Here is a 72,089-nt window from a genome sequence, read left to right on the forward strand (position 1 = left end):
CAACTAATATCAACCAAAACTAGACTTTGATTCCTTCTTATCTTCATGTATGGATGTGAGAGTTGGACCATTAAGAAAGCTGAGAGCAGAAGAACTGATGCTTTTGAACTGCAGTGTTGGAGAAGACTCTTGAGAGTCTTGTAGTCCAACAGACTTCAAGGGGATCAAACAAGTCGACCCTAAAGGAAATCAGTCCTATTCAGGACTTCAGTGGAAGGACTGATGCTGAAGCTGAAATGCCAATACTTTGGTCACCTGATGCAAAGTACTGACTCATTGGAAAAGACTCTGATGCTGGGAAAGATTGAAGGCGGGAAGAGAAGGGGACAACAGAGGATGAGATGGTTGATGGCATCACCAACCTGATGGACATAAGTTTGAGTAAGCTCTAGGAGTTGGTGATGGACAGGGAAGACTGATGCGCTGCAGTCCATGGTGTTGCAAAGAGTCAGACACAACTGAGCGACTGAACTGAACTATTTTTAAAGGAATAGTGTCACAGTTCTTCAAAATATTTTCCCCTAGAAAGTATTTTTTTTTCTACCTTAAATGTTATTTTGTTGAAATTTTCTGAATAAAACTTTATCTTCAGATTTTGTTGAACTTTTCTGAATAAAATTTTTATCTTCAGGATTTAGAAGAGTAGACGAAATAATTTACCTGTTTTACTCTAAGAAAGCACAATTTTATAGACAGCATCTCTGAATTTACTTGGTAAGTAACTTAGAATAATCAAATGCCAAATAAATGTGTTTTTATTTGAAAATCTTTAAAATCATTGTAGACCGTGAACATTGAACAATCTTGATGAGCTAGGAAAACACATGGCAGAAAATAAACATGGGCTGGACATGTGTGTTTGACTATTTTACTTCAAACTCTCATTGCTTGACTTGAAAAAGTGTACAATCAATCTAAAAGATAATTATAAAATAATTTAAAAGAATATTATTTGCATCTCAAATATCTTACTCAACTTTTAAATATTCAAGTCAATTTTACCAGTCACAAAGAAATTATCTTTTACAAAATTTTCTGCTAACTGCTTTTTGGTATATGTTATGTAATGTATATATATTAGAAGTACATGTCCTTTTTTTTAACTTTAGCATTACTCTATTGCAAAGCTTTAGAGAAAGAAAGAATAGTCACAAATAATTACACTAGGTGGTGTGTTTATGTGTGTATATTCACATGTCTTTGTGTGGTCAGCATGTTTGCCGATTTCGTGGATTAAATAGGAGGGAAATGAAAGGAATAAAGCTATTTCAATGCCTTTTTTGACATTTGGCAGTCCCACCAATTCTTTAAGGAGCATTGTCCTTGACAGAATAAAGTGGAATGACATAAAGAGACAAAACAAGGGAAAAAAATAAACTGGGGAGTGGAACTGGAAATGTCAAGGAATACTTGGGAATAGGAGGCTGACAAAAAGGGAGATGAAGAACTTGAGCTGCCTACAAAGGTCCTATAATAGCCTTGTTTTAATACTAATTTCAGAGTATTGTACAAAAAGAAATTCTGATATTCAGAAAACTTCCTTCATCTTAAATACATTCAATTTTCATTATCCATAATGACAAGCATCTATTTCAAGGCAATGATATAATTACTATTAAGTATAGATACGTTCCAAATTTCTATCAACACTTAAACAATTTAAGCACCAAAACAGAGTGTTTTCCAATGTTGTATTCCCTATCTAAAATATATCCAGCTTTATGATATTTTAAATAGGAGAATCAAAGACACAGTGGAATTTTTCTCTCTGTGACCTAAGATAAACTAAATATGTCAGTAGAAAACTTTTAAAGCAGCATGGAAAATAACTTGCTGCATTTAGCTTTCACATTGAGGGGTGTTAAAATGTGACAGGGAATAAATAACCATAAGCAATGTGTAGGAAAGAATATTCTAATAAGGTATAATAGGATGTGGACTCTTTCTTTGATTTTTCTCACCATTCCTTATACTATTGTAGTGTTACAATTATCTACTGGCCACAGGGATAGCCATTGTGTAATTATTTATCTCCTCCACACTGTGTCTAAAGGATGAAGGAAAAAATAACTTGAGCATGCTAAGGATGCTAAATAACCTGCAGACATCAATAAATAATAAACTGGGCTTGGCAACAGAATATTTCTTATTAATTGAAAGAGGTTAAAAGTAAATTTTAGAGATATTTTCATTAAAGCGGTAGAAGGAACATAACAGCATTTCTTTTAAATAAATAATAACATTGCATTTTGCAAAGGAAGCTAATGAAATATTATATTTATGACTTAAAACCTTGAGCTGCAGTTAACATTTCTATAAAGTTAATTTCAGCTAAAAGATTCTGTAGGCTGGAAACCCATTAATTTTGTACTGGTCACTTATTGAGCTCCAAGAAATGATGAAGCAAAAGGTATCTGGAAGGAAAAGAATATTGATAGTCACTGCAGCAAGCATAAATAAGAGTGCCTTGCTGAATGTGTGTGGAAAATAAAGATATTATTTACACTCAATGGCAGGTCCACAATGGTTTTTGGCAAGAAAAGTAAAAAAGAGATGACTTATGGGCTCCTGTGAGAATTCTAGCAGAGTTCTAAGAAACTAGACTAAAAATGAATCAGTTGGGGTGAGATAATTAAACATAGATAGAAAAATTTTGATTCCTTCTAACAAGAATGACAGCATGCGCACATGCATTATGCCTCAGCAGTCCTCTATTTCAATAACATTAATTTAGGTCCATTTTCATGCAGTGTTTATTTGCTAGAAAACCAATTTTCAGCAAACTCTAGTTAAATCATGTTCCACTGACATAATTGACTACAAGGATTGAATCTTAAGTCAGATAAAATTTTCAGAAATATTTAGCCATGCAGTAAATAGCAACACAAAACACTGACTTTCTTTTTAATTCATTCAAGCCTTAAAAAAGAGAACTTTTGTGAAAGAATAAACTTTCTACAAGATTTGTGAATCTCATCATTTTCAAATAACGCCAAAATATTAACATTAACCAATGTTCCTGAGCTTCCTGGCAGTCAAAGTGAAAAAGGGATGATAAAGTTTTGGGATCATGTAGCTTTCATATCACATTACAAAAAGCACGTGAACTCATGTGGAGAGACAAAAAGTTTACTAATTTTAACAGCAAAAATTTATCATGAAGTTCTTTCTAAAGGGAAAATATCTCAGAATAAAATCAATGTTGCCAAATGCTTTGCACAAAACATACTGTTAAAAAAAATCAACATTGTGCTATTAAATGTAATTTCTGTTAAACCATGTTTTTTTTTTACTATTGGAGGAACAACATAGATTTCTTTAGTAGCGAGATAAAGACTAAACATTCTTCTTAAAATAAAGTTATACAAGTGTAATGTCAGAAAATAATCTTGCAAAGGAATCTACATCAAAATACAGCTTTCAAAATATCTTTTATTTACACTGTTATATGAATCTGAGTGAACTCCGGGAGTTGGTGATGGACAGGGAGGCCTGGCCTGCTGCGATTCACGGGGTTGCAAAGAGTCGGACCCGACTGAGCGACTGAACTGAACCGAACTGAACTGAACTGAACTGAATGGTTAGTAGCTATCCTTTAAAGATGGCCATCAGGGAATCACACTCCAGACTATTTACACCATTATACAGTTGCTTCTCATGTTGATTCTGGGCTAGTCAGGTTAGTAAATTTAGGACATCAGAAAATTTGCAGCTTCTGCCTTGGTCTCACAGATCAAGGAATATTTTGGAACATTTCCTTTCAGAACTTAGCCACTATTGGGCAGAGAGAAACCAGATGTAGGTCCTCTGGTTGTCAGTTACCACTAATCGAGCAGTCCACTGCCAGCATCGACTGGCAGTCTTGTCAGCGAGTCATCTTGAACACCCAGTCCAGGTGAGCCTTCAGATAACTGCACTCCCAGCTGGCATCTGCCTGGATCTCCAGAGAGATCCTCAAGAACCACTTAGTCCAGTAAAATCAATGAACTGTGATAAAGGATAAACCACTGCTTTAAGGTATTAAGTTATTGAGTGACTTACTAGACAGCTAGAAATAACTGGAGAAATGTGATTCTCTATTAACACAATAATAAGATCACACAATATCTAATAACCAGTGATTTCAAATTAATGATGAGGATATTCAAGATTTTTGTCACATTAATAATATTCTTTGGACATATCTGAAATTTCTATTTCCATGAAGCTAAAGTCACAGATAACTGCCATACAATATTCTGGTATATTGCTCACAGAAGTAATTAAGGAAATGTTAAATTTAATTAGAACTTAGAAATAAAAAATGAACCTTATTTTCCCACTGTATCCCCTGTTCATGAATACTCCTGAATTCTAAACATTCTAAACATTACTGTAGACTCCAAATTAAGAGCTCCTAAGCTAAACCTGGTGGCTCAGAAGGTAAAGCGTCTGCTTGCATTGCGGGAGACCTGGGTTCAATCCCTGCGTCGGGAAGATCCCCTGGAGAAGGAAATGGCAACCCACTCTAGTATTCTTGCCTGGAAAATCCCATGGATGGAGAAGCCTGGTAGACTACAGTCCATGGGGTCGCAAAGAGTTGGACACGACTGAGCAACTTCACTTCACTTTAAGCTAAACCATTGCTTGAAGATGTGACAGTTCTAGAGAGGATAACTGGAGGATATTCTAGATAGAATAACTCTTACTTATTACATAGGTTTGCTTTTTAAATAGGAAAACAATTACAGTTAAATATTTAATTCAAACTGAAGAAAACTGTAAGACTCCTTACTGTTTGTGACATAAAAGCTAAAAAATATATGATGATGAAAATAATATACACCAATACAATGATGAATCCTTCTTGACTTTAACTGAATCAGCAGTTCAAATACTGATTTTGGAAGTAGACAAACATCAAAAGCCCTAGATTGACAGTTTTTATTTTTATCAAACTTAACTCCATTCAGTTAGCATATGTCTATGCTTACCTTCTCTAGGCTCAATTTCAAATTGTATTGAACTTTATCTTTGAAAATATTAAATGATACAGTATCACTATCCCCTATGTTTCATACTTTCCCTCAGACGAATTTTAGATTCAAGGTTACTTGAAGTTAATCATGAGTTCTGACTCAACCTAGAATCTTATAAGAATGATTTAAAGGCTAGATCAGAGTCCCAGTGAAGAATAATATGATGAACCATCAATATTTTCCATGTGCATTGGAAAGGTGAAGGGTAAAACCTTTCATAGAATTCCTATTGGTCAAAAGTAGGAAAATAACTGTAGCTTTGTAGGATAGTCTGAAGTCAGGGAGCCTGATTCATCCGTCAAAACAGTATGGTAATGGCACAAAACTATAAATACAGATCAATGGAAAAGGATAGAAAACCCAGAAGTAAACTGATACACCTATGGTCAATTAATCTATGACAAAAGAGACAAGACTAGACAGTATTGGAAAGACAGTCTCTTCAACAAATGGTTCTGGGAACACAGACCAGATACATGTAAAAAATAAAATTAGATCATTCTTCAACATCATACACACAAAAAAGTGCAACATAAATTAGCCTAAATGTGAGACTGGATATTATGAAACTCCTAGAGGAAATCATAGGCAGAACAATCTCAGACATAAATCTCAGCAATATCTTTTTTGAACCACCTCCCAGAATAATGGAAATAGAAACAAAAATAAACAAATGGGACCTACTTAAACTCAAAAGCTTTTGCACAACAAGGGAAATAATAAACAAAAGAGACAACCCACAGGTTGGGAGAAAACATTTGCAAATAATGTGACTAAAAAGGGATTAGTTTCCAACATTTACAAACAGCTTATGACATTTCATAGTATCAAAACAAACAACCCACTTAAAAAATGGGCAGAAGACCTAAATATATATTTATCCAAAGAAGACATACAGATGGCCAAGAGGCACATGAAAAGATGTTCAACATCATTAATTACTGTGTGAATGTTCAGTCGTGCCTGACTCTTTATGACACTATGGTTTGTAGCCCACCAAACTCCTGTGTCCATTGAATTTTCCAGGCTAGGGTACTGGAGTGGGTTGCCATTTCCTCCCCTAGGGGATCTTTCCATCCCTGGGATAGGACCCCATTTCTTGTGTCTCCTGCATTGGCAGGCAGATTCTTTCCCAGTGTACCATCTGGGAAGCCCTCACTACTTATTAGAGAAATGCAATTCAAAATTACAATGAGATATTACCGCACACCAGCCATAATGGCTATCATCAAAAAATCCAGAACAATAAATTCTGGAGAGGATGTGGAGAGAAGAGAACCCTCCTACTCTGTTGGTGGGGATGTAAACTGCTACATCTATGATGGAGAAGAGTATGGAAGTTCCTTAAAAAAACTAAAAGTGGAACTACGATATGACCCTGCAATCCAATCCTGGGCATATATCTGGAGAAAATATGATCTGAAAGGATACATGCACCCCAGTGTTCATTGCAGCACTGTTTACAACAGCCAAGCTATGGAAGCAACCTAAATGTCCATCGACAGAGGATGGACAAAGATGTGGTATTAAAAAAAATGAAATTATGTGCCACTCACAGCAACACAGATGGACCTAGAGAATGTCACTGAGTGAAGTAAGTCAGACAGAGAAAGAGAAATACCATATGACATTCCTAATATGTGGAATCTGAAAAGAAAATGATACAAATGAACTTCTGCACAAAACTAAGCCAGACTCGCAAACTTAGAGAACAAACTTATGATGCCAGGGGGAAGGGTGTGGGGAAGGTATAGCTAGGGAGTTTGGGATGGACATGTACACACTGCTATATTTAATATGGATGACCAACAAGGCCCTACTGGGACTCTGCTCAAGGTTATCTGGCAGCCTGGATGGGAGGAGATTTGGGAGGAAAACGGATACGTGAATGTGTATGGCTGAGTCCCTTCACTGCTCACCTGAAACTATCACAGCATTGTTTGCAATCAACTCTACCCCAATACAAAATAAAAAGGTTTTAAAAATATAGGAAAATGAAGCCATCTTCCTCTAAAAGTTCAACCAGGTAAGGCAAGTTTAAGATAAATAAATTATGCCAATAAGCAAAATACCTACAATTTCATCTACAGTCTGCTAGTCAAAACAACTTCAAATTCATAATCTTTGCAGAAATTTGTTTCAGTATCAAGTTAGATCACCAGATAAGACAAGAAACTTATTTTTTACTGCTATTCATTAGAATATTAGACTACAGAAAAAAAATACCAGAGAGTATTTCAAGGAACCAAGAAAATATGATATCTTCAAGAAACTAATTCAAAATGCTACAAATTATGGATGAAAGATTCAGCTCATCTGTCAGTATGTATCAGAAGCTCAGTATCTAAGGAAAAACTACAAAATAAACTGACCTCTCATGCTTTTTTTAAAGTATAATTTTTTTGTCAAAGAATTCAATTCATTCTCTATTTTCCCCCAATTTTCAAGTTTCTGAACTATAAACATTTTATTAAATGTTTCATTTCCACTTGACCTCAATAAAAGCGATGATACATTGTGTACAAAAAGAGCGAACAAAACACATGTTGCTAGTGGTTTCCTCGTGGCTCACAGGCATTCATGGAGATATCATGATTTAACTGCCAACTATTGCTTTTAGCTAATATGTTGTTTATCCTTAAGAGGCTGGTTATCAAGTTAATTCTCACCATCCTCAGAACAAGCTCCTGTTGCATAGTGAAAATGCAGACTCTTTCTTTGATCAGAGGTAATCTCCTATAGTTTTAAGGAGCATTATCAACAAACAAATAGAAATCATTGAATCAATAGCTGACTTTTTATCATTACATTTGTGCAGTCTCTTTCTCTCTCTACCCATCACTCTATCTTTTCATTTTCACTGTCTTTGTCACAGCAGTGTTCTGATGGCTTACCTAGTAACAACAGCGCTTGAAAAAAATAGCGTCTAGATGTGAATAACAATATCCAGCATACTCAGTGGTCCAGATAACCATCAGTGGCATGTGGAGAGGTCACCTATGCCCTGAGTGAACAAGTGCCAGCAGCTCTGTTTATAATCATGGTTACTACTCACAATACTACATTTGACACGTAGATAAAGCATTTTAAAAAGATAGAGATATGTTGCCCAGTCGATTTAGTAGGCAATGTTTATACTTTTAACCACCAACCATAGTAATTTTGGATAAAATATCATTAGTATTATAAATTTTCCTTTTTATAAAAAAGTCCATTCTACACCAATAATACCACAACCCCCACCATTCCCCTGGCAATGCTGAGATGTACAGGGATTTAAACAGATGAAGTGTGTTATGGGAATGCCCTTATTTATGACCTAAAGGCATCCTTCTTTCCCTTGGGATCAAAGGTGAAGTTATTTTCCATGCTAACTCTGTCCTGAGGCAGAGTCTATCAACTCTGCCACATTTCTGCTGAATTATATGATGGTTTTGAAAGGTGAGTTGATGTTCCCTTGAGATGGTGCTTTAATCAGATTCATTACAATAAAAAAATGAATCCTAGACTAACAAAATAAAGTGACAGTATTTTATAGGCAATAGGAGGTAAGATGCACTGAATAATACTTAACAGATCCTTAAGATAAATTTACAGTGAATGCAATTAGCCTCATCCCTCATAAAAATAGGCTGTTGCCACTCTCTTAAGAGAGCTGGACATAGTGTGCTTCACATGCTTCAGTGCTTTGTGTACTTCACATTTAATAATATATTAGTCATGCTGAGCTTCAGTGTTTTAGATATTTTGATCCTTTGGCATCTCTGCAATTACAAGGCATCAACAATCACATGAATAATAATTATTTCATTTTTGTCAGACAGAAGTAACAGAAAACTTTTCTCAGTAACTTAAAGAGTAGTTTTAAGAATTTTTCCTATAACATTTATTTTTCATGACACATACTAAGTTTAACTTTTTGCATTATTAGCCACATTCAATTAGGAACTAAATTATTATATGAGAACTATTATTTAAATTACACAAACATTAAAAGTACCGAAAAAAAGCATTTAACTGTCTTCTATAGATTAAAGCATAATAAGTGTTTTTTAAAGACCTCTCTAGGGATGCCTCTATTATTCTAAAGAATTATAATAGAGGATCTTAATTTAAAATATAATTGTCCTAGATCTATGTGTATCTCTTAGAGTATTCCATTTCTCACCTTTTTAAAACATGTCATTAACATTTAATACTATTTCTAAAACTTTATATTGGACATCTGTGCTTATTATATCAATACTCAAAATTCCTCTTTTATTTCATCTCAACTCTAGTTAAGGCAAAGAACAAACATTAAAACCATTAAATATCCATTTAATCACTTCATTTTCTCATGGTTAATGAACTAAATTATAAGCAATCAAGAGACCTACAGGGCCCAGGTGGTGCTAGTGGTAAAGAGCCTGCCTGTCAATGCAGGAGAGGGGAGACGGACAGGTTTGATCCCTGGGTTGGGAAGCTCCCCTGGAGGAGGGCATGGTGACCCATTCCAGTATTCTTGCCTGGAGAATCCCCATGGTCAAAGGAGTTTGGAGGGCTACAGTCCATAGGATTGCACAGAGTCAGACACGACAGAAGCGACTTAGAATCCTAAAACTCATTTTACCGTAAGTATATTTATTAGGTCTTTATATTTCTATGCTATATCTTTTCTACCTAGAGGAAGCAGCATCTAAAAGGGCCCCCAATGACCACTGCCTTCTGGCGTAGTCTTGTATAATTCCCTCCCCTCAAATATTCTGCTTCCAGTCAACTGATTATGGCAATATAGAGGAAACGGTATGTGCACGACTAGGCTATGCAATATCGAGACAAACATCTTGTCAACAGACTTTATTTATTTCTTGTTGGCTTGTATGCTTGGTGAGACAGTAAGCCACGTTCAAAAGCCCCATACGGCAAAGCCACATGTTCAAAAGCCCCATACCTTAGGGTAGCCTCTGGCCAGGAGCCAACAAGAAACTGAGGCTCTTAGTCCAATAGCCCTCTCAACCATGCTAGTTAACTCTGCCAGTTAGCTGAGGTTTCAGATGAGACCCCAGTCCCAGGAGACACCTTGATTGCAGCCTCATGAGAAACAAAGAGCCAAAAGACCATGAGGCATGCTTGAATCTGTGATCACCAGAGAGTCTAAGCCAACTGTGCTTAAGCCACTAAGTTTTGAGGGTCATTGGTTAACTATAGACAGATTAAATAGTACACTTCCTTAGACTTTATTTACCTTGGGATTCCCTGCCACTTTTCAAGAAATCTAGAGGGCTCCTGTAATCCCACTCTGAAGTAGCAGATCCCTTCACTGTCAGTCCTTATCCTTCTCATTTGCCAACCCAGGCTGCATTTTTTCTTTGGTTATCATTATCTCATAAACTCTAGGAAGATGATTCCTTTTCCATTATTCTAGGGTTGCATCAGTATAAACCTAAAACAGTCACTGTAGATTTTTTTTCCCTGATGTTGACAAGTCACTGGTATATGGCTCCATCTTCATCAATGAGATCTGAGTGTCAGTTAACTAGAGAACTCACAGGATTGGTCAGCCAAGGCAATGAAAAAAGGTGAGTAGAAGAATCACCTCTCTTCTTACTAATATTTGCAGGTTATGCCACTATAGTGTAACCACAAAGATGGCCATTGTCATTTTAAGAGTGGCAGAAAAAAATGACAAACATTATGCCTGATAAGTCATGTTATAACTATGATGTAATATGACACAATATGATTTGGTATGATGCCACTAAATTAATGACTCTGGAATCATCCTTTCTCCCTTTTTTGTTTTTTGTTTTTTTTTTTTTAATGTGGCACAGTTAAGCTAATTTTTCATGGGTCTTTTGTAACCTGTAGTTAAGAGCATCCTTACTGATATACTTGCTAGAATGTGTGGTTTTCAACTGATGCTACTTATATGCAGAGCTTTCTGTTCATGTACCAGGACAGAGTATAAGAGCCATCTTTACACAGCATTAATCACATAATACAATCATCCTCACAATCATCTACCTGCTTTGAAATTTTCCCTTTAAGCCCCAAAATTATATCTGGCAATTATTTGATCTCACCACAACTTGCAGCTCTGCAACTTGAAGAACTCTCATGCAAACAAATCAGAAATGGACAACAAAAATCAACAAGAGCATAGCAGCTTTTCTCAAACTGGGCTCGTCATCTGAATTGCAGAGCACAAGATGTAATGTGAATGACAATTTTATCAATTCTGCAGAGGATAGCACAAAAGTATTTCACTATTGCCAATCTAGTCGAGAAGTTAATTCATTACAGACAAGGGGTGCCTTCAGGCATTTGGACTTAAGTCACTCCTGGGACACCAGCTGTGAAAGGATGTTCTGGTTGTTAATCCCACACTTGCTCAGCTACACTGACTCCCTCTACCTTTTATTTCATTTTTTGATTTTTCTCCAACAAAACCTGTAGCATTGAAATATTCTTGATCCCTCTGTTCTCAGGATCAAGACTTTATATAAAATTATTTCATCCAGTCATCTTTTTCAGAATTATCTCTTTGTAATGACACCTTATAGGGATTCTAATCCATATCAAAATGCCAGATATGTATTAGGGTTTTAATGAACACTCCATGTTGAAAGATCAAAAAGGGGCAGCTTGTATGTTAGTCCATTATGATTATGGCACAGTCCAGATACCAAACTTCTGCTAAATAAAGAATGATAAATTGATTTTGCTATACATTAATTCAGTATATTTTTGTTCACATGTATTTTAGTTTTTAATTATTTTATTGATATTATATCTGAAAAGAAAGGTCTTTCACATATGCTATTCTATTTACCAACGTCAAGCCTTTGATGGTGGTTTTAATAAAGCCGGATATATTTGTGCTAATATTTATTGCAAAGGGAAGACAGTTTTCAATTGATATCTAATCCTACGAGAATAAGGTATGTAAAAGGGAATCAGCCACATAGGGTACATCTGAAATTAAACTTCAGGGCTCTGTTTATATGCAGGGTGGGAAGAGCAGGGTAAAAAGGACATTTCAAATGCAAATTCAAGGAGTGCTTTGTGACACAGTTTAAGCTCCATCTCATAGTCTTGGGGTTGACTAATTGAATTGCTATTGATAAGATGTCACTTAAAGAGACATCTCTGCATTGAAACATGAGTTTGCTGTAAATGACCCGTCATTAAAGTCATGGGTAATGTCCCTGTCTAGACTGAATTAAAATGTACCTACTAGCGATGTGCTCAGGAGGAGTTAAACCAGCAAGGATGGGGGGAACTCAGTGTCCATGAGCCACTAGAGAATTATGCCTCAGGTGCTATGTTAATTTACTCGCTGGCAAACATTAATTGAAGCCAATCAATAAAGCAGGTAGAAAAGCTGGGAACTGCAGCTACATTAATTACCCAATATACTCAGATATATTTTTACCTAAAAGATGTAGAATACTAGTTTTGAATTTTTAATTATATCCATGTAGATAATATAATTAGTTTTCCTTTAAATTAATTTACTTATTTTAATTGGAGGATAATTATAGTATTGTGATAGTTTTTGTTATACATTAACATGAATCGGCCACAGGTAAAAGGTATAATCAGTTTTGTATCATTTTCATACAAAAGGTAATAATATTGAAATCATAATTTAAAGACATGGTTTTTAAAATGGGTTTTCCCAACTGTTTCACATTTAGCCAGGAATCACTTTAAATAACTGAAATTCAAATTCACCTAGTATATAAATATTATTCATCAAAACTCAAATATAAAAACCTTTTCCATAAAAATACACATATTATATATATTTTAATCCTTCATATTGGGAATGAATTAATCCTTTCCACCCTGTTTCCACATCTCAGTAGAGATGTAAACTATTGGCCATAATTCTTCCTATTAACATGTGTAGTATGTAATACATCCTATTACAAAGAGAATAAACATAAATGCATTTTTCAAGACAGATTTTAGAGATGACATATATTGTCATCCAAAATTTATTAATATGCTTTTCTATAGAGCAAGCTCCATATATTGTATCCTCCTGTTTTTAAATTTAAATATTATTTTTAATTTCTGAGACATTGCTAGGCTGGTGTTCCTCAAGATATTTTAGAGGCTTCAAATTAAAAAGAATCACTACATTTTAAGTGCCTATCACACTTATATACATGAAGACTCAGCTATGTGAGGAAGCAGATATTATGGCGATACTGGGTGGTCACTTAACAAGGAATAGGTAGACAGCTAATGTCACATCTCAGAAAACTGTAAATTTTTTTCATCTTTATTCATATTTCATCTATATTTATCTTATTATATCACCTCTGATCTTAAAACTAACCTTTATTGTTAACTGAGGGGGATTAGAAAGGTGAAAAATTAAAAAGATGAAATAGCTATACTAGCTATGACAAACTCATTTAAAACAAATTTTAATATTGACAATTACCTATATCAAAGTTATATTACCTCTAAAATATAACTGCATTTCCCATTTGGTATAAAAAATGTCTACACAGACTGTCTAGATATTTTTCAATAATCATTTATCTTATCATATCTTAATAGCATACGCCTTTAAAAATGTAATTTCAGTCATTTGAAGTTGTTTCTGGCCAAAACCCAGGATTTTACTGATTTTCTTTTCAAATTCTATATTAAGCCATTTGATGAAAATCATTATATAGCAAGTTCTCTTCCTGTAAATCACTATAATTTGGCATGATTTTCTTTATTTCTGACTGAAAAGCTTTATGGATGATATAAAAGGGTAATATGAAATAGTATCATCCATTATTTTTAGAAAATCACACATAAGTGGGCAAAATGATAAAGTATATAAGAAATATATCAAATGATGAGCCTATGAAAAATAAAATATTTTATTTTTATTTCTAATGTCCATTATTATTGTTACATATGGTTCATTTTATTTGGGAGTTGCTGAAATTTAATTCTTAATGAATAATCATGGATTGTTCTTAGGGTGTTTTCATTATGTCCATTTCCTTTCTGAATTAATGGTCTTTAAAAAAATTCTTAAGATACATCAATCATTTTGCTTTTTACACTAACTTTTGTCAGAGAAGCAGACTGCCCTTTCCATTCACTGTGTAACTCTAACTCATGGCCTAGTTCTCAGAGATTAAGTTAACTTGTAGCTGAGGGGAGGTTAGAGGTTTTGAAAAGAGACTTGTGTCAAAGACTCTGACACGCAATTTTCCTGGCTGAAATGAGCTTCTGAATTAGAGTACATGGAAATTCCAATAAAGCCAATTAAAATTTCCAAATGAGGCAAAAGGCTAAAGTCAAGACCTGTTAGTACATGTCTGTTTGAGAAAAACAATCTTGCTTAGAAAAAAATGCCTTATTAGTTTCAAATTGACCACTTTCAGTACCTGGAAGAACAATGTTTCAGTAAATTAGAACAAAATCAGAAGGGCATTTTATATTTATATCCACATATAATCTCTGTATTGATTTTACTTTCAATAGTCCAAAGTTTTACTCATAACTTGCTTTTCGTTTTGTGTTGCATCACTGTGAAAATTATGTCAAGCTTTATTAAGTAAGGGGAGGAGGTACTGTGAAGAAGAAGCCGTCTGCCACTGCAAGAGAAAGATTGGCATTTGGCTGTGTGCTAACTAATTAAATGTCACTGAGTCCAGAGGCTAAATATGCATCAGTTGATGATTTGGTAGATTTTACTCCTGCATATGTAGATTTAATTATAGTGTGATTGAAATTAATAAAGTGGCAGTACATCCCAGAAACATATTTTGTGACCCATGATTTCTCTCTGAAAGGGCTCACTAACCATTGCCCTTACATAATGTTATATTTTGCTAAGTTCATTATAGAGACAATTAACATAGCAAATTAACAAGTATTCACCTGTGCATTATCCACTGATGATTCTCTATTTGATCCAAAATTAACATCTTTGTTCCATCATCTAATAAGTGTCAAAGATCCTTCCCTAACTATCATGGTTTAATATACATTGTTTATACCTATCTATACATTATGTCTATCTATATATCATATATATATTATACAATGTATATATCTATACATTATCATATATACTCTAATCCAGGAAATTTCTACTTCTTCATTCAGGTTGTATACATACACACTTTTATTTTTTTTTAAACAATCATAGTACCTAAATGAGTGGAAAGAAAATATGATTTAGGGAATATCCTCTTCTGAATTTTCTTTGCAGTTTTTATCAATTAGAAATGATAACCAAGAATCAACAATAGAAGGCACCCTCTTTGCTAAAATCACAGATATGTTCTTCCTATGTAACTCGTAGGACATCCCTGGTGGCTCAGATGGTAAAGATTCTGCCCACAGTTATCCACTGATTGGGCACCATAATGCAAAATAAAAAATGATATATGTAATCATAATTAGTAATTACCCATAAATTATATTTTAATTTGGTATCCACTTTGTTCATTTTAAGATATCTACAAAGTAATTTTACTTCCCACCTCCTCCACCCCAGTGGTGAACAATAGGGAAATTTAACCTGGAATGAAAAGACTGGTACAAAAAAGAGCTAATAGGTAAATGTATTTGAGAATGCTTTCTTCAAAGCATACTTAATTGGTCTTTTGGACTCTGTGGGAGAGGGCGAGGGTGGGATGATTTGGGAGAATGGCATTGAAACATGTATATTATCATATAAGAAACTAATCGCCAGTCCAGGTTTGATGCATGGTATAGGATGCTTGGGGCTGGTGCACTGGGATGACCCAGAGAGATGGTATAGGAGGGAGGTGTGGGGGGGTTCAGGATTGGGAACACATGTATACCCATGGCAGATTCATGTCAATGTATGCAAAACCAATACAGTATTGTAAAGTAATTAGCCTCCAATTAAAATTAAATAAATTTATATTTAAATTAATTAAAATTTAAAAAATAAATAAAAGAGGAATGGTTAATTTCCTTAAGAAATAAAGTTGGTAACAGCTTTAGTTTAAAAAAATACTTAATTTCCTTAGAATGAATATACATTATCAAATCTCTAACATCTGGCAGAAAGATGTATCAGAAGTTCTGTTCTTCCAAAGACTGGCAGTTGAAATTATGACTTGTAATCACTGTGAAAATGTCTGTTTTGTATATTCAAAGTTAGGTCATTTCCTCCTCCACATCTGACAGTCAGAAAACATGCTATTCTGGTGACTTTTAAAATAACCATGATGTCCCTTTCATATAATTTTCCCCCTTTAATGCATCTTTATCTTTTGTGAGATGAAATTGTGATATCAGGAAAACAATGAAAGAAAGTAATATTTTTAAAAGTGTGTATGGAAGGAACAATGAGAAACACTTAAATGTTTTACTTTTTTTTCTTGCTCTTCCACTACAAAGCAATTAATTAAATTGTATTTTTGTGGATCTTTTGCAAAAAACAAACAAACAAACAAACCTTTGTGCATACATCAGAATTATTAGCAAAGTCTGAAATATGTCCCTAGACTCTTTCAACCAACTCAAATTCTCTAAGGCTTGGATAAGGTCTCGTTATTTATGTTTTAAAAAGCCCAAGTAGGTGATTTTGATGCTGACCCCTGATTAAAAGCTAGTATATTAAAGAAAGGGAGCGATGAAGCAAATAAGACCATCCGAAACTTTCCATCTTGAAGCATGCCAGACACAATAAAGTTTGTAATCTCTGGAATCTGTATCACGTTCAAAACACAAAGCAAATAAAAACCAATAAAAAACAGTACATATCAAGTGGGCATAAATTTAGCCAGACCTATATTACAGGTTTTATTGACATACAAGTTTTCCAAATTATTAAACAAAAATACAGTATAGATGGAGCTTCTAGCACATCCAAATGACACAGGAATTATAACCTCTGCCTAAAGGGTTTTGAATGTGTATGTTGTTAATAAAATCCAGGCTTGAGAATCTATATCTGCTCAGCTGTTTTGAAAACAAATATGTGGATGAAATATTTTTAATCTTATGAAATTCCTAGGGGTAGGGGGGTGAAATAAAAATATTTAAAATTTGAGACTGGATCAGCTATTCAAATATAAATATTATATATGTTTTATTTTAAAAATTACATTAAACTATACTAGCCTAAAATAAAGATATTAGAATTCCTTATTAAAAATTATTTTTAAAGAAATGGTTATTATATGACAAGGAAACAGAACAGAAATTCCTTATTTATTCACAAAAAAGGGGCAGGAGCAGTTCCTCGGGAAATGCAAGAATATTCTGCCATAATATGTACACATAATATGTGTAGACTGTTCTGAACCTTACCTCATTCTCCCCATTCTCAGCTAATCATGTTGAAAATATTTTCTAAATTTTGTGGTCTACAAGTCACAAACTTGAATCCATACAATCTATGTGTCCTTGTCACTCTGTGAAAATCTATATTATAGTCAAGAACTTCCTTTATTTGAAATACAATAGTCACTTTTGCTCATTTTTCACATTTCAAAAATTGCTGATAAACTCTTTCTTTGACTTCTGTGACACATATCTATATTTTCTCTCTACTTTTCTCCACTCAATTTAAAACTCTAATTATACCTTAAAGTTGATCTTGTCCCAGGTCCCTCTCGCCCACTTTTTTTTCAGTTTGTATAATATATTCCTAGTGCTACCATTTTCATGGCTTAAAGTTACCCTGTCTATGCTGGAAACTCACAATCGGCTTCTCTTTCCTGTATGTTCATGATGATATCTTCAAACCCATTCACATTACTATCCACAGAATGCCATTATTTCCAAAAACCGCTCATCATCTATAACCTAGATCATCTAACCACCCTGTGCTTAGTAGCTCAGTTATGTCCAACTCTGCGACCGCATGGACTGTCCACAGGGATTCTCTAGGCAAGAATACTGGAGTAGGTTGCCATGTCCTTCTCCAAATGATCTTCACAACCCAGGGATCAAACCCAGATCTCCTGCATTGCAGGTGGATTCTCTACCATCCGAGCCACCAGGGCAGTAGGTCCTAAGATAGCCAACCAACAAAAAGATTTGTGTGTCCTATTCCATGAATGGCATCTTCCAAGAATTTTCCCTGATTCAAACACCTGAGCATCATCCTCGCATCTTCCCCATCCCCAATTCATTTAATCTGCAAGCACTACAGTCCAAGGGACTCGCAAGAGTCTTCTCCAACACCACAATTCAAAAGCAGCAATTCTTTGGCGCTCAGCCTTCTTCACAGTCCAACTCTCACCTCCATACATGACCACTGGAAAAACCATAGCCTTGACTAGACAGACCTTAGTTGGCAAAGTAATGTCTCTGTTTTTGAATATGCTATCTAGGTTGGTCACAACTTTCCTTCCAAGGAGTAAGCGTCTTTTAATTTCATGGCTGCAATCACCATCTGCAGTGATTTTGGAGCCCAGAAATTACCTGTGCTCAATTCTTATATCCTACTCCCCTGTTTAGCACTCTTCTACCTAATTACCTTGTGATAAGATCCACTATTCTTACCAACATTTAATCCTATTTTAGTCACTTTCCTGTTATTCCTTCTTATTACTCTCTCTCTCTCTCTCTCTATATATATATATATATACATACATATATATACATACATCTCATTAAAAATATACAAACAATACAAAAACATACAACCCCCTCTATACCACTAACCTGCTAAAAAAACTTCATGAAAATTTGAATGGCATTGACTATCTCTAGATTTGCATTTATCTCAAACTGAATATTTCACTGACTATAACTTCACTACCATCTTTATTCCAAAACTAAACCAGTGTGCAAAATTCACAAATTACCACTGCCAAATGAAATGAGCATTTATATTTAGTATTTCAGTTCAGTTCAGTCGCTCAGTTGTGTCTGACTCTTTGCTACCCCAAGGGCAGCAGCACATCAGGCCTCCCTGTCCATCACCAACTCCTGGAGTTTACTCAAACTCATGTCCATTGAGTCAGTGATGCCATCCAGCCATCTCATCCTCTGTCAACCATTTAGCGTTTAGTAAGTGAGAATTTATATTTATCCATAAAGTTAATTCTTAAGCAGTGCTAAAAATTTCCACTTGCAATGCAGGAGATGCAGGTTCAATCCCTGGGTTGGGATGATCCCCTGGAGAAGAAAATGGCAACCCATTCTAATGTTCTTGCCTGAAAAACCCCATGGACAGAGAAGCCTGGTGGGCTACAGTTCATGTGGTCACAAAGAGTCGGACATGACAACAACAAAAAGCTCCAGTGAACTCCAGTATTCCTGTGCATACCCAAGACTCAAGAGCTTAGTAAACAAACAACTTCTTGCTCTGAACCAGTGCTTCTCAAATTTAAAAGTATATGAAAAAATCACCTGTGGTCTTCTTGAAATGCAGCCAGGACTTCAGCAGGTCTTGGTTGGGGCCCGAGCCTTCACTTTTCAAATTCCCATGCCAAAACTGCTGGTCTTCGATCCATGCGCAGAGCAGCAAGTACTATCTGCAGTTTTTTTGTTGTTGCTGTTCAGTCACTCAGTCGTGTTCAGCTCTTTCGTGACCCAAAGGACCATAGCCCACCAGGCTCCTCTGTCTGTGGGATTCTCCAGGCAAGAATACTAGAGTTGGTTGCCATTTCCTTCTCCAAGAGATCTTCCTGACCCAGGGATTGAGCCCAGGTCTCCTGAATTGCAGGCGGATTCTTTACCACTGAGCCACTGGGGAAGTGCACTATCTTCAATACAGTGTAGTAACTGTGGAATTTTAAAAATGCCACTCCTTGGGCACCCCTGGGGATTGATCTCATTGGTCTGAGTGCGAGGTGGTTTCTGGGAGTTTTCAATGCCCCCCCAGTTGATTCTAATATGAAGCAAAGTTCAAGAACAACTGATATAAGTCATAACAACCTCTTCTTCCATGAAAAATCCCTTCTCTAATTATTGAGGAACAAAACATGTGAATATGAGTGTAAACTAATGCTCGTTCAGACCCTGCTTCTCAGAAAGTGTAGATGGATGGATTCATATCATCTGGCTCACCCGGAAGCATTTGTATTTTTATCAAGATGCTTGGGTGATTTGGGTGCACCTTATACTCAAGGGCTTCCCTGGTGGCTCAGAGGGTAAAGGGTCTGCCTGCAATGCAGGAAACCCGGGTTCAATTCCTGGATAGGGAAGATCCCCCGGAGAAGGTAATAGCCACCCACTCCAGTACCCTTGCCTGAAAAATCCCATGGATGGAGAAGCCTGGTAGGCTACAGTCCATGGGGTTGCAAAGAGTCGGATACGACTGACCACTTTCACTTATGTTCAAGAAGTTCAGGACTGAGGCTTTTCATTAATTCAAACAGGCATTTATTTCTTTAGATAATTTTTCAATGATGTACAGTTGACACGGAACATACTAGTTTTAGGTATAGAACAATGGTTTGGTATTATGTATATATTGTGAAATGATTACAACAGAAATTTTAGTTAACATTGATTATTACGCACAGTTACAAATTTTTTCTTCTGATGAGAACTTTTATGATCCACTCTCCTAGAAACTTTCAAATACACAGTACATTATTAGCTCCAGTCACCATGCTGTACATTATATCACCAGGACTCATTCCTCTTTATAGCTGGCAGTATTTGGATAAGCATTTAAAGTATCAAAGATTATTAACCTAGAGGGTAATAATTTCATTAGCCCAACAAAGAATTTCTATACTAATTTCATCTAGAATGTGTCTAAATATATCTTCAAAAAAAATGCTGTACGTTATATCACCAGGACTTATTCCTCTTTATAGCTGGCAGTATTTGGATAAGCATTTAAAGTATCAAAGATTATTAACCTAGAGGGTAATACTTTCATGAGCCCAACAAGGAATTTCTGTACTAATTTTATTTAGAATGTGTCTAAACGTATCTTCAAAAAAAAAAAAAAAATAGGAGAAGGCAATGGCACCCCATTCCAGTACTCTTGCCTGGAAAATCCCATGGATGGAGGAGCCTGGTAAGCTGCAGTCCATGGGGTCGAGAAGAGTTGGACACAACTGAGCGACTTCACTTTCACTTTTCACATGCATGCACTGGAGAAGGAAATGGCAACCCACTCCAGTGTTCTTGCCTGGAGAATCCCAGGGACAGGGGAGCCTGGTGGGCTGCCATCTACAGGGTCGCACAGAGTCGAACACGACTGAAGTGACTTAGCAGCAGCATAAAATAAGAACATGTGATAGAGAAGGCTTAGGAGAGTATGAGGCCCCTTCATGAAGGGAAATCTGTTGTTTAATTTTTGAGATTTAAATGATAGGGAAAAAAAAATCACCTCTGAAAATCTAGCGAGAAGTCACTCAGGCAGAGATCTGAGCAGCCACAAAGACTAAAGCACAAAAGATCTTGGTGTGTCCCAGAGACAGAGAGCAGGTTTCTGAGGCTGACACGTAGCAAATGAGAGAGAGAGTACTGAGAAAGGGGCTTCCCGGGTGGCACTAGTGGTAAAGAACACACCTGGTAATGCAGGGAATGTAAGAGATGCGTGTCCCATCTCTCGGTCAGGAGGATTCCCTGGAGGAGGGCAGGGCAACCCACTCCAGTATTCTTGCCTGGAGAATCCCATGGACAGAGGAGCCTGGAGGGCCATGGGTCCATGGGGTCACAAAGAGCCGGACACTACTGAAGCAGCTTAGCACTCACGCATACTGAGAGTGAGACTGGGGGGTTAGGGAAGACCCACATTATTGAGGTCTGTGAGAAAAGAGCAAGGAGTTTGCATTTTATGCTAATTGAGAAGGGGAGACAAGGGAATTTTCAATTAAGATATGATCTTGTTCTCATTATTAAGAAATTGTTCTGGCTGCTGTGAGGAGATGTGACTACAGAGTGAGGAGGGACTGAAGTGCAAACAGTGGGGCCAGTGATGAGGTTATTCCTTGTAGCGATGCAAGTGAGAGATGCTGATAGCTTAGACCAAAAAAAAAAAGAAAAATCCTATCAATGCCTGCTATTCATTCTGTGCTTGCTGCGTGCACCTCCTCCAAGTGGGCAGTGCTTCCGACTAACAGGTCAGTGCACAGTGTTCGTAACATTCCATATCAGACTACTCTTAGGATCATTCAAGTTCCCACTCAATGATCTAGTTATGAGAAATGACCATAAAGACGGACTTCAATACATTTATATACTAATAATCACCAGGTAACTTATAACTGAATTCCAAAGGTTTCCCTAAATCCATAGTTCCACCTCTGTGCCTCAGCAACCATTTAGTGAATGGTAGTGCCCCTGAATTATTATTAACTTCATTCCCAAGGAACTTGGAGAATTGTAATAAGCAGGCTTTATTCAGTGTAACTGTCAACTGAATATATTTCAACTGTTTCTTTTCTCTGCTTCTAGTCTCCAAAAGGAAGTTTAGGTTAAAGAATAGTAAGTGTATGTTTCATTCATTCAAAACTATTTCTTACTTTGCTTTTATAGCTACGTACCAAAGTAAATACTGGGGAAAATTCAGTGGCAAAGCTAACATCCATGGGCGTCTTCATAGATAATATTATTTACTAAGAGAATGTATCCAAAACACAGACAACCCCAATAGAGTGCCATAAGGGGTACTCTCCATGATATAAAGATGATTAGGAAACCTTCCTATAAAAAGGAGGGTTCTGATTATGAACTAAATATTAAGTTGAACAAAGGGAGTGGAGGAGCGAGGAGGAAAACAATGCCCAGATCTGATAAAGACTATGGCACCATCAGTATTTTCTAAATGTGTATACAGAAACCCTCAGCGAGTCAGACAGCTGATACGTAACCTACAAGCCTGTGTTGAAGCTAGAGGAGAGACAGAGATTAATTAATTCATATGTTAATTAATCAGCACATATTATTGAGTGCCTACCATATACTGGACACTAATAACCGGAACACAGATGTGAGCAAGAGAAAAATTCCCTCGAGCTTAACTTTCCTAGATCTTGGGAGACAGAAAGCAGCCAATGGACCAACAAGCCACTTTTTTTCCCCCAGTTCATTGTTTAAAGTCAGATGTGTAAAAATACAACAGATGTTCTTTGTTCTATCAACAAATCCCACCTGTGGGACGCCCTACAGTTTTTTGAAGAGGTCTGTCAGAAAATAAGTGATTCATAAAATCACCTGACAGAGCTAAGCACATGAAGCACGTAAGACAAGGCTGTCAGGATTTTTCATCTCACCCAATGATGAATGTCATAGGAATGAGTCCGTTTTAATTATTTCTCCCTGGAGTCTTTCTACCATTCCAAGGATGATTCTTGTCTTTTTTTCCCCCTTTTTTTGACTTGAATTAGTTTTTCCTTTTGCCATCTTATTCCCACATCTTATTCCATTCAACTTCCATACCTACACTGGAAACCAGCCTCTTAGGCAACTGCTTGGTCAAAGATTGACCCAGGATCCCTTTGAGGATTGACATCTTATTTCTTCAAGTGAGTCAAAGAGGAGCCATTCAACCTAGAGAATGCTCAAAAGTTTCATAGGGCCAACTTCATGTTTTCAGCAGCCTTTCTTGAATAACTGAGTAGGTTTAACACCAAATAAAATGATGGGCTATTTTTTTCTTTGAAATTCAATTGTGTGCTATTTTGGAATTCCAGCTTCTACAAGAAATGTATTTTCCCACTAAGAAAAGAAACATTTTACTGAGATTTAAAGACAATGCAAGGTAAGAGACTCTCCAGAAAGGCATTAAAAATTAACTACAGGTTTCAAATTTAAAATTCAGAATGGAAATACCAGAATAAATCTGAATTTTCTCAGATATAATGTAGGTAATACAAATAAATCTCACACATAAAAACTTTAACATCCTGACCACTTTAGCTTGCAGATCCAATTATCCTCCAGCATTTTCAGTTCAACCACGTAGAGCTTATGCACTAGCCCTCCAGTTAGAATATAATAAAAGGTGTGCAGGTGTATTTACACTCAGAGGGAAAAGTTATATGTGAGAACTGCAATAATTTTCTTCAGGGTTATAAACAACAAACAGTGCATGTCTTAAAGGATATCTATGCACAAGTTTGTCTCATCGTATTCATGCTGTTTTGAGTAGAAATGGGGAAAAATAGTTAAAGGAAATGTGATATTTTGCCACAGAATTTTGTAATAAAATACTAGGGCTATTGCACTGTGTATTCCATGTCCTTGAGGCTTTTCATGCTTATCATGCATTCTCCTGTAAGCACTCCCAGGCCCAATGCATCCTGAGTAATTGGTTCCCTGCCTACAAGTTACTCAGAATCCACCAGAAGAGATAGACTCCCCAAATAGATAAGGCCAATAAGACAATGCCACACATGTTATAAAACAGGTGCCCACTGTTGCTGGAACACTATGCAAAAAAGCAATTAATTTTGTGCTGGTTTACCTGCGTTGTTTTTGCAAGTGCATAAGAAACCATATGATGCTGAAATGGGTAACTCACACTGTTTCTGATTTTCTCACAATCACGCAGGGTTTGGGAAAATAAACGCATAGAGGTAGGCTTGTATTTGTTCACAGAATATGTTAGTTTATGACATTTTATACAATTGAGGTAGGGGATATAAGGTTTTACACAAAGGATCAGAGGTTGCCTGAAGTCTAAAGTCATTTGTCTTTACCTCTGGCACATCTGTGTGATGATCAAGAGACTTTAAAGACAAGAGCTGTTAAGATCCTGCAGTCAATTAGTAGTGAGTCCAAAGTTGGATAGGCTATTGAGAAAAATCTCTGGAAAAGGTTTAATGGTTGATGGAGCAGATAGAAGAAATAAAGATATGCTTTTTAAACAGTGGTTCTGGAGTTAATTCTGCAAATACTATCCTCATGTCAACATTTCCCTTTATATGGTCTTGGTTTGGGATTTGAAGTTTTATTTAAGAAATGTATTGACATTTTCTAAATCAATAAACATTTTTTTTTGTTTGTTTTGCTTTGTTTTTTGATCATAGTGTGGCTTGTGGAACCTTAGTTTTCCAACCAGGGATTATTCAGCAGTGAAAGACGGGAGTGAAAGTGTCAAATCATAACCACTGGACTGCCAGGGAGTTTCCAGGACTTAAGTTCTTAGGAAGGAGTGTATTTGTGATGGTAAAGAATCTGCCTGCAATGAAGGAGACCTGGGTTTGAGACCTGGGTTGGGAAGATTCCCTGAAGAAGGGAATGGCAACCCACTCCAGTATTCTTGCCTGGAGAATTCCATGGACAGAGGATCCTGGCCGGCTACAGTCTATGGGGTTGCAAAGAGTCACATGACTTTGCCAACACACACAAATTTGGGGGAACACAAAGAAATTGTCATCAAGTCAAAAGAAACAATATGTGAATGATGTTAATATAATAAATTACCACAAAATTCAAAATAAAATATTCAAATTGGTAAACTGAGATCATTCTACACTTATTACTTTTAAAATAATATTATCATACCCCCTTAATTTTAATGATTTCAAGTTTCCAGATTACCCCTTGAGATGTAGATTATCTTCATGTATTAGAGGAAAAAGTGATCCAGTTCAAAATGGCAATGTCAACAACACTAAGATCTGTTCCATGCTGACAATCTCATATAATTTAATTTACTTCTCTGTTTTATGCCAAAGTATTTCTAAAATGCACAAAACTTCTAATCATTAGCTCTGATATAAAATAGTAAATAGTACCAATTCTAAAACTGAACGCAAGGTCCTACTACATCCTCTTAAGTTTACCACATCCTCTGTTATATAAGAAGCACCTACATTGAACTGCGTACCCTGATGAATGCAATGAATTACCTATCGCATTGCATACCCTGATGCATATAAATAGGCCTATAAATAGGGCTTCCTTGGCTGCTCACACGGTAAAGCATCTGCCTCACTGCGGGAGACCAGGGTTCGATCCCTGGGTCGGGTAAACCTCCTGGAGAAGGAAATGGCAATCCACTCTAGCACTCTTGTGGTACTGAAAATAAGAATCCCTTAAAAAATGTTAGTGCATTTCATCTCTTCAGTTTGTTAATTTTTAACTCTTACAAAAACCATAGTGTTCAATATTTTGAGTGGAGAGCATTTATTTTTTTATGCACAAAAAGTAAATTTAGTTCATTCTACCAGAGTTAACTTTTTGTGTGCCACAGCAGGACTGGCTATATTAATATCCATAAAAAATTATAAAAATAACTACTAGATACATTTGTAAAGAGTCTGTGGTAGATTTTAAAAAAATCAGTTGCAGATTACTTACTCCCTTTCCTAAGCCCAAACTTTTCCACGGAGATAGTATAGATTCTCTAGTCAAGAAGTGGTCTGTTTCCCCAGATTCACGTCTGTGTTGCCATGTGACCTGGTTTGGTCAAGAAAACATGAACAAACTTAAAACAAGCAAGCCACGAATGGATTGTGCTTCAGGTCTCCCTCTCTTGGCAATTCTGAAGCAACTTTTTGAAGAGCTCCCGGAATTTGCTGGAGGATGAGAGATCCTTTGGGACACAGACAACCCGTCTCAACTTAGTCATGTCCTACCCTCCCCCACCTCCCCCCCTCACCCACCGCCAGCCAACCACTAGCCATTTAGTAGTTCTGATGGTAAATATCAGACCCACTTCACTTTCAGTTCAGTTCAGTCACTCAGTCGTGTCCGACTCTTTATGATCCCATGGACGGCAGCGTGCCAGGCTTCCCGGTCCATCATCAACTCCCAGAACTTGCTCAAAATCATGTCTATTGAGTCCGTGATGCCATCCAACCATTTCATCCTCTGTTGTCTCCTTCTCCTCCTGCCTTCAATCTTTCTCTGGAGAAGGAAATGGCAACCCATTCCAGTTTTCTTGCCTGGGAAATCCCATGGACAGAGGAACCTGGTGGACTACCATCCATGGGATCACATAAAGTCAGACACAACTGAGCGACTATCACTGTCAATCTTTCTCAGCATCGGGGTCTTTCACAATGAGTCCGTTCTTCCCATCAGGCCAATTCACTATGGTACCAGTACAACAACTGGTAAAGCATTGCAGTGGAGGTGTGTTTTTTCTGGTATTTTTCTATCCAGATATTCTTCTATCTAATTCTAATGACTGCTACTGCTAAGTCGCTTCAGTCGTATCCGACTCTGTGCGATCCCAGAGATGGCAGCCCACCAGGCTCCCCAGTCCCTGGGATTCTCCAGGCAAGAACACTGGAGTCGGTTGCCATTTCCTTCTCCAATGCAGGAAAGTGAAAAGTGAAAGTGAAGTCAGTCGTGTCTGACTCCTAGCGACCCTATGGACTGCAGCCTACCAGGCTCCTCCATCCATGGGATTTTCCAAGCAAGAGCACTGGAGTGGGTTGCCATTGCCATTCTCAATTCTAATTAAGTCCATTTAATTCTGTGTCTTTAATCAGAATTTTTCTAAGCTTTTGTCCCAAACCAGACTGATTGCTTTCTATTATTGGAGCTCAGCTTTTGTTCCCTTGCTAATTGAAACATCAGCCAGTAAACAAAAAATTCTCTATGTCTGTGGCAGAATTCAACAGCTACTGCTATGATTCCCTTGCTATTTCCTTCTCTAATTATTATTGCAACATTTGGAATTGTTCATATAGAAACTTCATTCATAAGCAAATGTGCTTGATTAAATTCTCTCTACCTTAAGTATTAATGATAGGAAAAAGAAAAAAAAAAAACACCTACATTGTTGAGTTTGGAGATAAATGCTTAATGGGACCAAGTTACTATAATGAGACAATTATTTTTTTAGGGTCAAGACGAGCCAAGAAGGCTGTCTCCAATACTATTAAATCTCTTGTGCCTACAGTCCTTTCATATTTTCAGCAACATCTTGCCAAAATGCAACTTTCTCCTCTTGAGGTAGAATTTTGCTTCATTGATGTCATCCATACACCCACATATTTGTTTAAAAGAATAATATACAAAATACTTATTTAGAAGCAAGTACCTGTGTGAGATGTTGCATACTTAAAGACTGGTAAGAAAGAAAACCTGTCTTCAAGGAAAACTTACCCTCTCTATCTCCAGCATAAAATGTGTTACACGTGGAAAAAATAAATATTAACAAGGGGCCCTTTATTAAAAATTAATACAGTGCCTACATTTTAAAACTCCTAGTAGCTTTTGATATGATGAACAAGGAAAAATATATTATTCATGTATATCATACATATACACACAAATATACACATTTATATACATACACACACACACACACACACACACACACATATATATATATATATATAATCTCCTCCTCTGGAAGAATGAATGTCTCAAATGGCCACTTTTCTATAATCCAGGATAAAAATTGGATCCAATGATTATTCCTATTTAAACCTTCTATTTCAGTCAGAAGGGTGCTTGTTAAGTGTCCTTATGGTTTGGAAGGCAAAAAGGTAGCCCTGTAAGCATTCAGAGTGTTTTTGCTTTAAGTACAGCTTACATCCATTATCCTACCCAGTCAGTCACAGAGAAGGTGCTTATTGCCATATTGTCATTGCTTTGTCCTGGAATATTCTAGCGGAGATCAAATTCTTAATCACAGCACTGGTATCCAGGAGATATAACTCCTAAATACAATACCACTTACCAGGTTTTTTTTGTTTTTGTTTTTGTTTTTTTTTTTTAAGGAGAAGAATCTTGCTAATTGTTTCCTGTACATTATTATCAGTTATCAGCTCTGAAAAAAAAAAAAAATCTACTTCCTGCTTTAAAAAGAAAAAGCCAAATAAATTAATGTAATTCTTCAGTTCTTATAACAGTTATCGCTGACTGCCAAATGTATCAGAGCAGTCTATAAGGAGCCTACTTGACATTCAAAGGAAGCAATAGAAAGGTACGAAGGCTTAGAGAAATCGCAGAGGTAGCAGCAAAAGCATACCTCTGCTTCTTACATGTTTTATCTTTAAGCTTTTGTTTCTTTGTATTTCAGAGTGAGTGTAATAATATCAATTCTATGAGTTTGGAAAAAAAAAGGTAGAATTTTTTACAACATAATCATGTAAAAACCCTTGACCAAAACAGGTAGCAAAGGTTCAACAAATGCCACGTACTTTCTCCTTTTGGAACATAATACTTTAAGTATAGTTAATTTGAATATCATTAAAATTTTAAGGAAATTAATTAGGGCATTAAGGACTAATAGAACTTATATGTACGAGCTTAATATGAAGTCATTTTTTGTCTTCATGAATAGCTTTGTTTTCTCCCTTTAAAAATGCTCCTGTTATGAATCCATGTTTTTCTTCACATAATTAGATGTTCTTCTCTACGTAACTGTAATTTATACAATGGTACAATCCTGTAAATTGCTTCAGCTTTGCTTTTGTACTAGTTTATGGATACACTGACAACAAAATACAAAATCATGCTTCTTTTTTTTTTAAAAAATAGACAGTAAAGTGTAAAAAGGAAAGTAAACCTTTGAGTCAATCTTTATAACTTCCCCTATTTCTAAAGAAAGTGGGACATTTGGATAGATTCATTTTCCGAATTCATTATAGACTACTATTCAAATCTACCCTGTCCATCCACTGGAAATGAAATAGTGCAATTTATAAAATGTAGATGGGATTAAGACATTCTCTTTAATACTTAAAATACTGACATTTTGGAGATAAAAGATTTTAAAAATCTAAATTAATTTTTAGGAAGAAAGAAATAGGCTACTATATAAGATACATGTGTGTGTGCATGCTCAGTCACTCAGCTGACTCAGCTGCGTCCAACTCTTTTCAACCCCATGGACTTTAGCCTGCCAGGCTCCTCTGTCCATGGAATTTTCCAGGCAAGAATACTGGAGTGGGTTGCCAGTTCTTAGTCCAGGGGATCTTCCCGACCCAGGGATCAAACCCATGTCTCCTGCATCTCCTGCATTGACAAGCATATTCGTTGTCAGTGAGCCACTGGGAAGCTATTTAAGATGACTTACTGAAAAATACAAATAATTTGTGATATAGGCATTCTATTCATCAATTCTGCCCACTTTCCTGCTTTAGTACTTTACCATAAATTATTACAATATGTCTCTTAATTTGGAATTTTCCAACATCTTCTAAAATATGTTCATAGAAGATATTTTCAAAACAAACATCATTTCGATCATCAATTTATAATAACATTTAAGTTTGAAAAAGAAAGTTAGTCTGTCAGTGGTATCCAACTCTTTGTTACCCAGTGAACTGTAGCCCACCAGACTCCTCTGTTCATGGAATTCTCCAGGCAAGAATACTGGAGTGGGTTGCCGTATCCTTCTCCAGAAGATCTTCCTGACCCAGGGATCAAAGCCAGGTCTTCCACATTACAAGCAGACTCTTTAATTAAGTCTTTAATTAATTTAAGTTTATAATAGCTCAATTTCTACTTAAGTTTTCCTCCCTTGATGCAACTTTCCATTTCTGGGTCTCTAGCTTCTCAGTAATGGGATCAGGAATACAACTACAGATCCTCTTCCACCTCAAATGTTCTGGAATTTCATACCTAATACTTTTACTTAATTTGAATGTTTTATATCACTAAAAACCTTTAAAACTGTTATTGAGCCTACAATAAAGCATAGTTTTTAAAAGTCAGAGATAGTCAAAAGTAATAATTTTAATATATACATATTCATCTCAGTAATAGCTTATATTTACATAAGATTTGGTTGATAATTAGATTCCCAGCATAAATTAATTCCTAATCTATGCATTACTTCAATATTATTTTTTACACAAAGTAATACTTCAGTCCATCATCATAATCTCCTAAATAAAAAAGCTGAACTTTTAATTTAATTTCTAAGTTATGAATTCAATGTTATTTTCTTTATACAAAAGAACATTTCAGCCCACAAATCATATAGTCCTAAGCCAGGAGTATAAACTCATTTTTATTTTACAATTGGATTTTCCTTTTTTTATAAGATACAAGTATATTTCGGTTGCAGATATATTTCACAATTTCAATGTTTGATTAAAGAGAATGTGAGCTGGAAACACAATGTCCTCAATGCATTTTAAAGCATTCAGTCCTTTATTTTAACTTATTTTGGAAATATGTTTATCTGGACTTATATAGGATACTAGAACTCCTACAAGGAGGAGTTTAGAAATAGAAATAATGGGATTCTGTATGTGTGTATATGTATTGTATATTGTAAAATTCTTGATAATCTGGTTGGAAAAACTGTCCTCATATTTTTATTACTTTATTACTTGGATTTCTGACTGCTTAACCATTAAAACTATACTTCTGCAGATTTTATTAGATTCAAATATTGATACTTTCCATTTTGAAAAATGTTGTTATACATATATATGTACATATAAAATTATTTCAAATAATATATAAGGGTAAAATTTTAAACAGATCATCAGATTACAGTAAAATGAATTCATGAAACTTGTCTGTGGTGAGTTATGTGCTTAGTGCAATGCTATTTGGAGTATTCAGATGCAGAGGTTACAAAGCAGTAGTGAACAAAATGGAAATGTGTGATATATTGTTACAAATATTTTAAAAAGTAAATCTCAATAATATCATTAAAAGCACAGTTTTATTATTTCTGATAGATGGGAGAGATCGATTATAAGGCATCTGTAGTCTTTACATATGGAATTATACGATTAGAATGGATTTGCATGCATGTTTAAATTATGCTGTTTAAATACAATTGGTTCTATTCCAAAGTTTTCATTTGAAATAACAAACATGTTACCAAACACCAAAGCCTTCATTTCTTTTCAGGTCTTTTCTCTTTTCTTAAATTATCTGCATTTTTAGACAATAAAGTGACTATAATATGCAGGTATTATGAAACAATTTGTGTATATTATATCAAAAATTATATGACTACAACAATTCATTTTACAATATATTTAGTTTTTCTAGCATGCAACGGAGGAATGCTTTTATTTAATGAGTTTTCCCAGGTAGGAATATAGTCTAAGAATATTGAGCAGTAGCTTGGGGTTATGTTATTCTTTCTATTAGGAAGCACTGGCTGATAGTGAGGGTAGAGAACACAGGTGTGGGAATGGTTTTATTCTTCATGCACAAGAGAAAGAGTAAATAAAATATGCTTGAGGAACCTCCCTAGTGGCCCTGTGGTTAAGGCTCTGAACTCCCAATGCAGGAAACACAAGTTCGAACCCTGGTTAGGGAACTAAGATTCCACATGCCTTGCTGTGTAGCTAAAAATAAATAAATAAAACAAAAACCCAAACAAGCAAACAAACATATGCTTGAGTTCAAGTTGTGTGCTAGTTTTACAATTTTGTGCATCATATGAAAACTCTTACTGTTAAATTTTAATACTTTAATATTTTCCTTGAATTTATGTAGTATTCTATACTTCAGTACACAAATGGAAACTCAGTTGGCCTTTAATTGTCTGTAATTAAGCACAAATTTTATAGAACGTTCATTATTTGTCTGCTTTTCATTCTCAAATGTGAATTATTATATTATTGCATTACTACACAAACTAAGTAAGCACTTGTTGCTCAGTTGTGTCCGACTCTTTGCAACCCCATGGACTGTAGGCCACCAGGCTCCTCTGTCAATGGGGATTCTCTAGGCAAGAATACTGAAGTGGGTTGCCATGCCCTCCTTTAGGGGATCTTCCCAACCTAGGGATAGAACTCAGGTCTCCTGCACTGCACCCAGATCCTTTACCAGTTAAGATATAGGGGAAGCCCATTAAAGGTGTAAGTGAAGAATAAAGACCATTCCTCTCTCACTCGAAAAGTCAAGGCCCTTTTTAATCTTTTTTTTTAATAATATCCAAGGATTTTAAAAAATATTTTTTATTTTTTTTTAATATTTGATATTTAAGCACTCATATTTCAACTATCTTGTAAGTTATGGCTACAATAATAAAGTCAAGGGCTTACAAAGTAGTGACAATTGATTATTCAGATAATGAATGCAACAATCTTCCTTACTCATAAGACCATTAATGAATGGTCACAAAGTAGTAGATATTATCCTATTTTTATTTTTTCCCAGAAGAAAGACGTGCAATCTTACCATTAAATTTAGAAGCTGGAATAAGCTAGGCAGTGTCTTTGAACCCCTTCAATAATACGTAAAATCAGACGTCCATTCAATAAAGGTTACAACTGAAGAATCAACTGTATTCCAAGCATCATCACATGTGCAGACGAAACAAACAGAAACAATTTATGCCCCCAATTCTTCAGTATTCTTAGTTTAGAAGGGACACAAGCCTGTGCATTGCTATTTGATAGAATTCCTATTACAGTTACAGGAACAATGCATTGTGGAATCAAAGAGGAAAAACCTACTACATTATTTCTGTCTGGTGAACTCCAGAAGTATTTCAAATGTGTATGTCACATTAAAAGTATGAGTTTACCAGGGAGAGAGAAAGTATCTGATCATTCTATTCATAGAGGAAAACATGTGAAGTGACAGAGTTATGAAAAGTTCCTGCACACCCCCCTTCACATATGTATTCAACACATAACTTTTTAGAAATAACTTCTTTCTGAAAAGCCCTCAGCTAACAACAGTGAACGGAGACGGCAATGGCACCCCACTCCAGTGTTCTTGCCTGGAGAATCCCATGGATGGAGGAGCCTGGTGGGCTACAGTCCATGGGGTCACTAAGAGTCGGACATGACTGAGCAACTTCACTTTCACTTTTCACTCTCATGCATTGGAGAAGGAAATGGCAACCCACTCCAGTGTTCTTGCCTGGAGAATCCCAAGGAAGGGGGAACCTGGTGGGCTGCTGTCTATGGGGTTGCACAGAGTTGGACATGACTGAAGCCACTTAGCAGCAGCAGCAGCAACAACAGTGAAAATACTGAAATATGGATGCCTATCCTTCCCCCATGGTGTTGACAAACCATGGAAAAGACTGACAATGGATAATTGTGAGGCCTTTTTTTTTTTTTTTTTTTTTAAGGGGAAAGCAGAGTACAGAAGGGGCTTTAGAAGGTAGGGTATTTTGGTCAAGAAAAAGGAAATTGGTGAGGGAAAGAAATGCATCCAGATGGTAAAAGGTCTCATGAAGTTTGTTAATATATGTTAAGTTGTTCGGACTGTATTGTGCAGTCAATGGACAGAGTTTTTAATAAAGAGTGAAACAACTGATGGGATATTAGAAAGGTAACACTGACAGCATTAAACAGGAAAATGAATCAAAGAGAGACCACATGAAGCAAAGAGAGACTCCTTGAGTTGGGGAGTCTGCCACAAAAATCCCATGTGAGAGACAAAAACAGCCTGAGTAAATTTACCTACAGAGGTGATGAAGAAAAGAGGGAAGGAAAATGGGGAAAATGTTTCTGAGATACTAATATAATAAAAAAAATTATCAATTCCCAAACATAAGGTGTTAGGAAAGTCACAATTTGAGAGAATATTGAACAGACTTTACTAATGAGACCTAGAGCAGTAGGGGGTGGGAAAAATTAAGTAACACACAGATTCTAGAAGGCAACTATTTGGGTGGTGATAGGTGAGTTTATTTTGGAAAAGGAGAAATCCCAAAGTGGCAGTAAGGACAGACAAATGAAGTGATGCAATAAACCCTGGATAATGTAAGTTTAATACTGGGGAGAGAGCTCCATGCCAGAGAGAAAGACTTGAGTATCATCAAAATGTTTACTATAGAACAGTGGTTATCTTTTCTGCTCATTAGAATCACCTAAGAAATTTTTTTAGAAATTGATGACTGCTTCATATCCTAAGGGATTCTGATACAGTGATGTGGAGTTCAGGTTAGACAATGGGATTACAAAAAAGGAGGAAAGAAAACAAAACTTTCTAGATAATTTCAATGTGCTGCAAAGTTAAGAAACTTTGCCATGGAGGGACAAATTTGCATGAGGTATTTTAAAGTTAGGAGTCAAACAGAACAGTATTTGAATCAAAGCTCTGCTAGTTATCGATGAAACTGTGCACATGAAAATCAAAAATTTCTTTTCTGGAAGACAGTGGTGATATTGCCTACTCACTGATTTGTAGGATTATGTGCCAAAAAAGCAATGCTGAATGAGCATCCATAAATATCATCATGTACAAGCATCATTATTAATTATTATAAACACCACATCATCTTATTCTCCATTATTTAAAGGTTGAGGGATTTTGAGCATAACTTTTCTATCATGTGAACATTCTCTGACGTTGCCCTTCTTTGGGATTGGAATGAAAACTGACCTTTTCCAGTCCTGTGGCTACTGCTGAGTTTCCCAAATTTTCTGACATACGACTATATCACTTTAACAGCATCACCTTTTAGGATTTTAAATAGCTCAGCTGGAATTCCATCAGCGCCACTATGTGTGTTTGTAGTAACACTTCCTAAGGCTCACATGATGTAAAACTCCAAGATGACCGAATCTAGGTTAGTAACCACCACCAAAAATATATGTCCTTTTCATCATCCAGGATTGGCATGCAAAAATAGGAAGTCAAGAGAAATATGGAAAAACAGGCAACTTTGGTCTGGGAGTACAAAATAAAAGGGAAATACTAACAGAGTTTTGTCAATAGAACACACTGGTCATAGAAAACTCCCTTTTCCTGCAACACAAGAACAACTCTGATGTACATAATGTGGACATCACCAGATGTTCAATACTGAAATCAGACTGATTATGATCTTTGTAGCTCAGAATCCTTCAAGTTGGGCTTTAGCAATACGCGAATTGAGAACTCCCTGGTGTAAAAACTGAGTTTCAAAGAGGCAGAGGAACCAGAGATCATGTTGCCAACATTCATTGGATCACGGAGAAAACAGGGGAGTTCTAGAAATACATCTAATTCTGCTTTATTAACTTTGATAAAGGCTTTGACAAGTTGTGGAACATTCTTAAAGAAGACAGACACCTTACTTGTCATCTAAGAAACCTGTAGGCAGGTCAAGAAGCAACAGTTAGAACCAGACATGGAACAGATGTTCAAAATTGGGAAAGTAGTATGACAAGGCTTATTTAACTTATATACAGAGTATAACATGTGAAATGCCAGACTGGATGAAGCACATGCTGGATTCAAGACTGATGGGAGAAATATTAACAACCTCAGATAACCTGATGATACCACTCTAATGGCAGAAACCAAAATGAACTATAGTAAAAGAGGAGAGTGAAAAAGCTGGCTTAAAATTCAATGTTCAAAAAACTAATATCATGGCATCTGGTTCCATCACTTCATGGCAAATAGATGCGGAAAAAGTGGAAGAAGTGACAGATTTTATTTTCCTGGGTTCCAAAATCTCTGTGGATGGTGACTGTAGCCATGAAATTAAAAGACACTCACTCCTTGGAAAGAAAGGTATGACAAACCTAGACAGCATATTAAAAAGCAGAGACATCACTGTGCCAGTGAAGGTCCATATGGTCAAAGCCATGGTTTTCACAGTAGTCATGTATGGATGTGAGAACTGGACCATAAAGACTGAGTGCCAAAGAATTGAAGCTTTTGAACTGAGGTGCTGAAAAAGACTCTTGATAGTACTGTGGGCTGCAAGAAGATCAACCAGTCAATCCTAAAGGCAGTCAGTCCTGAATATTCATTGGAAGGATCGATGCTGAAGCTGAAGCTCCAATACTCTGGCCACTGATGTGAAGAGCCAACTCATTGGAAGAGACCCTGATGCTGGGAAAGATTGAAGACAAAAGGAGAATGGGATGGCAGAGGATGAGATGGTTAGATAGCGTTAGCAAATCAGTGGACATGAGTTTGAGCAAACTCTTGGAGATAGTGGAAGACAGAGGAACTTACCATGCTTCAGGCCATGGGGTTACAAAGAGTTGGCCGTGACTTAGCGACTAAACATTTTTTATTTTTCCCCAGCAGATGCAATTTTACCTAGATATAGGGGACTTAAAACAAATTTTTAAGGGAAAATTTTTTGAAAGACTTTTGTTTTCCTTGAGTGGAAATAATTATAAAAATAAGTAAAGGAGCCAGTGAATGAAAAGGTTGAAAATACAGGAAAGAGGAAAATGGACAACTTCTTACCCCAATGAGAATGATTGTCTTAGAAGAGAAGGAAAATAGATTTTTCTGATACAACTGTGTGTGAACAGGTGTTACACACAATTAGAGAAGTGGAAAGGAAAGCAGAGAGAAAAGCCTACTGATACTATTGGGCGGGAGCTACTCCATGCTAGAACTTGAATTTACTGAGGGTGGAGATCACTTTCATTCACTTCCATGCCATTTAATATCCAGTACCTTGCATCTTAAAGATTGGTATTTAATATATGTTTGATGAAGTGAACTATGGCTTGTTCATGCTTATTCTGGGAAAGTAATGGAGGACAAGAATTTCAATGTAAAACAAAGATCCAGTGGGGAATTTCCTGTATTCTCTATGTCATTTCCTGGTGTATTTGTATGTCATGTCTTTTATTTTTTTTTCCTTTTTGACACAAATTTTATTTTCTATTACAGTATAGCTGCTTCATACCATTATGCTAGTTTTAGGTGTACAGCAAAGTGATCCAGTCATTCATGCATATATATCCACTCTTTTATAGATTCTTTTCCCATTGAGCTTATTACTGAATATGGAGTACAGATCCTTGTGCTATGCAGTAGATCCTTGCTGACTATCTATTTTATCCATAGTACTGTTTATATGTTTATCCCACCCTCCTAATTTATCCCTCCCCGCGCACCTTTCCCTTTTGGTAACTATAAGGTTGTTTTTGAAGTCTGTGAATCTGTTTCTGTTTTGTAAATGAGTTCATTTGTATCTTTTTTTTAGTTTCTACATAAAAGTAATATATGATATTGGTCTCTTTCTGTCTGACTTACTTCACTTAGTATGATAATTTCTCTTTTAAATTACTTCTCCTTTCAGAAAGAGTGGAGAATCTTAATGGAGAAAGAATGAAAATGAAAAAAAAATGAAAGAAAATGCAAGGTGGGAACCTAATGTACACAATGGTGCTTATAGTTAAAAATATGGTACTGTATACTTGACACTTGCAAGTGAACCCTAAATGTTCTCATCACAATGAAGAAATTGTAATTATGTCATGTAATAAAGGTGTTAATTAATGCTATGGTGGTAATCATTTTGCACTATATAAGTGTATCAACTCAACATTTTATTACCTTAAAATTGTGCAATGTTATGTACCTTCTGTGTCTCAATTAAAAATCCATAAAGTAGGTGAACTGTAGGAGGATAGGCAAAGCTGTATGGCTTTATGACAAAATATTTCTTTGCTTCTCTGGCAGTAGCAACACTAAAGTAAAATAAATAATATGAAGTTCACCTTCATAAAGTAGGTGAACTGTAGGAGGATAGGCAAAGCTGTATGGCTTTGTAACAAAATATTTCTTTGCTTCTCTGGCAGTAGCAACTAAAGTAAAATAAGTAAAATAAAATTCACTATTATATTACTATAACTACAGCTCTAGAAAAATACACAAATTATTTTCTGATATATTCCCTGACCTCTGCTCAAGCTCTCATTCCAGGATACCACTCTAAAAATAGCTTTCTATATACTCCCAGATCATCTTACTGTGCTCAGAATGAAAAAGATTGATTAATCTGTCTAGTCAGAATATTATTCTAATAAACTAATAAAACTGGACTCTTACACTCACTAATCTGAATTCAATTTGGTGGAAAAGCACCTGCAATCAACAGCATTTGGCAAAAAAGCAAAACCGAGTCAATCCAATGTATTACCCTCCTAGAAAAATAATTTACACAGCTCAAGGTCTGTTTGCATGGTATATGAATATCTTTGTCTTTGAGTAATGTACCAAGTAAAGTAAATTTCAGGATGTTTTTTCTTTTAATTTTTATTTCATATTGGTGTATAGTCGATTAGCAGTGTTGTGTTAGTTTTTAAGTGTACAGCAAAGTGATTCACTTATACATATACATGTATCTATTTTTTTAAAATTATTCTCCAATTTAGGTTATTACAGAACATTGTGCAGTGTTCCTTTGCTATATAGTAGGTCCTCGTCGGTTGTCCATTTTAAATATAGCAGTGTGTTCAGGATCCTTTTTATGTGTGATAGATCATCATCTATGAAGAACAGTTATTCATTAGATGCCAAGTTGCACCTCCCTAGAAAATTTAATGGTATAGAATAAGAGGGTGGGTTAGGGTTAAAACAATATTATATATGAGGGTAAATCATCACATTAAGGAAAGAAAACACAAAATGGGAGGATATGACTCTTGCTTTTTTTTCCCAGCATTGAGAGCAATCAGTGTTCTTACCATCTCTACAATAAGACCTTTCCTTGTACACATCCTGCCCCCTAGGGAGTCAGCAAAGGAGCATATGCTCCATAATCTGCAATTCTCGATAACCGCATACATTTGTGTCACTGGAGTAATCCATTTGATCATTTGGTCTTTGATCTAGCAGTTTGCATGTGTAGGTGGCTAAGGCATTGCCTACTGCCACTTTGTATCAACGCCAACACAAAGTCCTCTTGGGCTTCACATTTACTGCACTGCTTCCAGTTATGCAGTGATTTCGTTCCAAAACCTCCATTCACACCTCAGCAGCTGTCATATCCAGAAGCACAATGCTCACTGTTAAGGGTTTCTTCCCTCCCTCTATTAAATGTGCTTGTTTAATAGAGTACATTCCACAGACCAGATGCACTGCATGTATGTTCATTGTCTATAAAGTTTCTTTTATAGAAATAGGCTGATCACCTTTCTCAACATTAATAAGCAGAGAGACTATTCTGTGGGGTTGTGTTTTACATTCTAAAGGGCATTGAGAGGCCACATTGGAAGGATGAATATTTTTCTAAGAGATGAAGGTGTCTAACCACGCATTACCTTAATAAATATTTATCAAAATAATTTTTCATGTGGTAAAACATACACATCATAAAGTTTAACATTTTCACCTTTTAAAGTATACAACTAAGTGGCATTAAATACATTCACATTGTTGAGGAACCATCACTCCTATCCACTTCCAGAACTTTCTCATCATCTTAAACTGAAAGGCTATACTCGTTAAACAATAACTCCCATTCCTTCTTACCTCAGCCCTTATAACCACTACTCTACTTACTGTCTCTATGGATCTGACTATTCTAAGTACATCATGTAAGTGGAGTCCTACAGTTTTTATTCTTTTATGTCTTACAATGTCAATTAACACAACGTTTTCAAGATTCATCTATATTGTACCATGTATCAGAGACTGTTTCCTTTTAAGACTGAATAATATTCACTTAGGTATACAACATATTTTAATTATCCCTTTCTATGTTGAAAGATATTTGAGTTCTTCTTATCTTTTGGGAATTGTGAATAATGTCAATACGAGCAAGGCAGTAAAAATATCTATTGCATTCTCTGCTTTCAATCTTTTGGGTATATACCTAGAAGTGGGGTTGCTAGATCCTATGGTAATTCAGCTTAGATTTTTGAGGGACCACCATTCTATTTTTCGTAATAACTGCGTCCTTTTACATTCCCATCATTAATATTAGCACGGCAGTTCTAGCGCTTCCACATCCTTATCAACAGTTGCTTTTTTGTTGATGTTGTTTGTTTGTTCTCTTTCTTTCATACTTTTGGATAATTGTCACCTAATGTATCAGGTGAGTTAACATAAAATTAAGTTTGTATTTATATATTAATACAAAATTCAGTTCCTCATCTGAAGAAATCTCAGTCTTAAGGGATAGAATTAATACCTCTGGCTCAATCCTATCCTTGCATGGCTTTGTCTTAAAAGATGATGTTTGCTATACTGCCATCTCAGGTAAGCAGGTCTTGGGTGAATATCTAAGGAATTCTCCAAAGATAAACTTGAATACTCCCTTTGATTTCTTTGGTGTTTTATATTGTTATTATGTTCTTGGTCAAGTTGAGATCATCTGTTTCTCTCCATAAAGCTGTGAAATGATCCTCAAAACACAGTCATAGATACAGTTCAACACAGTGGCATCTGTCCATTGCAAAGCAAATGTTAGTAGCCTATCCTGTAGAATTCATTCCTCCATTCATTCATTTGTCCTAAATTCTACTGTACAAGCTTCTACAAGGACAGAAGTATTTTATATCTGCCATCCCGAATATGTTAGCCACTAGATATATGTGACTACTGACTATGTAAAATGTTACTATTTCAACTGAAACTTAAAGTAATTCAACTTGAATTAATATAATTAAATATTCAGTTCCCCTGTCACACTCGCTACATTCTAAGTTCTCACTAGGCACAAACAAATAGTGGTTAGGGTGTTAGACAGTGAAGGTTTAGCTGGATACACTGTGAAATTGTTTATCATCTTTCTCCTATTTTATCAAAGTCTGGTCATTAAAACACATAAATATTTCTTATAATAAAGGGTAATACATGTAAGTGCTAAGACCTACTGAAACACAAATGAGAGAGTAGTTTCCTGGGGGGAAATTAGGAAATGCTTTCAAAAAGAGGTAATAATTAAGTTATACTTTGAAGTTAAGTTATTTAAGTTATATAATATAATATATGAATCACATGTATCATCCATATGATTAAGGATGATGACTCTTTTCATTAGACAGAGAAGAAAAAGGATATTTAAAGTAGAGAGACAGGCAAAGGCAATGAGTTGGAACCAAAATGGTGTGTTGAAGGATAGTGAAGTGTGGGGTATATTAAAAGAGATGCTACCCCTAGGCAGAAGAGAGAGAAATGGAAAAAAGTTAGAAGAGTAATCCAGAACGCGTGAAAAGCAATACACTGGAGTAATTCAGACTTGAAACATGTATAGAGGCAACAAAAGAATGAATAAGCAAGACTGCATCAGGAGTTTGTTCATTTCCTAAAACAGTTCTTTTCCTCCATCAACATTATTATAAAGAGCTCCAATTAAAAAGACTTGAAATTAATGGCTTGGTTGTAATTTGTTTCTGATGTAGAGGTTTTTTTTTTTTTTTTTTTTTTAATTTTGCCTTTCTTCAGGGGAACTTATAAATAAAAGATTCTCTCATTGGCTAAAGTAGGTCATTCTTAAACCCTCTTAAATAACTACCCAATACTTAAATAATCTAAGACTTGCTTAGCACAAACATGTTTGTTTGTTATTCTGTTGTTCACTGCAGAATAAAAAGCAAATTATTACAGAAACAGCCTATGAGGGTATAGAAGCTGGAGTATTTGTTTTACAGTCCTCCTAGGTTCTCATTCCAGAGTAAAGTTTAATATACTATGTACACAGCATACTAATATACTATGCTGCAGCGCACTACAACAATTTCCATTCTAAATTTTTGTGCTTGGATTAATATTTTAGAGTGCTTATTCTACCACACATTGATCAGAAACTCTTGGCTGTTGTGCTAAAATGCTCTGCCTCTGGCTTATAATTCACCTGGCAAATGGTCAATCATGCTTCATCTTAGAGGGAGTCATGATTCTTACTTTGATCTATTGAAGTATATTTCTAAGATCTACCTTTGTTAGAGTCTTATGAAAAAAGGAGTACTTCTTGGGGATATTAATGAATATGTTCTATAAAGAACTAAAATTAAAATGAATAATTAGAGGCATAGCTTATTACACATGAGCAGTTTCCCATACTATTCAAAAAGATTATACAGTTTGTCATAAAAAGCAATTCTTTAATTCTGGCTGAATATACACCTATTTGGGTTGAAATCTTAATTAATGCTTTTAATTCTGGTTCGTTAACATTGTAATGATTCAGTAAGAAGACAATCCGCATACCAACCTGGCAGAAATGACCAGAAAAATGTCTCAAATGAGGACAGACGCTAGGTAGTCTTACAAGCAAAAAAAGTAATTCATCCACACATGGAACATTTGTATATGACAGATTCACTTTTTTAGCATATGGAAACTAAAACCAGTTCCAGATAGATCTTATACCTGATTGTAAAAACCAAAATTTTAAAAACTTTTGGGAAAAATCATATGAGAATATCTTATGATCTCTTGATAATAAATGATTTCTAAAGCAAGATGTAATAAGGAGAAGCCATAATGAAAAATTTGTATTATTTTTAATGAAACAATAAATATATATACATATATATATATTAGGTAAAAGACACTAGGTTAAAAAAAGAAAAATATAAGATAGAGCTGAAGAAAAAATATTGACAATGCATATATCAAAAATGTAATAGAATACAGAATAAAGAGATATCTAATAAATCTATAAGAGAAAGATACAGACCTCAGTACCTGTAAAATATATGGCTAAGCAATTCACAGTAGAGGAAATGTGAATTTTCAATGGAAAGATGCTCACTGCACATATAATCAAAGAAGACAAATTAAAACCATGCAACTGATAAATTTTAAAAAGTAACAATTTCACACACTCAGCAGATTCATAAGGTTATTTGCCTTTAGTGATTTCACTTCCTTACAGTATGAAATGATGAAGGTTGATAAAAGGATAGATTACATTTAAAAAAATAGTAAAGAACAGGAAAGGAAAGCTAAAAGGAACAGCAGCTCTAATTTGTTTCTTGTTTTGGCTCTTCAAATCCAGCCTAAGCTAAAATGAAGAGGTATGGAAGATGCTGTTACACATATGTATGCACAGTTCCCAAAGAACCCAGCAGGGAAAAGACCAAAAGGAAGCAAAACTAAAAGAAGATGAAACAGCAGAGCTGGGCTCGATCCCTGGTTTGGGAAGATGCCCTGGAGAAGGGAATGGCAACCCACTCTAATATTCTTGCCTGGAGAATTCCATGGACAGTGGAGCCTGGTGGGCTACAGTCCTTGCAGTTGCAAAGAGTCAGACATGACTGAGAGACTTTGATTCACTCACTCAAAAAGTAACAATATTAAATGTTGACGAGAGTAGATAGAATGATAGTTCTCATGAATGTACTTGCAAATTGCAAATGCTGAAAGTCTACATGGGTTTTGGGCAATATCTGAAAAAAAGAAAGATGTAAATTCCACATTATCAATCAGTTTCATTCATAAGCATATGCCTTAAAAAATCTTGAATATTTGCACAGTAATAAATGTAATAATTCAGAATGATTATTTATATGGTGTTTATTAAAGTGGGAAATTAGAAATGCCTACTAATGAGGCCAAGAATACTGGAGTGGGTAGCCTATCCCCTCTCCAGCAGATCTTTCCAACCCAGGAATCGAAGCGGGGTCTCCTGCATTGTAGGCAGATTCTTTACCAACTGAGCTATCAGGGAAACCCACTAATGAGACAGGGAAAAGTAAATTGTAGTAGGTCTATAAAATGAAGTACTGCTACTGCTAAGTCACTTCTGTTGTGTCCGACTCTGCGATCCCATAGACAGCAGCCCACCAGGCTCCCCTGTCCCTGGGATTCTCCAGGCAAGAACACTGGAGTGGGTTGCCATTTCCTTCTCCAATGCATGAGAGTGAAAAGTGAAAGTGAAGTCGCTCAGTCATGTCTGACTCTTAGCGACCCCATGGACTATAGCCCACCAGGCTCCGCCATCCATGGGATTTTCCAGGCAAGAGTACTGGAGTGGGGTGCCATTGCCTTCTCCGAAAATGAAGTACTACACAGTAGTAAAAATTAATGAAGTTGATCGTTCTATACTAACTTGAATAAATCACATGAAATTATATTTCCAAGGAGGTATATAGTATGCTGCAATTTTTATGAATATTTTACTTACTTAATATAATACTGTATGATTGAAAGGGGATAATACACATAGTAAATTCACAAGGAATGGTATGGGAATCATAATATCAAATTGACACACTGGTTACCTCTTGGAGGGAGATACAGCCTGAAAAAGTACATTGAGGGCTTCAATTTTATGTTTAATACATAATTAATCTGGGTGGTAACTCACAGACATTTGTTTCAGCATTTTCTCTGTCTTTACCAAGTGAACATGGCATAATAATAAAAAGTCAGAGTCATTAAAAGTTCCAAGCACTCTGAACAGAAGCACTTCAACTCTAAAGGCCATCTTAGGTGACTTTTGAACTCTGTTCTTGAGAAGGGTGCCTTTCTGATGCAGGCCTCTTTCATTTCGGTAAGAATGAATCATATAATTTAACTGACTATACTGTCAAACAAATCTTCCTCTGAAACACAGTAATCTAAGAAGCTATGCTCATAGCTCTCAATAAGACATAAGAAGCTATGTTGATGAGTCCTCCATCAACTGCTAAATTAATCTCCATATGACCTGGCTAGGCTGAGGAATAATCATTGTGACAAACTCTTAAGTGCCTAGTTACACCTGAAATACTTGCTAAAATGTAGATTCCAGAATCCCAACCCCATTTGTTCTAATGTATTAAATCTAGCAAGATAAGGAGTCTAGGGAGTTGTATTTTAAGTGTCATTTTTGTTAATTTGGAGGTCTTCTTGGTTCAATGAACAAAGTTTGAGAATAGCTGCTTCAAGGAATTCACAATCTCATGTTGGAAATGAATAAACAAATGCAATGGAATTTTGGAGCTATTATTGAGAGGATGAAAAGATTTAAATCTATTTGCTTAACAGGAAACTCTTCAAAAGAGAAGTGATGACTGATTCATATTTTCAAAGGTCACCCGGGAATCAAGAAAGCGAGAACTAATCTGGGCAGAAGTCCTAGCATGAACAAAAGCGAAAGTTATGACATATCATGAATATTTGAGAAAACGAAAGTCGATTTTCACAGTGATTGGCAAAGTGATAGCTGTTTAGTCGTGTCCGATTCTTTGCGACTCCATGTATTCTCCAGATCAGAATACTGGAGTGGGTAGCCTTTCCCTTCTCCAGGGGATCTTCCTAACCCAGGGGTCAAACCCAGGTCTCCTACATTGCAGGCAGATTCTTTACCAAGGATACTGGAATGGGTAGCCTATCCATTCTCCAGGGGATCTTCCCAACCCAGGAATCAAACCAGGGTCTCTTGCATTGCAGGTAGATTCTTTACCAACTGGGCTATGAGTGGAAGTCGAAGACTAAAGAGAGGAATTCTGGGTCCAGATGATTGAGTACCTTGAATAATATGATAAGGGGTTTGGATTTCATTGTTTGTGCCTTAGAAAGAAGACTTTGCGGACATAATGTACATGAATTCAAGTGGGGCAAGAATGGAGGTGAGGTGATGGCTTAGAAGGGGGATCCTAGGAAGCATGAGTAGGAACGGGCGGCAGGTCTGTCTCTGGGAAGAAGACATTAGGTTTAGGAAAAAGAAAGTCATCAGTACATTTTTTTTTTCTCACTGTTTGAATGTAGCTGATAAGGCAGTGAAGTGTTAGTTGCTTAGTCATGTTCAACTCTGCGATGCCATGGACTATCACCTGCCATGGAATTCTGTCCATGGAATTTTCCAGGCAAGAATACTGGAGTGGGTAGCCATTCCCTTCTCTAGAGGAGCTTCTGGACATGGGGGTTGAACCCAGGTCTCCTGCATTGCTGGTGAATTATTTACCATCTGAGCCACCAGGGAACCCAGAGGAATATATCAAAGATGGCTGGATGCATAATGTGCTACTTATGACTGGAAATCAGAGTAAAAGAGCAGTTTGGCAAGAGAGTAATGTATGTGGCTTCACATGGTTTCTTCTATTATATTTTCCTTCAAAATATTTGTAATTTGTCTCTACATGAAGATGTCAAGTAATTCCTTGGCAATATAGACATGACATTCAGGAAAAATATATGGACTAAAGATATAAATTTTTTATTTCATTATTAAAACTCTAGATATGCATCATACTATCTAGAGTGATTGAAGAGAATGAGAAGACAATAAGGCCTAAATTTAGTACAATAATTAGAAAATAGAAAATTCTAGTTGACAGATAATTTATGTAAAATATATAATACAAATTAAAACCAAATTAGATGGCAGATAGAATTGATTGGGAATTTCAGAGGTGTGTAAAAACTATGAGGGTTGGAATAGAAAGAGAAATTTCTTAGTGGAGGAGAAATGTCAGTCTTCTAGATGAATGAATAGAGTTTAGCCAAGAGAAAGGGAAACTCTTCCAGATCAGAGAAGCCATGTGTGCAGAAATGCGAAGGTAGAGCTTCACAATTTTCAATCTGAAAATTACTTGATGGATTCTTCCCAGACAGCTTGGCTATATTTGTCCACATATCAGAGCAAATGATGAAGGCCCTGTTTCATTCCTGTTTTCTGATTTTGAAAGATGACGGTACAGTTGAGGTGGGGGTTAGAGGTGGAGATTTCATACTAAAGAAGCTATGGCTGTGACATCCTTGGAAAGTAGTTAATACTCTTTATAGATGATTGATCTGGAGAATATGCAAAGAATGGTTTGGACACGGAAAAAAGATATTTAAGAGATTCAGAAATTATAACTGCTGAAACACAATTTTAATTTATTTTTTAATATGAGGGGAAAAAAATAGGTCCATGGCATGCAGGAAAAGCATGTACTATACTATAAAAAAGAGCTTTTTTCTAATAGTGAATCTGCCTTTTATTTGCTCAATGGTTATGTATATTTTGTTTAACCTCTCTGAGATTCAGTCTCTTCATAAGTTAAAGAAATCTAATAAAGTCTATTTCAAAAGGGTACTGTAAGGATTGAATGCAATATCTGTGGCAACGAGAGTGTCTAACACTGTGTCTACAATTTCCCCAGTTACTCTTCTAGGACCTTTATTTCCTATAGGATTAGGATAACTGGCTGGTCCATATAGAACTATGTTTTAGGTATAAACATGAATGCATCAATATTATTATTGCTCACTCAATTCAATAGCAAATTTATAGAGATAAATGATAAAGTGACCAGGTCATAATTCTTGCCTACTAAATGCTATTATGTTTTTCTTTCTGAACTCACAGATCTCAAAGAAAGAGAAAAATAAGTTTAGTTTTCTGGGTGATAAGGAAGGGTTCATTCCCTAGTGTATTGCATGGAACCTCACCTCAAGTTACATTTCAAATGGTGCATTGCACCTGCTCATTTATCAAGCTGCCAAGGGCTAGCTTTGCTGTCTTGCTTTTTTCTGTTAAAATTCACATCTTTGCAGTGTCTTGAATTGTTTAATCTCATAATGTAAGTAACATATTAAATCTTGCCTAAATAAAAATAACTCCTAATGTATCAAGTTTAGACAATGCCAAAAGGTGTGATCACTCAGCTGAGTCTAATGTTAGTTTCCAAATCTAGCATGCAACTGTATAGCTTCCCTTTCATTTCTGATCAATGCTATTTTTATTTGAATTAAATCTTAAACTTTAAAATAAAAGACCTATACACATCAACATAATTCTATTTGGAGATATTAGGATATTGTTCTTTACTGTGTACCATATAGGGCAAGAGAAAGCCAGCTTTAAACCTATTAGACTATCTGGGCAGATCAGAGTCTCTCCTCCAACCCACACTCAGAACAGGTGCTCTACTGCTGGAAATCACTAACCTTTTGCCAGAAAAAGCCTAGAAGATGATAACACTGTTCAAGGACAGGGTAAGGGAAGGCAAGTAAAAGGAAGTAAGAAAAGGAAATTATAGCAAACGTGATTAACAGCTGTTTTCTAGAACAAGCCTCTGTCAGGGATCTGCAGCTGTGTCATTGTGCTTCAATTCTTCAGATTATACAACAAGATGTATAAAGCAAAAGATACATGGAGAAAGGTTAAAGCAAGTCCAAAATCCATGGCAACATACGCCCTCACTCCCTACTTATTCTTCAGCTTTATCTTGCCCCTCTCTTTTGGGAACACGCTAGATGCCTAAGAAACAAAGTCCTCCTACTCCCTAGGTATATGTTCTGAGTTGCTGCTGTTGATTTTGGTATTTTTTCTGGTTTTGGAGAGAAAGGGAGGAGGTTGCTAGAACACCAGCAGATCCTTTAATAAACCCCTTTAATAAAATCAACACGCTGTATGCCTTCCAGAATGCTTTCTAAAGAGCTACATGTACCTCCTCAAGATACAGAGGAGATACCAGGATATGGCTGGAAAACTAAGTCGCTCAAAATACTCGGTCCTAAGAGCATCCAATTTGGGTTTTAAAGCCTAGCTGCCAGGTTTCTAGTTGTCTGCCTTATATAAGAGTGGATTCCCATAATAGTATGTTTAATATTACATCCTATTTGCCAAACCACAATGAAATGTAATGCAATGATATTATTGTCTTATCCCACGTGCTCAGAAGAGTGTTATTTCCTCTGAAAGATCCCCTTCAATCAACCAACATCCCCATGTGAACCATTCCATAGGTCCTGAATTTCTGCCCCTTCCTCCAAGTGCTCAGGCAGGGGTTGGCAATACACCTTGGAATTAAACAATCTCCCACCACTACTTGGAAATACAGTCTCTTCACAGAGAGACTTTGTAACACAGAGCTTGGTAAAAATCACTTATAAAGAAACAGAGCCCATGACCCAGAGGAATATACAAGGTCAGGCAACTCCCGGTGGGGGTGAGAAAAGGTGGGAGGTGCTGAGGTCAGGGTTAAATGACACTGCCAAAAGAAGTCCCCCAGCCCGGCCACCTCCTTCCTTCATTTCTAGCAGGTCTCCAGTGAGCTCCGGCTTCTAGAAGCCTGCCCCTTCGTGCCGCAGAAAGGTTAGGAAGCGCATTTCAAAGCCGCATCTAAGGCAAGGCCAGTTAAAAGAGCCAAGGAAAGCCTGGCCCATGACCCGGATTGGCCCAAATCACTTGCTGCCTTTCTCTTCTCGAAGCCTCATTAGCGCTTCCCTTCTTTCCTCGTCGTCCTCTTTACCCTTAGAGTGCAGGTCCCGCTGGGACTCGGGGGTCACCCTACGGTTAGCGCCTGCAGCTCAAACCCCGGGCTGGGCTGACATGTTTTAGCATCCCGTCTGCCTATCCCACCTGTCTGCCTGCGGCACAGTGACCTCTGGAAGGATAACGCGGGACCTCTGCGGCCAGGTGTGCGCGTCCTGCGCCGGCCCCTCGGGGACCTCGCGGCATGCGGCTGCAGGGTGCAAACGGCCTCCGCAGCGCTGGAACCCCCGGGCGGAACGGCCGCCCGGGCTGCGGCAGCGAGCTTGCCTCACTGCGCTTCCTGCTTCGCCAGTCCGGCGGGCTATGCCCGCCTCTCCCCATTGTGTCCGCAGCGCTGCGGGGCTGAGCAGTGCGCCGCCGGCACCCGCGCCAACCCCGGAACCCCAGGCAGGAAGAGCCCGGGAGTGAAGAGAGGGCAGGGAGAAGGAGGCAGAAGGGACCCCAGAAGGGCTTATCGCTTCATCAATAATACAGAGGCGCCTGGACCCCCCCCCCCACTTCCCCCAACCCCCCGCGCCTGCAATACATTTTCCAGTTAAACGCGATCAACTGGAGCGCTTCCTGGCACGTCCCATGCGTGCGGTTTTTGTGTGTGAAAGATGGGACGCACCTTGTTAATTCATCTATCTGCTCTTCTTCCGCTCTCCTATAGAAAAAGCCCCCTCCTCCCCGCCTTAGCTCTAAACCGCCACCTTCTCCACATCAGCACTCCATTTCCAGGCCCAAACTGCAGGTTGAAAACGCAGATCTTGAAAGACTCCACTAAATACCCTGAAGAGTTTACCAAAATTCACCCAGTAATGCTGATTTTCAAAGCCCCCCTTTTCATCCCCCTTCTTGGAGAATGCTTTCAAAGTTTAGGAGCCCAAATGGCCCTGGACCCGGAGGTTTCTGCACCCCTGTCCGCATCATGAACCGCGGTGCGGTCAGAGACACCGAGATTACGCCGCAAAGTTGCCCAGCATCAACCCAGCAGGCCGCTGATGCTAGGAGCATCCTTCGAAGCAGTTTTCCAGTGTTTCCCCGGGAAGCCCAGATGCGCGACAGAACCTCCCAAACAAGGATTCATCCAAACACCTACAACAGACACAAATCGCGGAAACTTCTTTGTGAAGCCAGCTCAAGCCCACACTGAAGGGACACTCAGCACAACTTGCAAGGAAATAAACATACATCTTATCCCTGCGGGGAAACTTGTTGAATCCCGCCCGAGCGTAAGGCTGCAGTTTCCGATGTAGCCTGAAGGTTTTTGATTCTACCCGCAAAGACCCCGGTGCATCCGTCACAATTTCTGGACAAACTGCAGGGTCCTTTACGCACCCATTCTGCACTCCCGCCACCACCGCTGTAAAACGGAGCGTGTGCTTCTAGACAATTCGAAAGCCGGCTGTCACTTCCTTTGCCATCGTTTGGGAGACTTACCCTTTGATAAGACTGTTTTCCTTGATCTAGCGGCTCCGGGGTGCAGGCGCAGTCCTCCCAACTTTGCTGGGCACCGAGACCTCCCCGACTTTATTAACCAAGCAAAAGCTGCCTGTGACTTACAAATGTTGAGTGGGAAATAGGGAGTGATTGAAGTCGGGTTTCTTCTCGGTATCAGTACCCTGAAAAAATCCAATCCTTCTTCAGTAGAGAATTCTTTCAACCCCGTTATCTCTATTACTATTAATGCGCAGAGCAGAGGGCATTGCATGCAAATAGGTGCAAGTGCGCGCTTCTATTGGTGGCTGCGGAGGCCCCTGGGTCCTACTGCTCAGGCTCTAAACTACACAGCAACACTCACACGCAGCTTCAGAGGCGCGGAGGGGAAAATGGATTTAATTGATTCGTTACCTCTGGTATTGTAACGCCTGCTGCGATGTTTAACGGAGAGGGGGGAAAAAAAACCCTCACATTTAAACTCATGTCTTGTGATCTATCATTTCATATATGCCTTTAATTGCCTGTGTGGAGTGGCTTTGAACATACAAAGGCTTTTTAAAAGAACCCTTTCTGAGGAAAATTCACACAGATGCATTTGGCAGGAAAACCCTCCTTTTTTTTTCCTCCTTTTTTTCCTGTCATGCCTTATTCGCATGTAAATCCCGGAAATATTTCTATAGTCAGATACTTCTGCCTTTTACTTAAATAAAATAGCATCTAGTTTTATTCTTGATAGTGCATGGCTACTCTAAATAACATACAGGTTAAAATGGCAGAAGCTAAAATGTGAATGTTAAGATATTTGGGATCTATTATTTTTTAGAAATGTTCCTGAAAAAAAATGGCATCCACGATAATCCCATGGACATTTTTGTTTTTTAATTTTGCAAATTAAGAAATTCAGAAATATTTTATGAGTATTGACTCCAAAATATAAATCAACATAAAGATATTGATAATGTCACAATATGTCAAGCATTCACTATTAATTGCCACATTTTCTTTTTACAGTTTCTCTCTTCGAGAGCCCATTAGTGATGCAAATTGGCACAAGGAGATTTAAAGTGAGGCAGGCCTGTGGTGACTAGCAATTTGAAATATTGTAACGTGGTGCAAAAACCACTCCAGTACATCATCATTAAAGGTAGCTATGTTTAAAATTAAAGTATTAATAGCTGAATCTTAATATATATGAATTTAAAGCCCTTAATCATGCTCTGCTCTGACCTTTAACTTTTGGAAGGAAAGAAATCCTCATGTAAACTGAAATGACACAGACTCTCCACCAAGTTCCATCTAAGATGTTCTCTGATATTACAATTTAGGAAATAACATAATTTTATTGGGTTTAGATGTAAATGGTGATGTAAATTTAATTACAAAATTATGTCTATAATTATTAATATTGTGTCTATAATTTACAGCTCACTGCTGGTAGAAACTGATATACTGAATAAGGTCAGCAGCAGCAGCCAACTCATAATTCACCAGCCATGTGTAAACTAAATAAATGAAAACACAAGATGCAAAAATAAAACAATTGAGATCTTATTCCAGACCCACCTATAGCATTTGAATTTACTTAGGTGGTGTGTGCTACAATCCTTCTTCGTTTCATAACTCCTTCCCTTGTAGCCTCTTCCCTTCCCTCAATAGTAGCCCTGGAGAGCAGAAGTGTTACTTCAAGTCCAGGTTGCCTTTGCTGCTTTCCAGATCTAATTTATAGATTATATCCTTGTAGGACCCAGAATTAAATCTTTCAGTACTAAGATGTCAAGGAGGACAGTTTCCACTGGGAGTTGGAAAATCCAACATTTTTAGGTGTATTTCCAAAATTTCCATGAAATGTATATATTTGAAATATCTGTGACCACTAATCCAGAGTGAACAGATGTAATCAGTTGTCATTATATCAGAGTTAATTTGCTATATTACCCTATTACTCTTGTATCTCTGGGACAGTCTTTTGGAAAGACTTTGTAGGCAGAGTTATTACAATCACTCTAGGCCAGCTTATGAAATTTTCAATTTACAATAAAATTAACATAAAAATATCAAGATATTAGTATATTCAATATAAGAGTTTAAGAGACTCATTATCTTCAAAAGAAAAAAAAAAAGGTTATTATTTGATCTAGTAAGAAAGTATTATGACCATGCAAAGTTGAATGGAGTTGATTGATATTCTCTTCTTTTTTGAAACAAGTGTATTATTGGTCTTTCAACTTCCTGCTACAAGTGGACTTGAAAAAAATAATCATTTGCAGACAGTGCAAATTGAAAGTTCTGCATTTAATGAACATATTTTTAAAATTGAGAAAAGATGTGTTTTATTCAGGCAGAGTTTATACAGAATTAATGCAGTTTATCTATGACTGTAATTTACTTTAGATGTCAAGGATGACAGTTTCCATTGGGGGTTAGAAAATCCAACATTCTTAGGTGTATTTCCAAAGTTTCCATCACACATACATATATGAAATATCTGACCACTAATTTAATATAGATGTTGAATCATGGACAGATAGTGCACACAAAAAAAATAAATAAATAGAAGCCAGTCTATTAACACATTTAACATATAATGTTTGATCAATTCTCACTTTCTACAAAAAAGCCTGAGGCAAATATATAGCAAGCGAGCCAGAATCATAGATTCAACTTACCAGTTTATTAGTTTTTCAGGAAAAAGAACAATTCTACATCTCATCAATAAGTTCCTGGTGTTTATCTCATTCTCATATGTTATGAGACATATAGCATAGATTGCAGGTAATATATATTTATAAATATTGAAAATATTTTACTTCTTATTATATACTGTGGTAATAATTATTTTAAACAATAAGATTGAAGCTACAGTAGTTTTCATCATTCTCAGATCTGTAGGAATATCTTTGATCCATTCTTTACTAGATGAAGCACTGTTGGACCCCCTCATTTTGTTGGTGCAGTTTTCAAGGACAATGTATGCTCCATAAGAAACTGATTTCCATTATGCCCTTGGATCATGATGACAATGCCTTATAGTGGCTAATGTGAATATCTATAAAAGTTGGAAAGCAAAACACACCTGACTTACTCCTGTATGCCATTACTATAATCAGCTTACTTAGGTAAACATGTAATAGGATAACATTTGGTAAAATTTAATGAGTCCTAATGACATTTAGCTAGTAGTCAAGCCATTTTAAACAAATTCTCTGTGTCTTTAATAATTTTGAAATATGTATAGGTTAAACTACTCCAAAGCCATAGACAATAATTAATTTGTCTATTTTAAATAGGATATTAATTCATGTTTGATTTTTGACAGATGAAAAGGAAAATTAGTAGACATATAAATTATACTTTGAAAATAGATATATAAAAGTAAGAATGTGGTTAAAAGGGCATTTTTTTCAGATGTAAATCAGTAGTAAACAGAAATATATAAACTAATTGATAACTATAATACTATGATACATTAAATAATATGCTAAAATGTACTATAAATAAGGTGGAAAGTTGCAAGAGGTTACATTTAAATACACAGCTTATAAATTAATTTGGATTAATGATGAAACCATGTAAAGAAGATACAACTCAGAAGTTAAAAATAAAACATCATAAGATAGTAAACTTGAGGAGAAATATTAAACCTTAAAAAGATGAACTAAGTTTGATACCAAGTAGAAGAGATGAGAATTTCATGGTACAGTAATGTTGGTAAGACCATCACCATGAATGGAATGTTCATAATATGTAGAATCCTAATAAAAATTGGCAAGATAAAGAGACATGGAGGAGGATAGTTTACTCTATATCAATCAAGATTATAAAGTAAGTAAGATAAATTTTGACCATGAAAATGTTGAAGGGAAATACTTTGGCAAACGATGAAAGGACAAACAGCAAAACAGGAGTAAAATTGGGTAGGAGTCTGTTATAGTACCTTGAGACTAGAGAAAATGTTAATAAACATCGTTTTTGTTCAAGTTCTGAATTCTTAAGCATATTGCTACCTATTATCCTACAAAATCTGTGAATAAAAGCTTCAGATATTTTTTTTTTGAAAATGGACAAAAATGTAAATTTACCCAAAATCCTTATAAAATATCAGATAATTTTTTGGTTACAGCAAACAAACAAATGGATATGGACATAGATTATAGAACACTGCTGCTGCTGCTAAGTCATGTCATTCCTCTCAGACTCTTTGCAGACCCATGGACTGTAGCCCAACATGGGATTCTCCAGGCAAGAATACTGGAGTGGGTTGCCATGCCCTTTTCCAGGGGATCTTCCAGACCCAGGTATTGAACCCATGTCTCATGTTTCCTGCATTGGCAGGCAGGTTCTTTACCACTAGCCCCACCTAGGAAGCCCTATAAAACACTACTTCTACTTAAAGTCAGTTTTCTGTATGCTTGTTATAACAAGACTAATGGGCAGATGTTGTTTGCCCTTCAAAAGACAATTTAGAGGGAACTCTGTACTAATCAAATTCTAACATATTTAAAAGCCATTCATTTAGTCTGTTTCAAGGACTCATTTAGGAGTTGCTTATAAAGCATAATAAAACAATTTTAAACTATGTTCTTATTTATATATTATAGTTCTGAGGTAGTTAAACTCAATTAGTTGTAATGCTATTTGCTTTTGTCCTAGAAAAACCTCTGCCTGTACAAAAGTTAATATTAAAGTTGAGTTGCTTGCTCATTAGTGAATCACAGTCTACTTTCATATGGAATTATGTTGGGCACACAAAAGTAGATAAAGCTACAATAGAAACTAAGAACAAACATTTTTACTTAAAAGAGAAATGAATAAAATTACATTATCCTCTAAGAAGGAAAGGACTGAAAAATACATTTTAATTTTAAATAATAGCAAATATATTAGTCTATGTTTTCGATGCTGAGAGGTTAATAACAGAAAGTGAAGTGAAAGTCATTATACAGTCCATGGAATTCACCAGGCCAGAATACTGGAGTGGGTAACCTTTCCCTTCTCCAGGGGATCTTCCTAACCCAGGGATCAAACCCAGGTCTCCCACATTGTAGGCAGATTCTTTACCAGCTGAGCCACAAAGGAAGCCCAGGAATACTGGACCACAAGAACCCTTCTCCAAGGGTTCTTCCCAACCCAGGAATCAGAACAGGGTGTCCTGCATTGAAGGCAGATTTTTTACCAACAGAGCTATCAGGGAAGCCTGATAACAGAAAGTTTACTTGCAAATAAGGTTCTGTTCCTTTCTTCACAGGTTTAAAAATAACGTTCCCTATCATATCTCTCAGAAAGGAGCATTTTTCTTAAGCAAAGTTCAAGTGTAGATAGCCAGTGTGTGCTATGTTTAGAGCAAAAAATCAAATTTTAATGATTTTCAGTCTAAATATCAGTACAATAATTTCGCCCAACAAATCCATTTGTCCATTGTTTTGTTTCTTTTCTTCACGTAGTAAATACAACTTATTCTTCAATTGTATGACCCACTTGTTAAATAATAGTTGCTTAGTTGCTCTAGATTGCATAGGTTGGTAGAGAGAGAGGGAGAGATGATGAGTAAGTAGTAATACAGTAATAATTGAAAAAAAAAGTAGATTAAGAGAAGATTTAAGCTCTGGAATTGGTGATGTAAAATGGCTGTGACATTTTGGTAATATAACTGCATTAAATATAGTATTTTAAAGCTTCTGAATATTCATACAATGTTTGTTTTAAACGCAGACCTCTAAAAATGGAATCTGAGTTTTAAAGGGCTGGAGAACTTAATAATTCAAGTCTGACAGGCAAGAAAATTAATATCAAAATTTAGAAATAGAGTAAGATTAACAAGTTTTAAAACTAAAGATTGGTTCAGGCTGAAAGAATAGATTTAGAAAGGCTAACAGCTTTCTAGCTGGAGAAGGCTAGGAGAAGTGAAATAGAGTAGCCATACTCTACTTCCGGAGAAAGACAGTACAAAATTAACAGCTACCTAAAAATTGGGAACTACATAGATCCTAAATTTACTTTTATTCTATTCATTGCAGCAAAGTAATTCCTTATTTAAAGAGATACAGTACTCATGATTAAGAAGAGATTAAACTTGTGGCTCAGCTGGTAAAGAATCCACCTGCAATATGGGAGACCTGGGTTTTAATCCTGGGATTGGGAAGATCCCCTGGAGAAGGGAAAGGCTTACCCACTCCAGTATTCTGGCCTGGAGAATTCCATGGACTCTATAGTCCATGGGGTTGCAAAGAGTTGGACATGACTGAGTGACTTTCATTTTCACTATTCACTTTCAAGCATATTCAAAATCACTAATATAAGCATATTCTAATTATGGGTGACTTTTTCTGTTTTTGTTTGTTTAACATTACATAAGACACATATGTTAATTTTACTGTTAAGAAATAAGTAAAAATTAAATCAAATGCATATTTCAGTTTTATTTCCTATTATCTTAGGAAAGTCACTAACCTTCTGAACCTCAGATCACTAACGTGGAAGTGAAATCTTCTTATAGTAAGAATAAAATGTGTGATAAGGTTTTTCAGAGTCCATATTTTAAAAGTAATGTTAATCAATATGTAAAAAATACCTAGCTATTTTAACTGTATTCAAATATTTGTTAATGGTACTGGAACAAATTATATATCCATTTTTGTAAATTACAAACATGATCACTAAAAATCTCTTTAATTTTTTTTAACACTTTATAGGGAGATATAAAAAACATCAAGTATCAAAAATAGTGAATAAACAAAAAAATGCAATGCCAGGGAAATTTCAAGAATAAGCTTTTTAAAATAACCTGTAAACAATTCAGATTTTAGGGCACAGAGAAAGGGCATTGTTTTATTGAGAAGAAATCATGTACAGCAAAACACTCTTTCTATCTTTGCTAAGTTAAGCAGCTTTTAGATCATGAGAATGTCTTAGAAGCAGTTTGTCTTGATTCCAGCTAAACATTTGATGGGAGGTTCATAATTTCATTGTTCACAAGGTAGAGAAAAACTGAATGAATGATAGCACATTTAGGTGAACTTGTAGCTAATGAAACATTTGTACTTACTTTGCTGATTCATCAATATCAACCTGAAGGGGTTTCTGATGTCCTGCCACAAACCTGTGTACTTGATCCTGTGAGGTTTAACATATTATCAGTGAGTCTTCATCAAATGCAGATTTGAAGTATAGGACCTGAAAGCCAACAACCTAAAAACTGATTATGAAGCATTTAACTATGCAAACACAAGAAATACATTAAGCACATTCTTGGTCATAAAATTAGGGTGAGGGCATGAGTTATAAATTTCTGTAAACTCTAAGAAGGTTTACATGCTGTGTGCCTAGTTGTTCAGTCGTGTCTGACTCTTTGGGATCCCATAGACTGTAGCTCACCAGACTCCTCTGTCCATGGGGATTCTCCAGGCAAGAATACTAGAGTGGGTTGCCATGCCTTCCTCCAGGGGATCTTCCCAACCCAGGGGTCGAATCCAGGTCTCCTGCATTAATGTCTTTTCCCCATTACCAGATGATGGGTTGTGTTTCCAACAGAGGCTTGTTGGTTTGCCTGGGTTGGGAACAAAGCCACAGATGACTCACGATAGGCATATTGTATGAGTGAAAAATAAGCCTTTAGAGACTTTGGAAACATTGGTCGCTGTGGCATAGTCTAGGACATTCTAATACAGTATGGACTTGAAGAAATTAATTTTTTTTTTTTTTTGGATTTTAGAATGGAAGATAAAAGTTTATTTTTTATTATATATATATATTTTTTAATTTTATTTTTACTTTATTTTACTTTACAATACTGTATTGGTTTTGCCATACATTGACATGAATCTGCCACGGTGTATATGAGCTCCCAGTCCTGAATCCCCCTCCCACCTCCCACCCCATATCATGTCTCTGGATCATCCCCGTGCACCAGCCCCAAGCATCCTGTATCTTGAATAGAACATAGCCTGGCGCTTCGTTTCTTACATGGTAGTATACATGTTTCAATGCCATTCTCCCAAATCATCCCACCCTCTCCCTCTTCCTCACAGTCCAAAAGTCCGTTCTATACATCTGTGTCTCTTTTGCTGTCTCACATACATATCAACTTCTTTCTGTATACAGCCAGGTAGTAACTAGAAAATATACTCTATTTTTGCTTCTTTTTAAAAAAAAAAAGTTTTTTGGAGTAAAGCTGATTGACATTGTTGTATTAGTTTGTTTCTGGTACACAGCAAAGTGAATCAGTAATTCATATACATATATTCACTCTTTCTTCTTAGGCCATTACAGATTATTTGAGAAATTAGATTCTATGAGCTATTTTCAGTCATATAGTAAGTAGAAACTACAACACTAGTAACTGTAACCGCTTTTGAAAAGACTTGAGATACATTGTCCTCATAGCTACATCTTGTGTAGTTGTAAAGCCAACAGCTCCAAATCAAGAATAGTCTTAATTCTCCTTTCAAGTCATTTCAAAATTTGAAGTATTTGAAATTTCCATTCAGTTTTCATTTAAAAGAATATCTGCTATAGAAACACTAACTTAAGGGGCCTTGATGATCATGCTGTTTAATTCGGGCTCATTTTGGTTTGAATTTTCAAAACATTTATTTTTTGCATACAGAGAGCAGAAAGTAGAGGAGATAGAAGTGAAGAGAAGTGAAGTGAAGTGAAGTGAAGTGAAAGTCACTCAGTTGTGTCTGACTCTTTCAACTCCATGGACTGTAGCCTGCCAGGCTCCTCTGTCCATGGAATTCTCCAGGCCAGAATATTGGAATAGGTAGTTGTTCCCTTTTCCAGGGGATCCTCCCAACCCACAGATTGAACCCAGGTCTCCCCATTGCAGGTAAATTGTTTAACAACTGAACCACAGGGAAGCCCAAAGGATATAAAAGCATATTCAATTGATTTTATATTTCTGGAAATCTGAGACCCATTATATTTTCCTTTTAGACACAACAAGAATTTTCCGCAAATACTTTTATACAAATATTGAATATTTCTTTAAAATGATCAGTCACAAAAAATGGAATTACTGATGTTAAAAATAAAATGAACCTCCTTTCAGATTAAAAATTTATATGAAATCCAATTATCAAGTTATAGAATTATAGATTGATTAATGTTCCACTAAAAAAAAGAGTCATTAAATCCAAGCTGTTCCAAATAGAAGAAAATGATGGAGGTACTATAAAGGACTAACAACAAATTCTAGAGCACCTAGAATATAATGGAGACAAGTGCTAGAAATGGGTGTAGTTCATGAATAATAAACCTCAACAAAATATGACCACTATTTACTTTAATTATATTACAAAATTTAAAACACAATGCTTAGTAGACTTGCCTAAATAAATAACTCATCTGCAAAAGTATAGATAGACATTACTGTGAAAGCATGTGTGATAATTGATAAGTAAGCAAAAGTTATAGAAAACCATGTGATCATGTGATTCATAGAAATATAGTGTTTAAGAGGGTGCTGCAGAAATCTATAGCAAACTCCATTTTAGTGATAATGTTTGTTAACGATTTATGAACTTATATAGAACATAAACCACACACTGCTTAAACTTGCAAAATCTAAACGACTTACTTTTTGACTGGGCATATGTATTTTAATAGTAGTTAGAGAAAGGTATGTCAAATGGGAAAAAAAAAAAACTTTGATTTTGCTATTATCGTCATCAAGAACAATGTAGAATCTCTCAACAAATTTTGAGAACTAATTTTTCAGAGAATTAATAGTATTAGACTTTTAGTCATAATTCAGCTATAATATTTTAAATCTCATATGCTAAATTATATTATTACTTGTTCAAGTTATGGGACATTCTGAAATCACTGAGCCCATGATCCAAATTGAAATCCCATTATTATCTTGAAATCCCACTATTATTTATATCTTCTGAATCCACTGTGTGTTTTTCCATAGATAGAATTCTATTTGCAAAGTGCTGTTAAAACAACATAGAAAAAATCATAGCCCCATCTTCTTCAATTATTGAGGAAGGATGTGGTTCATACCACATTCTACTCCAGGTTGAGTTCCCAACATGGTCAGCATTACCATAGATCATATTCAAGACAATATTATTATTGGATGGCTGGCCTACAGACTACATGCCAGAGAAAAATTAAAAAAAGGACTCATGATATTTCAACCTGGATTCTTTCTTTGAAATTTATTCTTGTTCATAATTCTTTGAGCATCTGAAAAATGAAGACATTTAGAAAGCTAAAGCAGAAACATATCTTAAAAAGAAATAGATATAACTTTTTTTCTCTACATTTATAACACATTTAAGCCCTCCAGTCTCCTCAACCCTGCCCCTACCCATGACTGTGCAGAGTCCCTTTAAGAGAACAGTTAAATCTTGGTTACTGTCTTTCCCTACAGGGAAAAGGAACCCTCTGGATCTGTCTCTTCTCAACCTAACAAACAACCCACTGTACTTTTATTCTCAATATGAGGTGGGATCTTTCCATTGAGATTAAAATATTTCACTTGATAAACATCTCATGTTTTCTGTCTGCTTCAAAGATCTGCATTTTTATCTGGAAATCTTCATCAGATGCAATGGTTCTCTAATTTTAAGCAATAATTCCTGATAGGCTGTGAAATACTAGATTCTCTGGCTAAGTAAGCTTTAATTTCCCTTAAAATTGCTCTCGGTTGGAAAGCCTAGGAATATTTGTTAGTTAAGAAGGAGGAATGTCTATTTAGTTCTTTGGCCCATTTTTTGATTGGGTCGTTTATTTTTCTGGAATTGAGCTGCATAAGTTGCTTGTATATTTTTGAGATTAGTTGTTTGTCAGTTGCTTCATTTGCTATTATTTTCTCCCATTCAGAAGGCTGTCTTTTCACCTTGCGTATATTTTCCTTTGTTGTGCAGAAGCTTTTAATTTTAATTAGATCCCATTTGTTTATTTTTGCTTTTATTTCCAGAATTCTGGGAGGTGGATCATAGAGGATCCTGCTGTGATTTATGTCTGAGAGTGTTTTGCCTATATTCTCCTCTAGGAGTTTTATAGTTTCTGGTCTTACATTTAGATAGTGTGGAGATTCCTTAAAAAATTGCAAATAGAACTACCTTATGACCCAGCAATCCCACTGCTGGGTATACACACCGAGGAAACCAGAATTGAAAGAGACACATCTACCCCAATGTTCATCGCAGCACTGTTTATAATAGCCAGGACATGGAAACAACCTAGATGTCCATCAGCAGATGAATGGATAAGAAAGCTTTGGTACATGTACACAATGGAGTATTACTCAGCCGTTAAAAAGAATTCATTTGAATCAGTTCTGGTGAGATGGATGAAACTGGAGCCGATTATACAGAGTGAAGTAAGCCAGAAAGAAAAACACCAATACAGTATACTAACACATATATATGGAATTTAGAAAGATGGCAATGACGACCCTGTATGCAAGACAGGAAAAAAGACACAGCTGTGTATAACGGACTTTTGGACTCAGAGAGAGAGGGAGAGGGCGGGATGATTTGGGAGAATGGCATTCTATCATGTATACTATCATGTAAGAATTGAATCGCCAGTCTATGTCTGACGCAGGATACAGCATGCTTGGGGCTGGTGCATGGGGATGACCCACAGAGATGTTATGGGGAGGGAGGTGGGAGGGGGTTTCATGTTTGGGAACACATGTAAGAATTAAAGATTTTAAAATTTAATAAAAAAAAAAAAGGAAAAAAAAATAAAAAAAAAAAATAAAAGAAGGAGGTCATTGCTACAGGAATTTAGATAGATAAAGCTAATCCATGAGTCTATTCTTTTTTTTTTTTTTAAGTCTTTATTGAATTTGTTAGAAACTAGTTTCTGTTTTATGTTTTGGATTTTTGGCCATGAGGCCTGTGGGATTGTAGCTCCCCGACCAGTGATCAAACCCACACCGATTGCATTGGAAAGCAAAGTCTTAACCACTGGACCACCAGGAAAGTCCCTATGGTTCTAAAGTATGGTGTATGTTATTCCTTTTGGGGCTTATGTACGTACAGTTCCTGGCTAAAGTTGATGAACCAGTTTGCTTTCGAAAATGATCTATACATAGCGCTTCAGGGAACTATAAGGACCACAAAAAAGAGGAAAAACAAAATACCCTATTAAGATGCTTATGAAATTGCATTGTCAAGTATATCCCCAAAAAAACCCAAACTACAAGATGCATAATTACTAGTATGGTTCATAAATTGCAACCTAGGTGTAAATGTTATTGAGCAACAACAGAAAAGAATCATCTCTGGGAGGTGAGCTTAGGCTAAGCAGAAATAAAACCAGTTAAATTTATTTTGAACTTGACCATAATACAGAGAAGAAATATAGATTTCTCACTGTAAGAAAAATGAGAACAAATGAAATTTCAAGAAAGAACAATGAAAATGATTAAGGGTCTAGATGAAATAATTAATGGGCAGAGATTAAAAGACAATATCCATTTAATTTGGTGAAAAGACTAATGAGTAATTCAATTACTTGAAAGTATCTGTAAAGGAAAAAAAAAGGGGGAGAGAAGGAGCAAATTTTAGGTTAGTCGAGAGAAAATAACCAGAAGTAATGGGATAAAATTGAGGATAGGAAATTTTTGAGTGACTATCATAGAAAAGGCAACGTTGTTAGGTCTATTAGGCTGAGGAATTGCTTCCTAAGGAACATTGTAAAAAACCCCTTTGCTTGAGCCCTTTATGGAGACCAGACAAAGAAGTGGGTAATGTTATAGGAAACAATTCTATATTCACAAATTATGGGCATTATGATCTAATAGCTCCTACCCTCCCAGCACAAAAAGTCTCTAATGCATATAATTGTTTGGCTTCCATTTTTGTATTATCTCTTTTTAGGAAACACTGATAGAACACTGAAGAGGGACCTTGAAAATGGACTTCTTCAATGTACTACTTCAATGGCTTTTGTCATTGTCCTTATAGCCATATATAATGGGTTATATATGGAGGTATTAACTTTTGTGAATTAAGATTCTTTATGAAAGAGAGAATCAAATTTATGATTACTGAATAGATGTCATTTTGCAATACAAGAATCTTAGTGATGTATGTCATCTACTAACAAACCTAAAATTCAATAAAGATTAGTCCCTTTGATCATTCTTTCAAGATATCTTACAATCATAATAAATCGGTAACTTATCTAGTATTCAAACTGAAAAATTTTTAGCATAAAAAAGTCATTTTCTCTACACATTTGACCCATGAACGTGATAATCATAAAAATGATGCTATGATATTAATACATATATTACAAGATGTCTTCAGAATCATCTCATTAACAACATTGTATATTTTGGTTTATCCTAGTGTATTCAGTCTTATTTAAAAGGGGGAAATTATGTATTTGATGAACACTGTAAAAAGTTAACTTCTATAATATCTTAAGTCCCTAGATATGCTGCATAAACAAAATATTTTGTCTAAATAACCTGACAATTATTTTTGTTATGAGGGATTTTATCCAGGAATATGAAAGGATTTACTTGACATTATATATGAAGTAAAGTAGTACTGTGCTCCTAAACCTTAAATAATATTTTAAGTCTTTAAAAATATATCTAAATATTCTTCTATGTAATCTTCATTATCATCCTCTAAGGAAACTGAAGCTCGACAAAATTAAATGACTTGCACAGTATCACCAGTCAATATCAGAATAGGATGCTGATATTATGTCATTAGGCTATAAACACTTATCTTTATACTGACTCATTTGATCTCTCATAATAAAATAGGCAGTAATCATTTCACTTGTAGTTTGTGGGATTATACTTAGATATGAAACAGCAAGGTATAAATGATGAAGAAACAGACTGAAAGTCAGAAGTCTGGAAACCTAGCACTGGTTTTGCTGCAGGCAGATCTTGGGTAAGTGGTTTAATTTTGTGAGTCTCAGTTTACTGAACTATCACATATTTGGTTGCATAGAATTTAAGAACATTATTCAACTCAAAATCTGATTCAAAGTAATAATGGCCTAGCTTTCAAATATTGTGAGACTGTTTATAGTTGCTTATGTAATTATACTTTTACAATAATTTCTTTAATTCTAAAAAGCTAGTCAGTAAACTTGAAACATTCCCCATTTGTCCAATAAGTTATATTAACTCATTAGATGATAGGCATTATTTAATGGATAAGTAAATTGTAATTAATAATGAACATTGAACAATGTCTGTAAAGGTATTTCTAACATTTTCATTTTTAATTTTTTTTTTAAAATTTCAGATTTTGAAATGATTGAGATCAATATCTGTATTTTTTTCCTGTTAGATACTGAAAACATGAAGGAAGGAATGTTAATTTCCCATCAAGCTTAGAGATTTATATTTTTCAAAAAGAGCAGAGTGATAGGGTATATGCTCTTGCTGGCGTCTGCACTATCAATTTCCAAACTTGGCACTTTAAAAGGAATATAATAACCTGGGCTATTTCCAGAGAAGAATTATTTGGAGGGCAAGGAAAGCCAATATAACATAATATGCTTACAATAATGAAGAAACTAGGGATGATTATAATACAAAAGTAGATGAAAATAATTGTTGATAGCCAACAAGGTCTTTTGCTTTTCTATAATCAATATCCTGGAAAAATGTATTGTACCAGTAGAGTTGCATGATAAAGCAAGGTCAAAATTTCTCTGTCCCCTTAAAATGAAGGTACGCACTTGAGCAACATTATCGAGTACACACAAAATCAGTATGATATGATCATTATATATTAGTGAAAATCATGTCTGTCTGTAATTTTTAAACTAACTTATTTATCTGAGAAAAAATGATGTCTCTGGAAGATTCATAAATGTATGTTGCTAGCAAGTATTATGTTTGTCTCTGTAGATATAGATAGAAATAAATCTACAGATTTTCTTCCCCCATGAGTTGGAACAGATAAATAGGAAGACAAATAGAATTCACAGTAACTACAGAACATGACAACTGATATGAAAAAACACAAAGACAAATATTCCAGAGAAAAAGACCAGAATACACAGGGTGAGCAGAGAAAGAATCTTTGAGGAGATGACAATTAGCTGAATCACTTCAGTTAAGTCCAGTTGCTCAGTCCTGTCCAACTCTTTGTGACCCTATGGACTGCAGCACCGCAGGCTTCCCTCATCATCACCAACTCCCGGAGCTTACTCAAACTCATGTCCATCGAGTCAATGATGCCATCCCACCATTTCATCCTCTGTCGTCTCCCTCTCCTCCTGCCTTCAATCTTTCTCAGCATTAGGGTCTTTTCCAAAGAGTTACTTGTTCTCATCAGGTGGCCAAAGTATTGGAGCTTCAGTTTCTGCATCAATACTTCCAATGAATATTCAGGACCGATTTCCTTTAGGATGGACAGGTTGGATCTCCTTGCAGTCCAAGGGACTTTCAAGAGGCTTCTCCAACACCACTGTTCAAAAGCATTAATTCTTCCATGCTCAACTTTCTGTATTGTCCAACTCTCACAATAACATGACTGTTGGAAAAAACAATAGCTTTGATTATAAGGACATTTATTGACAAGGTAATATCTCTGCTTTTTAATATGCTGTCTAGCTGGATCATAGCTTTTCTTCAAAGGAGTAAGTATCTTTTAATTTCATGGCTGCAGTGATTTTGGAGTCCAAAAAAATAAAATCTCTCACTGTTTCTATTCTTTCCCCATCTATTTGCCATGAAGTGATGGGACCGGACGCCATGGTCTCAGTTTTTGTATGTTGAGTTTTAAGCCAAACTTTTCACTCTCCTTTTTACTTCCATCAAGAGGTTCTTTAGCTCTTCTTCACTTTCTGCCATAAGGGTGGTGTCATCTGCATATCTGAGGTTACTGATATATCTTCCAGCAATCTTGAGTCCAGTTTGTGCTTCATCCAGCCCAGCATTTCGCATGATGTACTCTGCATATAAGTTAAATAAGCAGGGTGACAATATACAACCTTGACATATTCCTTTCCTGATATGGAACCAGTCTTTTGTTCCATGTCCCATTCTAACTGTTGCTTCTTGACCTGCGCACAGTTTTCTCAGGAGGCAGGTCAGGTCTGGTATTCCTATCTCTTTAAGAATTTTCCACAGATTATTGTAGTCAATAAAGCAGTAGATGTTTTTCTGGAACTCTCTTGCTTTTCTGATGATCCAATGGATGTTGGCAATTTGACCTCTGGTTCCTCTGCCTTTTCTAAAACCAGTTTGAAAATAAAAATAAAATAAAACCAGTTTGAACATCTGGAAGTTCTCAATTCGCCTACTGTTGAAGCCTAGCTTGGATAATTTTGAGCATTATTTTGCTAGCCTATGAGATGAGTGCAACAGTATGGTAGTTTGAACATTCTTTGACATTGCCTCTCTTTGGGATTGGAATGAAAACTGACCTTTTCCAGGCCTGTGGCCACTGCTGAGTTTTCCAAATTTGCTGGCATATTGAGTGCAGCACTTTGACAGCATCATCTTTCAGGATTTGAAATAGCTCAACTGGAATTCCATTATCTCCACTAGCTTTGTTCATAGTGATGCTTCCTAAGGCCCTCTTGACTTCACATTCCAGGATGTCTGGCTCTAGGTGAGTGTGAGTTATCACATCATCATGATTATCTGGGTCATGAAGATCTTTTTTTTGTGCAGTTCTGTGTATTCTTGCCACCTCTTCTTAATATCTTCTGCTTCTGTTAGGTCCGTACCATTTCTGTCCTTTATTGTGCCAGTCTTTGCATGAAATGTTCCCTTGGTATCTCTAATACTCTTGAAGAGATCTCTAGTCTTCCCCATTCTATTATTTTCCTCTATTACTTTGCATTGATCACTGAGGAAGGCTTTCCTATCCCTCCTTGCTATTTTTTGGAACTCTGTATTTAAATGGGTATATCTTTCCTTTTCTCCTTTGCCTTTCACTTGTCTTTTCTCAGCTATTAGTAAGGCCTCATCAGACAATCATTTTGCCTTTTGGCATTTCTTTGTCTTGGGAATGGTCTTGGTCACTGCCTCCTGTACAATGCCACTTACCTCCATCCATAGTTCTTCAGGCACACTGTCTCTCAGATCTAATCCCTTGAATCTGTCACTTCCACTGTATAATCATAAGGGATTTGATTTAGGTCACATCTGAATGGTCTAGTGGTTTTTCATACATTCTTCAATTTACGTCTGAATCTTGCAATAAGGAGTTCAAGATCTGAGTCGCGCAGTCAACTCCCAATCTTGACATTAGTTGATATTAGTTGAATATTTTACACATAAAAAGTCAGCCAGCCATGTGTAGAACTAGAAGCAACACAGTTCAGGTACAGGGATTCTAAAAAGTGGTTCTAGGGAACACCGTGAAAATAGCAGTAACAAGGATAGAGGAGTGGGCTAGGAAACGGAGCCATACAAATGGATGGGGAAGAGAGCCCTGTAGTGGATACATGCATTCATGCTAAGTCTCTTCTATTATGTCGGACTCTGTGCGACCCTATAGAGTGCAGTATTGCAGGCTCCTCTGTCCATGGGATTCTCCAGGCAAGAATACTGGAGTGGGTTGCCATGACCTCCAGGGGATCTTCCCTGCACAGGAATGGAACCAGCAATGCTTATATCGCCTGCATCGGCAGGGGGTTCTTTTCCTCTAGCGCCACCTATAGGTGATTGTTATTTTATCAGTGGCAGAAATAAACATGGAGGTAAAATATGAGTGAACGATTCCTGCTATCTATGCTGGAGTTAGAGGAGAATGAATTTCAGAATATCAGTAAATCTCAGAAAATTATCATAAAAGTACAGGGGCTTTTGAAAATGATTTTCTCCTATGTCTCATATTCATTATCCACACAAAAACCTGCATATAAATGTTGTTAGCAGCTTTATGCGTAATTGTTATAACTTGAAAACAATAAAGGTATCCTTCAGTAGGTAAATGGGTAGAAAAACTGTGGTCATATCATATTCCCATCCAGAGAAGGGAATATTAATCAGCATTAAGAAGACATCGAAAAGACATGGAGGAAAGTCCAAAGATGCATATTACCAAGTGAAAGAAGCCAATATGAGAAAGCTGCATACTGCATAATTCCATCTCTATGACATCCTGGAAAGGACAAAACTATAGAGACAGTAAAATCAATAGTGGCTAGAGGCTGAGAGAAGGAAGTCAGAGCACAGAGCATTTTTAAAGTAAGGAAACTATTCTGTATGTTTGTCAGAACCCATAAGAATGTACCTGAGCAATAGTGAACCCTCATATAAACTCAGAACTTTGGCGATTATGACGTGTCACTCTAGACTCACTGATTGTGACAAATGAACCACTTTGCTGGGGGTGGGATGGGGCGGTGGGTGTTGATAATGCAGAAGATGATGCCTGTGTTGGGGCAAAAAATATATGGGAAATCTCCGTGTACTCTTCTCAGTTTTTCTATGAACCTAAAACTGCTCGTTATAAAGTTGTAAAAGTTAAACGAAAACAATTTAATAATTCAATTCTCAAATAATATTATTCCAATATGTGAAAGGGTGTGACTTGTGTGGGTCTTGACGTATTCATTCATGCAATATTTACTGAGTACTTCTTATGAAGCAGAGCTCTCCTAGCAGAGCGAACAAAATGAACACAAAAACATTTCATCCTTGAGTTTCTCTTCTAGGGGAAGAGAACTTCAACAACAACTTAAAAGTTGTACAGCTATGATAGCCATTTTCATATTTGATTTCAAATGCATTTTCTGCCCTTCTCTGCCCTGATCTGTACATCAGGTAATTACATCCAACAGGCTTCCTTAATCTCAGATTTTCAGGGAGGTTTTTTTCCAATTGGGGTCATTTATGGAAAGCTGGGTGTGAGGAGAGGAAAGCCGTGGGATTTCATGCATACCTCTTGCTACTTTGGGGACTTCTCTCACAACAGCTGTGTCTCTTGCTTCCTCCAAATCTGCAGCTCCTGCTTGACAGTCCCCCAGAGAAATGCAAATTAAATGTAAATTAAAAACATAATGAGATATCATTTCACATCCAGATAGACAAAAATTTAATAATCTGACAAAACTAAATTCTGAAAAGTATTAAGAGCAATGGAAAGTCTTCTATGCTTTTGATGGAAGCTAAAATATTTGAGGAAAAATCTGAATTTTAGAGAAGTTGAAGATAAACCCCACTACTCATCAATGCTAATTATACACTCTAAAGATACTCTAGCTCATGTGAAACTAGAGAAATGTACAAAAGTGCCTCTAGCAGTACTTATTTCTTATAATAGAAAAAAAATCTGCAAGTCATCTTAATAAGCATTTAGAGAAGAATATGTGAGTAAATTAATTTTGTTTCTATGCATTCAATGGAATATCCTATCTAAATATAAATGAATAAGTTAGAGATTTTTGTATTAACAAGGATAAATTTTTAAAATGAATGAAGGAAAGCTATCTAAATACACACATACACATATATTAAAATTCTATTCATGCAATGCTCAAAATGTTAAAATAAGTATTTTCCATATATGCAAATGGAAATGCTAAACAGCTTATTAAAAAAAGGTAAAAACAAAATCCATGGTAAAATTTGGGATAAGGAGAGGGATTAGGGAAGAAGATGAGTTTGAGGATGGAATGAATAACTGGTGATATTCTCTCAAGATGGTAAGTGGATACATGATATTTACTTTTGATTATTCTTTTTCTTTCTTATATCTTATCTAATTATTGCTTTTTTCTAATTTTAAAAATAATTTTTCATAATTATTTAGAGCTTTTCTTTGAGATTATTATTAACATGATATTATAATTACTATCGATGATAACATTAGTAAATAATATTTTCTGATATATGAAACACATTTCAAACATATAAGAAACAAATAGATAGCATATAAGTTAGATATATTAAAGTCTGACAAACCAGAGAAGCTATCCTGGCAGAGAAAATACTAAGTACCATGAACATACTAGGAAGGTTCTGCTATTTTCATGGAAAGTGGTTATCTTTGGATATTTATAATCTTCACTCACTTTTCCAATTAGTTTTAAGTAGACTATACATGTGTATATACATATATATGTACATATATACAGTGCAATACGCAGTGCAATGCTTCCCTGGTGGCTCAGTGGTAAAGAATCTGCCTGCGATGCAGAAGATGCAGGGAGTTCGGTCACTAGGTTGGGAAGATCCTCTGGAGGAGGGCATGGCAATCCACTCCAGTATTCTTGCCTGGAGAATCTCATGGACAGAGAAGACTGGTGGGCTACAGGCCATAGAGTTGCAAGGAATAGGACATGACTGAAGTGACTGAGCATGTGTGCAAGCATACAGGACAATATTCTGAGTACTTTATAAACATAATGGTCAATGTGAGGTTAGGGGAGTATCATTCAGTACCTTGGAAAGTTTCCTGGAAATGTTCAGTTTAACCTCTGCAGAGTCTGATCTGTTGTCTTTCAGCTTTACACTCTCCAAATGTAGAATTAATATTCCTTTCTTGTTTACTAAATATTTGTCTTTTTTAAACTTTCATTTTGAAAAGCTCTCAATCTTCAGAGAAATTTGTAAACGAATAATACAGATGTTATCCCATCTCTAAAACATTTGAAAATAATTATCAGATGGTATGTTCTCTTGGCAAAACTCGGTTAGCATTTGCCCTGCTTGCTTTTGTACTCCAGGGCCAAATTTGCCTGATACTCCAGGTATCTCTTGACTTCCTACTTTTGCATTTCAGTCTCCTATGATGAAAAGAACAACTTTCTTAGGTGTTAGTTCTAGAAGGTCTTGTAGGTCTTCATAGAACCATTCAAATTCAGCTTCCTCAGCATTAGCGGTTGGGGAATAGAATTGGATTACAGTGATATTGAATGGTTTGCCTTGGAAAAGAACAGAGCATTCTGTCGTTTTTGAGACTGCACCCAAGTACTGCATTTTGGACTCTCTTGTTGACTATGAGGGCTACTCCATTTCTTCTAAGGGATTCTTGCTCAAAGTAGTAGATAGAATGGTCGTCTGAATTAAATTCACCCATTTCAGTCCATTTGAGTTCACTGATTCCTAAAATGTT

Source organism: Capricornis sumatraensis, chromosome 1 (assembly GCF_032405125.1).
Source record: "Capricornis sumatraensis isolate serow.1 chromosome 1, serow.2, whole genome shotgun sequence".
Classification (NCBI taxonomy): Eukaryota; Metazoa; Chordata; class Mammalia; order Artiodactyla; family Bovidae; genus Capricornis; species Capricornis sumatraensis.